Source organism: Rhamphochromis sp. 'chilingali' (assembly GCF_963969265.1).
Source record: "Rhamphochromis sp. 'chilingali' genome assembly, chromosome: 1".
NCBI lineage: Eukaryota > Metazoa > Chordata > Actinopteri > Cichliformes > Cichlidae > Rhamphochromis > Rhamphochromis sp. 'chilingali'.
In genome coordinates this window covers 1,338,629-1,410,717 of record NC_137929.1, presented here as the reverse complement: position 1 = coordinate 1,410,717, position 72,089 = coordinate 1,338,629, and the positions used below count along the sequence as shown (strand labels likewise).

The window sequence follows — 72,089 nt, the reverse complement described above, 5'->3', positions numbered from 1 at the left end:
ATCACAGCTGTATGCCTTAATTCCAGAGTGGGTAACTAGATGACTCTGTAAGTGGCTACTGTGAGTAAAAGCTCTGCCACACTCGTCACAGCTGTATGCCTTAATTCCAGAGTGGGTAACTAGATGCCTCTGTAAGCTGCTACTGTGAGTAAAAGCTCTGCCACACTGATCACAGCTGTACGCTTTAACTCCACTGTGGACGAGTTGGTGTTGTTTTAGGTAACCCTTCAAGGAAAAAGACTTTCCACACTCGTCACAGCTGTATGCCTTAATTCCAGAGTGGGTAACTAGATGACTCTGTAAGTGGCTACTGTGAGTAAAAGCTCTGCCACACTGATCACAGCTGTACGCTTTAACTCCACTATGGATGAGTTGGTGTGTTTTTAGGGAACCCTTCAAGGAAAAAGACTTTCCACACAAGTCACAGCTGAACGGTCTCTCTCCAGTGTGGATGACCTGATGCCGTTTTAGTTTAGCCCTCACAGTAAAACCCTTCCCACACTCGTCACAGGTGTGTTTTTTCTCTCCCTTTCTTCTGTGAGGTTTGTCGGCCTCCTGAGAGCGCTGACTTCTGGCTCCATGTTGGTCCTGCAGTGACAGAGATACAAACAGAGGCAGTGAGTGAAATGCAGTCGCGGAACAAACTCAACCTTCAAACTCCATTAACACTAGTTTTAAACCTGAAGGTGGAGTGTGGCACCAAACACCTTAAAGGTCTCTTATCCCCACCTGCTGGTAGTTCTAACACATTACATCCAACCTGCTGTTAAAGATAATTCATGACTGTTCAAACACTAAAATCACACACACACACACACACACACACACACACACTTTTATAATTTAGATTATTTTGTTGTTTCCTATTACATATTTCTATAATTTGTATAGATTTATACAGAATTATTCAGTGACAATAAATCCTATGTTTGTTTATTCTAAAGGAACCCCGTTAGCTTCCACAACAGATGTTGCTCGTCTTCCGTCAAATACTCACATAAAATATTACACAATAAAGTGGATTCAAGATATCCACATAATTTCACTCTTACATCCACAGTGAGGTTTCACAATTGTTCAAATATAAGCAATCAATAATAATAATAATAATATCAATAACATTGAGGCACATTACACAAGTTTCAAAAACAAATCATGTCTTACAATATTTACAACAACTAAAAGCTCTGTAAATCGGCTTTTAAGTGTTCATTGAAGTTTTGAATAATTCTCTAATTTTTTAAGGCAACTTATTCCACTTAAAAGTTGCTCTAAATGTAACAGTTTTACAAAACGTTACTTTTAACTCGAGCATTTACTAAATTGCAGCTTGTTGAAAACTGTGTAATATGATGATGTATTTCATCTGGATACTGCAGCTGAGCAGAATAAATGTGGTGTGTTTAACAGAATTGCTTTCTTTAGAACTACAAGTAAGCCATAGAATATTTTAGCCTGTACAGGAAGCCAAGAAAGGTTATTATGCATGTTATCAATATTAGTATAGTATGAACATCTTCACACTAATCTGGACGCCTTATTCTGGACTAACTGAAGTCTGTTAAGATCTGTCTTATTAGCTGCTGACCAAATGATTGAACAATACTGCAGATGAGACATTACTAGTGCATTAATGACATCTTTCATAATGAAGAAGTGATACACAAAGAGCATTTCATAGCCATAGCTATGCCTTGTCAGCAGAGTTATGTGACATTAGTGATGTTTGTACTTTCAGCGTTAACTTGGTTTTAAAGCCTTTAAAATATACGCCGTTCAATAGTCGACCTTAATCTGACAGAGAATGTGATGATTTTGTGGATAATTAAAGTCAGTCATATATCCACAAACACAACAAGCTGAAAGTCAGTGATGCTGCTCGGTTTGCAGTCCTGAACATCACGGCACAAGCAGGATTCACTGCACTGTTAATGTTAGCTGTGTTATATTGCTGCCTCTGTTCGGTGGTGTCGAGCCAAACGCACTTTAACGTGTGTTTGAACGAGCTGACGGTTCACTCGTTAAGCTGAAAGAAAGATGCTTTAATCACAGCAGTCACACATGTGTCCACTGCACCATCTGGAACTCTTCTTGTTTACACTCGTAATAACACAAACACTAAATCCTGCTTCTCTGGTGCTGTTGTGTAGCAGTGTGTACACCTGAGACTGTCACCTGTGTCTGTCCTGCACTCTCTCTCTGTTTCTTTCTCTCTGATTGTGGAATAAAAGTATGAACATGTGTTTATAAGTTACACTTGTGTTTGAATCCTGCAGCTTATCACACATTTGATTTCCATGTGTGACGACTGCAAGTGTCCAGAGTGAGGACAGACTGAGGGAGCCACTGCTGCACATCATCTGTGAGGCTTTGCAGCCCTGATGATCCACCAGGACAAACTCAGCAGTGTGTGAGGAAGAGGAGGAGGAAGAGCCAGCAGCAGCTGACAGATGGAGAGAATAGACAGACTGTTCCCTGTTTGTGAAGGACTGCTAGGAAAGTTTAACATAACTGTCTGTCCTGAATCAGTCTTATTAGGTAATGTTCAAATAATGTGATCATCCCAGTGTTTTCAGTGTGGGAGAAAGTACTCAGAGTACTCAGGGCCTTCAAGTTACACACTATGAAAGGCAGCAACAAGTTTAATGTTCAGAAACCTAAAGTCTGTATCAGCAGCAGGATGGAGCTAAAATAAATGTTGGTTTCAGTTCTATGAAGCTTTGAGTATTTTGGATCAGTAGCTGCTGTGTTTGTTGCATCATATTGCTGTAACTGTTTATATGCTTTATATATTCTGAGCTAAGTTGATCTATAGTGTTACATGATACACTCTCAGAAATAGAGGTACGAGAGAAGAACATTTTTGTACCTATAGGAACATTTTTTTAAATGTTCCCTTAAAAGTACATTACTGGTGTTTAAAAGTCCAGAAATGCCCCTTTAAAGGTTCAATCTGAAATAAAGTACAAATCTGTATTATAAAAACTTAAGCAGCAACTTCTCCAGGTTCCAATATTTATGCAATTCTCAAACCTTTTGGCCACGACTGTATAACCTCTTCTGAAGTTTAGTGGATATTGTACATGGTTATGCTCAGGATGTGTCGGCCAGTTTCCACTGGAAACGCCTTTTGGTTAAACTGTCAGCGAGGAATTTGCATTTGCACTGTTACATTTTTATATAACTTTAATGCACATAAACAACAGCTGCTTGTTTCAGTGAAAATACATTGATGGGTTTTTAATAAAGTTGTGCAGCTGTAAAGTATTTTGTCTGGTGTCAATTCTATCGTCAGCTACATCGTTATGGCAAATGTTCAAATGTATATGGTGATAAATATCTTTGGTCATATGGTCCTGCTCTGTCTGTCACCTTCTGTGTTGAGCTCATTGTTTCCTCTGTAGTGGCTGAGCTGAGTCCAAGTAGCTGAAAATGTTCCTCTGCTGCTCCGTCAGACTCTCCTCCTCCTGCTGATCAGCTGGGACACAAAACAGATCTTTGTTAGGCTCCACACTGCACTGAAGAGTCAAAGTGTCTCATATGTTCATCTGACAAGTAAAAGAACACATTTTTGTTTCCCGAGGTGGGCAACTTGTTGGAAACAAACACAAAAGGTTTGAGCACTGATACCTGCCATTGCTGCCATTGAAAGATGCAACGCCAGCAATGTGGATTGGTTTGAGTCTTGACAATCCACATTGCTGGCATCTTTCAATATGTTTGAATGCACCAGTGTAAGTGCAGCCACTCAGACTCAATGTGTTCATAGAAACAGGTGCACATGTGTCACGAGTTCATCCAGCAGTAGCTATGGCACTTGGCCACAGGGGGCAGCAGTGGACTGACCTGCATTCGAGACTGCTCCAGCTGCTCTGTGACAGTCAGTAGATCTGCTACAAATTGCAGATCATATGCAAGTTTTGGAAATGACATTATAAATATTCCTAACTTAGCCACAGCAGCCATGTTGATGTATTACCTATATTGGCTGAAAATGTTCATTTGCAGAGAAAAGACACAGGCAGACTGTGCTTACAGGACAACAACAACAACAACAATCTTTATTTATAGAGCACATTTAAAAACCAACGGCATGCCAAAGTGCTTAACATAAAACAAATTAACACAAGTATAATCAGAGTCATAAAAATAAAAGTGTAGAATTATGTTCACAGGAAAAAGCCACCAATAGAAAAAATATAACTATAGCACATAGCTATAGCACAATATAACTGTGCCATCAACACACAATGGGGATAAGACATACACAGTGCAAATAAAAAGCAAGATAGGAAAATTAGTAAAATAAATCACTGCAGACAAGGCCAGCATTTAACCGGTAGAAAACGCAAGATTAAACAAATACGTTTTAAGCCGTGATTTAAAAGATTGAATAGAGTCAGACGCCCGAATGCCAATGGGAAGGTTGTTCCACAACTCTGGTGCGGCCAGGGCAAACGCTCGATCACCTCTAGACTTCAGCCGAGATCTAGGCCGCACCAACAGTAACTGTGAGGATGATCTTAAAGCCCTAGCAGGACATATAACCTTAAGAGTTCCTTAAGATAGCTCGGTGCTGTGTTATTAGTGATTTTAAAAGTAAACAGCAGAATTTTAAATTGGATACGATATTTCACAGGCAACCAGTGCAAATCAGCTAGGACGGGAGTAATGTGGGCAAACTTCTTAGTTTTGGTTAGAATGCCTGCAGCAGCATTTTGGACTGTCTGTAATCTATGGAGGAGGGAGAGTGGAGTCCAAAATAGAGTGAATTGCAGTAATCCAGCCTCGAAGTTACAAAGGCATGGATGAGTTTTTCCAGGTCTTTATGCGGGATGTACTGCCTGGCCTTAGAAATAAGGCGGAGTTGGTATAAACTCGATCTAACAACAGCAGACACTTGTCTATCAAGTTTAAATGAGCTGTCAAGTAACACGCCCAAATTCCTAACAGTGTCGGAAAAGGAGCTAGTGAGAAAACCAAAAGCATCACGAAGTTTGGCACGAAGGACGTCACTGCCAAAGACCACAATTTCAGTTTTCTTATCATTAAGGATAAGAGTATTTGCCAGGAGCCATTGCCTGACCTCACACATGCACCCTCGAAAACTATTCAAGGACAAAGCTAGGTCATCATTTAACTCAAAGTAGATCTGAATGTCATCAGCATAATAATGAAAAGCGATGTGATATTTCTCAAAGATAGCGCTTAATGGAAGCATGTACAATGAGAACAGAGTAGGGCCTAACACAGATCCCTGAGGGACACCACAACAGACAGGTACAGCGAAGGAAGAGGAAGTGGCCAAGTGAACCGAGGAGAGCCGATTGGACAAGTATGATTTAAACCAATCCAAGGCAACACCCTTGATGCCTACAGCGTGCTCAAGTCTCGCCAATAGGATTTTATGATCAACCATATCGAAAGCCGACGATAAATCCAATAGCACTAGGACCGAGGAGCGCCCATTATCAGCCATTAGTAGAAGGTCATTGAGAACTCGGAGCAGCGCTGACTCAGTGCTATGATGTGGTTTGAAGGCCGATTGGAATTTATCATTAATGCTATTCTCATCCAGGTAGGCCTGGAGTTGAAGCAACACTATCTTCTCAAGAATTTTGGCCAAGAACGGAAGCTTGGAAATCGGCCTATAGTTCGCATAATCATTATAATCGAGGTTCCTTTTTTTAAGAACAGGCTGAATTATAGCATGTTTAAAGGCTGATGGTACGCAACCAGAGAGCAAAGAAGAGTTCAAAAGGGACAATATACTAGGTCCAATTGCACTAAAACAGTCCTTAACTATACGAGATGGAAGAACATCATATACGAGATTAGTATTGTTCAGTTGTTCAACCAGACGCTTAAGAGTAGGGAGTGAAACGGGTTCAAACTGATAGAAGAGGAACAGTCAGGGGTAAACGCAGGGCCTGTCATTAAAGGAAGAGCAGATTTAAGAGATGAGACTTTATCTAAAAAATAATTTAAAAATTGTTCGCAAAGAACCGTGGAGCACGGCAGCGGCATAGTGGGGCAGGGGTTGACCACAGAGTTAAAAATTTTAAATAAAATTCGAGGATTGTTACCATTGGTAGAGATAATTTTTGAAAGAAAAGCTGCTTTAGCCATTTTGGCAGCAGTTTGAAACTTCAAGCGACTAGTACGTAGGATGTCGTAAGATGCCTGGAGTTTATCTTTCCTCCACCTTCTCTCATCCCGCCGACACGCACGTCGTAGAGCGCGAACAGAGTCACTTAACCAACATTGTGAGTAAGTTCTGGGGCGCTTCATTTTAATAGGTGCCACAGTGTCGAGGATGGAGGAACATGTAGTTAACAGGGTATTGGCAAAATTCTCAACCATATGAGGGGTAAGACAATCTGACGTAATAGATGCAGAATACACAAAAGAAGCAGAGAATTTCACCACAGTATCAGCATTAACAGTACGCACATCACATAATAACGTTACATGTTATTATGTGATGTTACTGAAATCATCATGAATAACAGGAGTGGTGATTCCTGTAACTTTGTGTATATAATTTGGCATTTCTTACTGATGTAGGCCAAAAATAAATACATAAACTGAGCACCTGATGGCTTTGAACTTTTGTTGTCCATCTTCCATTGGTTTGAATTTTGCGCTCCAGTACAAACACAAATCCCCCAACCCGAGGATCAGCACAATTAACCTAACAGACCTACACCTTAGTTCACAGATTCACTTTGTCTAAGGTTGATTTCTGGGATTTCACACAACCCAGGATTCAGATCGTGAATCCATGATGGGCTTGGATTTACATCATTATAAATGAAATGTGCTCTACGTGGAAGCAGCCGGCCCCGCCCCTTTTGACGGGTTGTGTGAGACTTTAAATCATCAAACTGTAAATTATAAATTTAAATTGTTATTGATCCTTTACCCTGAGTCCTAAAGTGTAGATTTATTTTCTTACTCTTCTTATATTTATTGTTTGTTTACTTGCACCGCTGTAACTGCAGCCTCGTCGTCTCGTCTCTCTATATGCTGGACTGTCTGTAGCGGAGATGACAATAAAGTTTACTTTGACTTCAGCAGCGCGCAGGCGCACCGAGGGCTCTCGCGCTCACTTTATAGAATTTAGAAAAAACATCGGTGCAGATTATAAGTCTGTATCATAATATCTGTTTGTTGTGTTGTTTTTATTTTGTTTTGCGAGTTGGTTATTAGATGCCGCTCCAGCCAGCCAGAGACTCCCCGCCGTAATAAACTACGTATTCTCTTATTGCTGTTACCAAGTTCCTGTGAAAAGCAGATTTTTCCCACTGCTGACTCAGCTGGATCAGGGAGAGTGACTGAGGCAGATATTGAGCTGTCAGTGTTTTTATATAACATTAAAGTCCCTGAGGGTATGGCACCAAGCACCATTGAGAATTCCCCAACACTGTTTGACAAGTTTGACGAGCATCTTGACTTTTGGTCTTTGGATATTAACAGTCCTGGATATGTGACTTCTTGTTTAACAGAAATGTTACAGAGAGCATTTGCAGTGCAGCCTTTAATTGCTAGTAATTCACATTTTTTTTAGATTTCGACATAAAGCAGATGCCTCAGAGAAATCACTAATAACACTAAGGGCTGGACGGATTTGATTTGCATTCTTCAAGAAGAGTGTGGTGTCATCAGCTAGCTGGCTGATGATGAGCTCCTTATCAGCTGTGCTGATTCCTTGTATAACAGGTCAAATCTCGGGGTGGAGTCTTAATCATTTTAATTGAGCTATTGCCATTCGTGTACAAGGTTTTGATAGCTTTACAGAAAAATGCCAAATTTTTCCAAAGAGTGGAAAATAAATTGATGTTCAATTGTATCAAAAGCCTTTTAAAAATCCAGGAAGAGAATGAAGCTATAGTCAGATACCAAATCAGAGTAATCAAGTAGATCTAAAACCAGTCTCATGTTCTTAGAAAGGTGTCTGTTTCTCATAAAGCCTGATTGTGTCTCATCGATAATTGTGTCCAAGAACTCTTTCATTCTGTTAGCAAGTACTAAAGCCTTAATCTCATAGTCATCATTGAGCAGACAGATGGGTCTCCAATTATCAATAAGAAGTAAGTCTTTGTTTGGCTTTGGAATAAGTGTTATGAGACCCTGAGTAAGAGTAGGAGGGAGGATGTTATTCTCTACACTTCCTATGAAAAGCTGCAGTAAGAACGGAGCCAGGAGATTAGAAAATGATTCATAAAACTCTGCAGTTAAACCATCTGTGCCGGGAGATTTGTTGGCCTTAAGTGCAGAAATAGGATTACAAACGTCCTCCACAGTCAGAGGGCTGTCACAGTGACTTCTATCTTCCACAACAATAGTTTTTAGGTTTTTAATATTATTGAGAAACAGCGTTGAGACATATATATATATATATATATATTCTACTTTTCTAAATGATTGACTATTTCAATGGAGAACCTAAATGACACGGACCCGTGTTTATTATTACATATCTCTATTTTGAATGTGACAAGTCTATCATTGCCTGTTATTCATAGGTATTAACAGAGTTTTTGGCCTTTTTTCCTCTATAACAGTTAATTGACTCTTTACAGTGGCCTGCTATGGTTAATAATAACATGTTCAGTCATGAGTGAAATCAAAGCTTTTCTTCACTTTAGCATTTAACATTCCCAACAATATAATGTGATACCTTAATTAAAACACAGCTAATAAAACACAATTTTCTTAATGCAAACATCAGTGACTCAACATTAGCAACCAAAGGGTTCAGTCTGCAGCTCACACTCATGTGAAGCTACAGCCTCCCCCTTTAGTCTCTGTCATCCTTCTGCTCCTGCAACAACAAAGCAAGACAAAACCTCCACCCTTCTTCTACAGGCTGGGTGAATTGTTGTGGACATTCACTAATCCTAAAGTCGGCACCGTTTTTGTCTCAGTATCAAGTCAGTTAAACTTTTAGTCGTCAGTCCATCACAGTCCAGTCACATGCATACATCCACACACATTCATACCAGATATTGCTGATAATGGAGTCTCACGCGCAGCCTATTCGAGCCTCCATCACCAGCAGGATGACGTCATCATTTTAAAGGAAAACAGCTCCTTGTTTTTGGACTGGATTGACTCGCTGCAATCCTTTTAGGCTCAGGACTTCTCATGTGATCAATGTCACATATAAGTGAATTTCTCCCAAGTAGGGCTGGGCGATATGACCCAAAATTCATATCTCGATATTTTTTAGCTGGATGGCGATATAAGATATATATCTCGATATTTTTTTTAAGCCATAAAGTAAGAACAAAAAGAGTTCTTAGTCAAAGCTGTGTCCCAGATGTCACACAGGCACTTTTATTAACATACAGCACAGATGTACATGAAAAATTACTCAAAATTAAATTATGAGCATTCATTAAATAATAATGCTCCATAAATAAAAGAAAACAAGGTTGTTTTTGTGCTAAACAAAGAGCTCACAATTGTGCAGTCAAAATGTAAACTAAAAGACGCTGAGCGTAATAACAAAGACAGACAGATTTTACAGCTGCTCTGTTCCCAAGTTTTACTGCGTGACTGATAGCCTGGAGTTTGAAATCCGCTTCATAACCACGTCTCTTACAGGTGCCATTTATGGTCCTTATACACACACAATACGGTAATATTACGTTGAAGCACAGTACGTATCACTCCGCGAAGCTCCTCGGTAGCCGTAATGCGCCGACAATCTATCAAGCGGTGCAGCTCCGTAGCTTACCAAAGTCGTACTCAAACATTTTTGACAGATTGCTGAACGCCGTGTACCACATAAAATCGGTTCGCGGCCACCAAGCACAACCAGAATTCATACATAAGGCGCGCTATCAACTTTTGAGAGAATGAAAGGATTTTAGGGTTAGAGCGGTTAGCTCGTTAGCGCGGTTAGCTCATTAGCATGTTTAGCTCGTTAGCACGTTGACGCCGTCCAGCCCCATGCATGGGGCGATGCGCAGTAACTCGTTAACAGAGATTTGCCGTGTCCGTCTTGTCGCTGCCTGCACGTGAAGCGATGGGGGAGGAGGGGGAGTTGTCTTCAGTGAAGGCGAGGCCGAGTAACGTTGCGTAGAGACAAAAGTGGACGAAAGAGAGGCAAACTTGCGGCTCCACAACTATAATTATAACGTAACATAGACTATATCGATATAAAGGATATTGTCACATCTTATATCTCGTATAAAAATATATCGATATGTTTTAAAAACTCGATATATCGCCCAGCTCTACTCCCAAGCCCATTATAATCATGGAGAAAAACACTTTGCCACTGTTTCCAGTAAGAATATTTTATGGCGCTTTAAAGTTCAACCTCTCAGGTCTGGATTAAAGAGCTGATTTGTTAAATCGGGAACTCACAAAATACCAAAATATCACCACCGGTGGATCACACCTCTCAGATGTTCTTATCTCAGTGCACTGTAACAAAAGCACAAACAAACGCAACCAATAAAATACTAATAAAGTAACAAATACTGGGGCCCATTGCAAACATGTCCAAGCATAAAACCATCTTTCTCTCTCTTAGAGAAAGAAAACAATCCAAACCTCACTGATAGAATCAACCTAGTGTCAAGCAAAACCCAAAAATCAACCAAAACTTCACCAGAAAGTTTTCCTCCCTCCCGGGACAATATTGTGCAGGAATACAGGCACCGTAACTCCTTTTGCACTGACAAAAACATGTTGGATTTACTTGATTCAATAGTGGACACTGGTTGCACACAAAGGTTTTGCTTTGGCAGAAACTTAAACAACTGAGTTAAATCAACACAACCTTTTCATATTCAGTAAACCTGCATGTTGTGTTCATAAAACACGATTGAAACATGTTCAGATGGAGTAAGTTGAGCTCCTGGAACATTTTAATCCTTCAATTGAAATTGAATGGGTCTACAACAACTACCATCCTCCTATCTCTATCCTGGTTGCAGCAGGGCTGGGAAATAACCCTGAAGTGATAGGTTACCAGGCAGGGTACACCCTGGACAGCTCACCAGTCTATCAGATAGAAACACACAGCCGTTTACATTCATGGATAATTTAGCCCAGGACCTTCTTACTGTGGAGCAACAGCACTAACCAGCATGCCAACAATGGAGGAAATACAGGAAAGCTATGATTTCCTGTATTTGAGGCAGAATTCTTTTGTTCTTGCCCTTGACAGGTTAATCCACAATAAATAGCAACAGCATGCATGTGGTGTGTGTGTCGTTGTCTGCCTCTTATAACTCCAGTGATTTTCCTGTAGTTTGAAATCTTATGCGGTGTTGACACAATAATTTGTTGTAAACCAGGAAATTCCCAACTGTGGTAGAAAGCACAGCTTAGCCTTAGCAAATGTTCAAAGAAAAGTCGTCACTTCCTGATTTCTGCTTCACTGATAAATATTGTCACACTGGGGTTTTTGCAAATGATATCAGTGAGCACTGTGTGGCAGCTGGAGTCAGACAACTGAAGCTCCCACAATCAAGACCACAAACAGCTTTCAAAGGAGATTTGAAGCTTTTCTGGCAGCAAGCTTCATGATTTATGGGACTGGAACTGGAACAGAAACTACCTGATCACCAATGGTGAGCTGGCATGGAATTATTTTTATGACATTTTATCAAAGTTATAAATAAGCGTGCCCATTAACACATAGTGAGTGAGCATGTTGTCTTCCCACGCAGTGAACAGCGGATGCTAATGTTTCTGTCACTTTTTACAGAGTCAAACTCAAAGTAAGGTCAGTGCTTCCACGCTTTAAACGCTGCACGCTCACACTCTCTCCACACTCGATAGATTATCCATTGTTCATCTGCACACAGCTGCGGTTTTAGTAACGCAGTAACGCAGCGTGCTTACGGCAAAGTAACAGTAATCTAATTACCTTTTTTGCAATAGTAATCCCTCACTTTACGCGTTTCTTGAAAAAAGTAATCTGATTACTTCCCATCTCTGGTTGGAGCTGTGCACTTGTGGGTTCCACCTTGTGTACACGTTTATCTTTGCTGTGTGTACTTGTACCTCTGAGTGGAAGCTGAACTCTTGAGTTCGAGTATCGAAGCATCAGCTGTGACGTTAAAGTCCAAACAGCTCGTTCATTTGACGTGCAAATGAACGAAGGTAACGCCGTTTTCATGTGGATGTGTCACTGAGACACTTTCCACATCCACAGCTCACAAAATGGGAAAACTATAGAAGTATAACAATGAAGAAGTTACTATGTTACGGGTCCCAAGGATGAAGACCTCGATGACAAATATGTTACCTGTAAAAGCAGGTGAAGAGCAGAGTAAGGAAGACACGATGCGTCTCTGCTTTCCTCCAGAACGTGTCTGAGTCTGATTTATTTCACACAAATAAATGCTATAAAACACTAAACATGAGCTTTCAATATACTGTTCAGCTGGTTCCTCATTCACATCAATTACATTTACTTATTTCACAACATCAGTGAAATATACTCTTTTTAACTGGTTCAGTTTCTCAAGTTCACACTTCTTTCCATAACAGCTACATCCTTTTATCATATCAATAAACACATCACATTGTCTTCTGCAGTGTCTTACTGGCTAAACAGTTCTATTCAATAACAGCATTGGTAAATACATTACATTTGTTCCCTCCAGTAATTTACTGGCAAAATCACTATTTAGTGCATCATGAAACACAGCTTGTTGAATCAACCCATGAATGCCTCTGTTAGCTACACAGAGTTGCTCAGAGTGCTTGTGTTACACTAGCTAATCTACTCAGTCACTTTAACAGAACTATTAACATTCACATCTCACAGAACTGATTTGATTGGAGCATTACAACACGTTTGCACAGAGCATAGGAGCGCACTGACTCTGCTTCACGAGCGCTCCACCTAACGAGCGGGCTCGCGGTGCGGTCGCGCGGGACACTCCTCTGGTTTTCTCCCGTGTTTACATATAAATAACTTTGGCGGACCGCCTTAACTCTCCCATTCACATTAACGTGGGTAACCATGGTGACAATAAACAACATTTTCGGTGCGAGCACCGTGTACCGACCTGTAAAAGCAGGTGAAGAGCAGAGTAAGGAAGACACGATGCGTCTCTGCTTTCCTCCAGAACGTGTCTGAGGAAGCAGCGGAAGGTGGGCTCCACTTACTGCACCCCGAAACCCCGGAGCAAGCACCAAAGTTCCGCCCTCACTGCTTTCTAACATAAAATGAATCCCTGTTACATGGATTTTCTATCCTCTTAAAGAAACTGAAAATAAATACATATAGCAATGAAAAATGTCCCGTTACATGAGTGTTTTACACAAAATAATATTAATGTGGTCATTCCCTCACAGGGGTGCCACAACTACACTGCTGTTTTGACAGAGACACAGTGTGTTTATCTAACTTGGCTGAAGCCAAAGTTCTCCAGACAAATTCAGTCTGTTTCTGCCAAGTGTGAACTCACTGGATGAGCGCCAGATACACAGAATCAAAAAGGGATAAATTACTTTTCTTATGTCATGTTCCCGTCACAAACTGGCTCAAGGAGAGGGGAAGCAGGAGTCCACAGATGAAATGTTCCTATAAATAAAGTGGAATTTATTCAAACTTTACCAAAACTTCAACACATCAAATACAAGCAGCTCAGCAGGGAGTGGATGTGTGTTGCATGTGCCAGGTGGATGCAGAGAGAGGCCAGGGCCACGTTCAAACCTGAACACGCTGCACAGTGTTTTGTTCCATTTGTTAGGGATGAATGAAATGCTTCCTTGAAAGGATGTGTGCAGTCACCAGTGGGCGTGGAAGCATGTGCGCCCTCATTTGGTGGGTGTGCAAGAAAAGTCATCCTGTCACACAGCAATGCCTACATAAATCACACCACTCTGCTTAAAATAATAATGTTTAGTGAAGCAGGTGAAGCAAAGGGCTGCTTTTAATAGGCTGGGAGACCCAGGTGTGCTGCTTTAGCTGCTGAGCCTCTTATGACAGAACAGCGGAGAGTGGTAAGAAGGGAGGAGGGGGTCTGGCTGTGTTTGTGAACGATAGATGGTGTAACTCTGGGCATTTCTCTATCAAAGAGACGCTATGCTGTAAGGACATTGAGCTGCTAGCGGTTAGCATGAGACCGTACTATCTACCACGAGAGTTTACACACGTGATTATGATAGCTGTGTATGTCCCGCCCTCTGCTAACGCTGCAGCAGCCTGTGAGGTCCTGCACACTGTAACCAGCAGACTCCAAACACAGCACCCTCAGGCCCTTTTCCTGATCTCTGGGGACTTTAAAGATGATGTAACCATTTAATTATGGTTACATAATTAATTATGTAATTAATTATGCAAAATGCAAAACGCTCAGCTGTGTCTCCAATCAAAGCTCTGTAACTTCAGAGGTGATGTTCATATGTTGACTAATGGTTTTCTTTCATTTTTGATGTACTGCAGAATATTTGTATAAAATCCAGGCCAGGAAAATCTCCTTCATGTGTTTCTGTGTTTTGTCTTCAGCTACGTTGACACAAAGGCCTCTGCTGTGACGCTCACACCTTTGATAAAGTCTGGAGAGTGTCAGCTTCCTGTTTATAGATACAAAAATATGTAATGTTGTGAACTCTGGCCGCAGCGGCGCAAGAAAAAGGAGAATTACGGGAAGCACTCACAACAGGTAAAATCCAAATAACAAAGTAAAGTACGATAAAATAAAAAACAACAAAAGAACAACACAATATACTTCCCCGTACTGTTACTGCTAACCTCTGTTAACCTAGTAACTCTTACCTTCTAACTGACAGCTGGTCAATAAACGAGCTCCATAAACGCTCCATATTCACCTTTACATGGAATATAAAGGGAAAAGAAGAAACACAGTGCTGTGTCAGCGTTAGACATATAGATATATCCTTGCTTTTAATACATTTGAAGGTGGGTGGGAGAGGTGCTTCTCCGCGTAGTCTACGGTCTCTTTGGGATCGCTAAAGCTTTTCCTCACATCACCATGGGTCACTAACAGCTTTGCAGGGTATAGCAGTCTGTACCTGACGCCGGTCATCCCACGTAGTCTTCCTCTCATATTTGCAAATGCGGCTCTGCGTTTCCAACAGAGGGAGGGAAATCTGGGAGGATGTTTATTTTAAAAACCCTTATACATCAGGTTCTTGTTCTCTGCAGCTTTCAGCAGAATTTCCTCACCAATGTGGTAGTAGTGCAATCTCAAGATGATGGGCCGAGGAAGATGACTTTGTTTGGGACGCTGGCGATTCACTCTATGTGCTCGATCGATGAGTGGCTTCTCCTGGAGAGATAGCGCCTCCGCCAACAGGTGTGAACCAACTCAGTCATCTTGGGTCCCTCTGTGCCTTCTGGTATTCCTGCAGTTCTTAAATGATTCCTCCTGGAGTGCCTCAAGAGCTCCACATCTCTCATCTAACTTCTTTACCTCCGCAGACAAACGCTCCACAGTGGACCCGGTTTCCACGCAAAGGGTCAGGGTTCGGGAAAACACTGGGAGCCGCAAATACTTTGTGACATCTAAAATGAAGATAACACTGTGTATATTGTTTTTACCTTTATGCTTTGTGTGAACAACTACAGTGTGTTGCTTATGAAATCCATGAAGTGCTACAGAGAAAATTACATTTGATTTATGTAATGAACACATTTTGAGCTCTTAAAGAAATATAACAAAGGAAAGCTGAACTCCAATGATCCATGTAGCAAACACAAACTGTTATATCGCCTTTGGGCTTTTGGAGCCTTGACCTGACTTTTAAAAAATAATTGGAAAAAAGCTCTATGCTGCTACAAAATGAAAAATAGATATTTGCAAAATTCTGCCCAAGTATGTATTCTACCTGGTTACTGCGTGTGGTGGGCGTGGTCTGAAGCGCCGCTGCAGGGGAGGCGGACGCACCTGAGCGGCACCCGCAATCACGCCTTAACATCTGTGCTCTCTCTGCTGTTGTTGGTGTGTGTCGGGCTGTGAGCTGCAAAGCTACAGCCGGCTGTGTGCGTAAAGTGGTCAATAAAGAGATGCTGAAAAGCGCGTTCATGCAAACATCGTCGGGTCTGCCGTGATATGTTTACAACGGGACTTCTGCTCCTGAACCTCTGCGCACAGCGTCTGCAGGTCGGGGCTGTACGAAGTCACTTTATCTCTACAGACTGTAAGCTGTCGTCTGTGAGGCGTGAGCGTGTTTGTTTGAACACAGTTCACGGTGGAGAACAGCTGCTGACATAATGTGGATCCAAGATCCATAACTGGCCTACCTGGGGCTGAAAGTCTCCATAAATGCAGGCGTTTCGGCGGCTACACCGGCTTCCACGAGTGTGACGCTTATTTTGAGAAAATAATAGAATATAAATGTATTTTTATATTTCAATATCACAATAATCTTCCAATGTAGAACTACAAGTTAAAAAAGAACTAACATAAATCAAATCCACTTCAGCTAAATACTTCTCATTTATTTCCATCTTACATGCTGTGACTGCAGCCATTCCCACATCTCTGTGAATGGGACTCATGGACATGGATCAGTGGTTGTTGATCAATGGTCCTGAGAATCTGCATAATTAAGATGAAGGAACGGAGCTCCCAGCCCATCGTTCCTGCAGCTGCTTTCAGTCTTTATGCAAATGTCCTGTTTGTAAGACTGAAACCTGCAGCTGAGACTGAAGACGTCACCTGATGATGACGACACGTTTCTCCCACAAAACGCTGCGTCCAGATGAACAGAAGCAACAGACTCACTTTCCTGGATGATTGAGATGCATCAAGACTTCATTGTGTGTTACTTCTCATTCAGCACAGACACATTATTCCTGTTAGGTCATGTCAGCTGTCACTCAGTACAAGCACAACTGTGAACAACACAAACTTCTCTTCAATGTGTCACAGAAACACTAAGTGTGAGAGCCTGTATGACACACAGGACAGACTGTAAGCTCTGCTGGCTGCACAGCACTTTGTAGCAGTTTTCCAACATGTCCTCCACCCGTGATGTCAGTGGTGGGACCCCAGTCACAGCACTCAGCACCACCTCCTTTAAATGGATTTTATAGCAGTTCCTCCCGTTACTCGGTGCAACGCTTCTTAAATGTGGTTTTGCAGGATAAAACACAGCAGGTGGTGTAGAGAGGACGTCAGCTGACGGAGCAGAGGGAGGCAGACTGTGGATAAATGACAGAGTGAGAGGAGAGCAACCATGACAGAAGCACAGGTGTGGCAGATAGAAGTGGCTTTATAGACACTTATTGTCAGTCCTCGTGCATGCTGTGGAAATAAGTGTCTGTGTCATGAGGTGACATGTGAGCTTATCTTTGGTCAATAAAGCTGAACGACCAGTTTTCACTTTGCTTGTTACGCTTGTTTAGTGACGTCTGGGTTTCTGTGGAGCCCGAATTTTGATGAGTTCTGGTGAAATCATCTGAGATCATCTGAGCATCGGTGAAGAGTCAGCAGAGAAAGTGTGGGACAGAAGTTTGCTTTGGACACATGGACTGAAATCAAAAAGTAACAAACAGGATTTCCAATGGACAGTATGGAGAAGTGAAAGTACACAAAGGCTGTGCTGGAACACGTGTGTTACACTTTTTGACAGCTGAGAACAAAACACAATATTTTGCATCATCTCTGCAGTGTCTCTTCTTTCCTCTGCTGTTGTGCTTTTAGCTCCAAACTGTTTCAAATGGTTTGTCAGCAAGCTGACCTCTGACCTCTGCAGTACTAACTCCTGACCCGTACAAAGAGCGGGCGTTTCTGACCTTTGACCTGCAGCTGTATGTCTCTCAGTCTCAGTTCTTCTCTCCGTCACTGATGGAGCAGGTGTAGTTGCTGCTGCTGACAGTCAGTCGTTTGTTTTCTCAGAGTGAGGCTGAAGTCTGAACTGTTCAGAGCATCAGGTCTCATCAACGTGCGCTGCTGTAACGCCGCTTTGTCCTCTGAGATCACCAGGTATGAAACCTGAGTGCTGACAGAGCAGCATGTTCCCCCTCATTCACCTCCACCACCACAGCCAAGGCATGCTGGGAAACTGAGGACACACAGACGGAGAACTGAAGTGTCTGCTGTGTGTTCATCTCAGAGTCCTCACAGGTGACACATTAGCTCCAGAACACCAAGCCAGGTGTTTGAAGCCTGACAGGGATTCTTCCCATCCAGAGGGAGGATTTAGCTGCACAACAATGAACATTAGTGTGTAGTTTAGAAACACAGACTGTGCCTGCACTGCATCTAGTGAAGAAAAGTGTTACTGCCAGAGAACCAGGCTCCTTTAAAGCAGCTGATATTAAGGTTGAAAAATCAACAATAAGCTGATGTAATCAACGTTTCACAAAATGGTCAGCAGCTAAAATCTGGAGCCGTTCTTTGGTGGTAATTAACAGTTTGTTCTTGTTAGCTAATTATGTCATTAAAGGTAGCAGCAGAAGCCTTGTGTTGAAAGCCCATTCACTCACACATTCACACAGTATGTGTGTGTCTGTGTTACACTGTGGACATCCCTTCTGTTGGAGCGCCATCTTGTGGCAGGTTTAAGAAATGTTCTTCTTGTAAATCCAAACTGATGCACCTCCATAGCAGACTGTGGAGGCTTTCAGTGACATGAAGACTTGATTTATACTGTCATATTCTCCTGTTACACAAAGCACAGCACGCTGAACATGGATGAACTGAAACTCCCAGCATCTGACTGAGGAAAAGCACAAATCATTCTCACACTGACTCCTGCTTGATTTTAGATTTGCTTTCAAATCCTCACACTTTCATATGAAGCACTAAATGGGCTCCAGACTGTTTATCTCAGCTTCCTGTCAAACACACTGCTGCTCACACCGAGGCTCAGTTTACTCCTCCAGCCTGGCTTAACCTGCTGTCTGTTAAAAACAGTCCCACACTCCTCTGTTTAATCCTTCTGATCAGACTCTTTGATTTTGTATTGTTTTTACCTGAAGTTGTGTTTTTGACATGGTTCTGTCTGTGAAATAAAGCTCACACACACACTGCTACAGTCCTTCATACACTTAGAAACGAAGCTGCTCCTTTCCTCAGTGCTGACACATAAAGAAGAGTTGCTTTTATATCCAACACGTCTCTGTTCCAGAAAACAGCTTCAGCAGCCTCTGAGTCTGAACTTGGAGTTGGTTATAAGCCACAGGCCTGTGTGCACAGCAATGAGGAAATATAATGCAGTAAGTGAAACATGGATGTGTGGAACAGATTATCCCAAAGGTTGATTCTGTTCATCTGGACGTTCTCAGTGAAACATTTGGTCTCTCGGTCAGGTGACTCCTTTAGTCTCAGCTGACTGCAGCTTTCCAAACCTTTGTCACTGGATCACTCACTTCATCTCCAACGTGTCCCTGACACAGACAGCTGGAGCCGTTACAGCAAAATCATTGATCATCGTTTTTAGAACATTAGCTGGTGTTGGTGGGCAGGCTAGCAGTGCTAATTGTTAGCACTAGTTCTGCTGCTCTCCCTTTGTCTCTGTTATTGTTGGTCTTTAGTGAACAATAGAAAGTGTCTTCATGAGACTGTTGCCTAATGTTCAAATGTAGATAACACCACCTGCACCAACCTGTTACACAGCACAACCCTCTGGTGTAGCTTTGGCTGGAGCACATATTGGCAGCTCCAGTGACATCACCACTCCATGGTGACATCATCTCTACAGACTGTGGCTGTTACATATCCTCACCTGGTAATAATAAGACTGTCCTCAGCTGCACACAGCTCCAAGATGAACAAACTGAAGTAAATACAAATTAGAGTTACGATAGATTGAAATCTTGTAATCAGAGCTAATTCTTAGTGAAACTCTCACAACATCATATCATGATCCTGGGTTAGTGTCTCGGTCTCAGATCACAACATCAGCACAGGCTTGGCTTGGGTGAGGTATTGAGTGGTTCTTGTCCATGACAGCTGCAGGTACAGTGCCATCAGCCATGCTGCACCACATGTCTGCCCAGGAACATTAGTGTGGCTGAGTCTCATGTAAACATTGTGCTAAAGTGGTGGGAAAGTGGCTGCAAGCTGGCTGCACTGTGTCCAATACTCTCAGTATGATATCCACAAACCTCTGAGTGTCACAGAGTGGGCCTGTGCTCAGCTCACTGTGCCCCATTCAATTCTACTTGCATAGTTTTACAAGTAAAATTAAAAGTTGCTCAATGATAAGTTATTGTAGTAACAACTAAGTCCATGGTCATTATTTGTTAATAGTAGCTTAAAGCTTCTGCACCAATCATGGAGCAGCAGGTTTAGAGCATGTGGATCTACAAAAGTAAGTCCCAGTAAGATGGGCTGAGCCTTACATACTAGAAGAAACATGTCATTCCCAGCAGATGAAGCGCCCTTTAAAGCAGGATCTCACTTTAAACCTAAAGAACTTGCTATGAGCATGCAGTGCATTCATGGTTATTATTCATACGATTGTGGGGAGCTAATAAAGTGCAACTATCACATTACATTTTATTATTAAATTGTTGTTAACAATCCCTTCACTTCTGCTTATCTAATTCATGGTTGCAGGATGGCTGACAGCTTCCATTAGGCAGGAGGTAATGTCCATTCTGGCCACAGTGCAACCCACAATGTGTAACTGACACTATTATATTGCATTATGTCACATTGTTACATCTTTTTAATAAATGATGACAGTCAGCTGAATTTGCTGCCCCCTTGGTGGAGGACATCAGGATCAGCAGCTGCTGCTCCATCACAAACACCACAGAAGAAGAACAACACTGGATCAGATTATCTGGACGTGTTTGACAGGGACAGTGTTCATGTTCATGGACATCAGGACAAAAACAGACGATGGAAACCTGCCAGATTTGAGCTAAACTGCTCGTTTCCATGTGTAGTCCCTGGGAGGTCACATGACCAACAAAGACACACAAGCTGTGTCCCAAAACGTCGGCTGCATCCTCCGGAGGCCGCATTTGAAGGCCGATGACGTCACAGCCAGGCGACGAAGGCTGTCCCGATTCCTCGACTCCTTCAAATGCGTCCTTCATTCCCCCGATTTTGAAGGATGGGTCGGGTGTGTCCTTCGTTGCCCACCATATCCCAGAATTCATAGCGCGGCCCAGCCAAATTTCAGCTGCCAACAATGGCGGCCGCTACTAAGTTTTAAAATTTAACGAGGGAGTACTACTTACTTACAATGAATTCCTTACACTATATAATTTTCCCGTCAGTGTTGGGGAATTCTCAATGGTGCTTGGTGCCATACCCTCAGGGACTTTAATGTTATATAAAAACACTGACAGCTCAATATCTGCCTCAGTCACTCTCCCTGATCCAGCTGAGTCAGCAGTGGGAAAAATCTGCTTTTCACAGGAACTTGGTAACAGCAATAAGAGAATACGTAGTTTATTCCAAGAAGATATCATGTTTCTCCCATATATAGAATATCTTACTGGAACCGACATGTTCCAGATATCACCTGGAAGACAGTCTGGATGATCCCATAAATATCTAATTGTGAACAAGGTGAAGGAAATCTCATATAAAATTCTTCATAAATGTGACCCAGCCAGTCACTATATGGTAACATTTAAAAGAGACATAAATACTAATTGAACTTTCTGTGGGGATCATCCAGAAACTGTGGCACATCTCTTTTGGTTCCTCTACACAGAGATTCTGGAAGAATTTAGCAGTTTGTTATTGTCCATATTTTAAGGGAGTTTTCTTTACGATGGGAAAATGTTTTATTCTGTTTCTTTAAGTTCCCCAGGAAGAATGATAAATGTTTTTTATAAAAATTTGTTAATACTTTTAGCTATTTTATATCTATAAATGTAAGTTTATTAATAAAACACCATATTTCTGCCTTTTTATAAGGATATGAATTGTACATACAATCAATTTCAGACTCAACCAACAAAAAGCCTCTCAGAACAATATTTATATGTTGATTTTTTTCGCCTACTCATATCATCATTTTTTTACTCCTGGTTCTGTATGTTCATGTTCTGTTCTTTTGTAAACTTCATCTGTTTGTATGTTGTATACTCATTGTGTTTAAATAAAGTTCGATTTAAAAAAAGGTACGTTCTAAACGAAGCTTCAGACGTCACTGATCACGTGACTCTGGCCAAACGAATCAAGCCTCGACACGGTGCTTCTGAAGCAGCGCGTTGATCTTTCTGACACACGCACCGGAGCGTCAGCTTCAAGCGGACCATCACTACGTCTCACATCTAAAGGTGTCAAGGTAACTTTGAACTGAGTTCAGTCAATCTGGAGTTTTTCCAAGTTTTCTGTTGCTCTCTGTGAGAGAAGAGCGTTAAAGGCGGGGCTCTCCAGAGTCCAGCAAAACAGGAAACCACAGCTGGGTGTGTGTAAGTGTGCAAACCAATAGAATGCATCGTGGTGGGGGGGACATCACGGGCAAGAAAAAAATAAAATAATCGGTCGTACCCATGCTTCCCCGACGTCATGCCAGCGCATATTGGGAAATTCGTAGGCACCGATCGGTTTTCTATCAGCCATTTGCTGGGAGTAAGGGCGCCCTCCGTTTGCGAGGTGCGCCTGCTGCTGGCGGCACAGGGAGGAGAGGGCGGGGCGGCGGGGAGTCTCTGGCTGGCTGGAGCGGCATCTAATAACCAACTCGCAAAATAAAAACAACACAACAAACAGATATTATGATACAGACTTATAATCTGCACCCATGTTTTTTCTAAATTCTATAAAGTGAGCGCGAGAGCCCTCGGTGCGCCTGCGCGCTGCTGAAGTCAAAGTAAACTTTATTGTCATCTCCGCTACAGACAGTCCAGCATATAGAGAGACGAGACGACGAGGCTGCAGTTACAGCGGTGCAAGTAAACAAACAATAAATATAAGAAGAGTAAGAAAATAAATCTACACTTTAGGACTCGGGGTAAAGGATCAATAACAATTTAATTTATAATTTACAGTTTGATGATTTAAAGTCTCACACAACCCGTCAAAAGGGGCGGGGCCGGCTGCTTCCAAGTAGAGCACATTTCATTTATAATGATGTAAATCCAAGCCCATCATGGATTCACGATCTGAATCCTGGGTTGTGTGAAATCCCAGAAATCAACCTTAGACAAAGTGAATCTGTGAACTAAGGTGTAGGTCTGTTAGGCAGGGCTGTGCAGAGAGGTTTAAAGGGGCGGGTGCTCAAAGTTAAAAAGGAGCACATTGAACCAGGCTGAATAACAACAACACACATTCATCAAGAATCTAATATGGGAAGGGCAGGGCTGTGTTGGTCTGAGACTGTAGACATTAAAAAGTCCACAGGAGAGATGGTAGCTGATTAAACAAGTGTCATGAGATAATAACAAAATGCAAAGATTGGTGACAGCGCTTGGAACCATAAGGCAACAAAAACTGTGAGAAATAATTTAGGCTCTGCCTGTGAATCACTCTTTGCTTCTCTTCTTCCATCCCATCATTTCATATATCACTCTGCACTTGCTGTCTATGTGAGAACAAGGCACAACTTGCTATTGCAATAAACTATAATCTAATTATCCACACCTAACAACTCTTGCACTTAATCTATAATAAAATGATGACAGAAAAATGTTATAGCACTGCCTTTAGTAGCCTCACACAGCTCCTGCTGTTTCCTCCTCATGTCCTTACCAGGCATGTCTGGACAATGTTATATCATGAGTAATATTTTTTTTTAAATCCATCTAAATAAAACACACAGTGACATTTTAGACCTTCTTCAGAATACTGTATATACTGTGGGCATCACGGTGCTGATCCAGAATCCTTACATTATTATTCATTACTAGAGCTACAATAATAAAGCAAAGAGGAGGGGGAAGTAATAAATATGAAATAATGTATTTATGATGATTCCATTTGTTTCACTATCCACTCTGTGCAGAGGCAAAGCTTATTACATGTTTAAACTGTAGAGATACAATCATTTTACTGCTGTAAAATCCAAATTTTGTCTTATTTAAAATATAAATCTAATATAATCTGCTTCTTAATGTATGTTCTTTAAAAATGTTTTTAATATATTATAATTATAATAATGCATAATTATGTGGACATGCATATTAGATGGTTTTTTAGTGAAATATAATCCCTCCAGAAAGGCAGGAAAAGCCCGGAAACTTACTTTAAAACTAAATATGTTCCCTAAAACGGTGACAGAGCTACAGACCCATGACAGCCTTACACAGGTAGCCAGCAGCTGTGACCAGCACTACTTGTGCAGTTAATAAAAGGACAGATAATGTTTGTCGCGCTGTTGCACACACAGCACGCTCGTTTGTTTCAGTTCGTCAGTTGCAACAAGACAGCTTACCAACGTGTACGTAATAAGCTAATACTCCTGTGTGCTACACACTACAGTGTGCGCTGTACACCTACAGTGGGGCAAAAAAGTATTTAGTCAGCCACCGATTGTGCAAGTTCCCTCACTTAAAATGATGACAGAGGTCAGTAATTTGCACCAGAGGTACACTTCAACTGTGAGAGACAGAATGTGAAAAAAAAATCCATGAATCCACATGGTAGGATTTGTAAAGAATTTATCCGTAAATCAGGGTGGAAAATAAGTATTTGGTCAATAACAAAAATACAACTCAATACTTTGTAACATAACCTTTGTTGGCAATAACAGAGGTCAAACGTTTACTATAGGTCTTTACCAGGTTTGCACACACAGTAGCTGGTATTTTGGCCCATTCCTCCATGCAGATCTTCTCGAGAGCAGTGATGTTTTGGGGCTGTCGCCGAGCAACACGGACTTTCAACTCCCGCCACAGATTTTCTATGGGGTTGAGGTCTGGAGACTGGCTAGGCCACTCCAGGACTTTCAAATGCTTCTTACGGAGCCACTCCTTTGTTGCCCAGGTGGTGTGTTTTGGATCATTGTCATGTTGGAAGACCCAGCCTCGTTTCATCTTCAAAGTTCTCACTGATGGAAGGAGGTTTTGGCTCAAAATCTCACGATACATGGCCCCATTCATTCTGTCCTTAACACGGATCAGTCGTCCTGTCCCCTTGGCAGAAAAACAGCCCCATAGCATGATGTTTCCACCCCGGCTTCAGCAGCGGAACACGTCTGGCACTGCGGGACTTGATTCCCTGCCGTTGTAGTGCGTTACTGATGGTGACCTTTGTTACTTTGGTCCCAGCTCTCTGCAGGTCATTCACCAGGTCCCCCCGTGTGGTTCTGGGATCTTTGCTCACCGTTCTCATGATCATTTTGACCCCACGGGATGAGATCTTGCGTGGAGCCCCAGATCGAGGGAGATTATCAGTGGTCTTGTATGTCTTCCATTTTCTGATGATTGCTCCCACAGTTGATTTTTTCACACCAAGCTGCTTGCCTATTGTAGATTCACTCTTCCCAGTCTGGTGCAGGTCTACAATACTTTTCCTGGTGTCCTTCGAAAGCTCTTTGGTCTTGGCCATGGCGGAGTTTGGAGTCTGACTGTTTGAGGCTGTGGACAGGTGTCTTTTATACAGATGATGAGTTCAAACAGGTGCCATTCATACAGGTAACGAGTGGGGGACAGAAAAGCGTCTTACAGAAGACGTTACAGGTCTGTGAGAGCCAGAGATTTTCCTTGTTTGAGGTGACCAAATACTTATTTTCCACCCTGATTTACGAATAAATTCTTTACAAATCCTACCATGTGAATTCATGGATTTTTTTTTCACATTCTGTCTCTCACAGTTGAAGTGTACCTCTGGTGCAAATTACTGACCTCTGTCATCATTTTAAGTGGGGGAACTTGCACAATCGGTGGCTGACTAAATACTTTTTTGCCCCACTGTACTTACTGGTTTTGTCGCATCAGTCTGTCTCTGAGTTAACTTGTGTTTCTCCTACAGCTCTGGACCGCTAAAAATGCGCGTGCTCTTTGTGAGCTCGTTCCCGGCTCGTAACCAGCGCGTTCTGCCGTCAAGGGCGATCATTGGTTAAATGTGATCATGTGACTGATGCAAGCCAGATCCTTTTATTTAGCAAAACTGTGATTAATAGTTAAATATTATTGTTGAGGGGCACAGACAGGACTCCGCACGCACACACACATAAAAAAAAACAAAAAAAAAACAATTTTTAAAAAAAAAGTTGCCTCAACAAAAGGGCACCTTGGGCACCCATCAGGAAAGGGGCGGGTGCTCAAGCCCCTCTAGCCCCCCCCCCTGCACGTGCCTGCTGTTAGGTTAATTGTGCTGATCCTCGGGTTGGGGGATTTGCATTTGTACTGGAGCGCAAAATTCAAACCAATGGAAGATGGACAACAAAAGTTCAAAGCCATCAGGTGCTCAGGTTAGAAAAAAGAGAAAAGATGCAGGTAAGCAGACGTGTGATTGGATAATGGCAGGTCATCCTGAACCAATCAGACTAAACTCCAAACAATACATTACACTCTAAGAACTAAAACTGATAATTACTTAAATATTTTGGTGCAACACTTTTACACTGAGTAAATGCAAAAACAATCACATCTCTTAAATACACCTTATTAATTGAGTAAATCCAACTAAAATGGAATAAGTTGTTATGAACAATTAAAGATGTTACAGTAACATACAAAATTGAGTAAATACAATTGAAAATGTAAGTTAAAACAACAGTAACCAAAAGTTCAAAGTACATAAAATATTAATTAGGAAATGCTGAAATGCTTGGCACATTTAACCTACACCATTACAATTATTTGTTTTTAAATAATGGTTCAATTTACTTAATATTTTTAAGTTAACTTAAGCAAAAACGTTAATTACAATTAAGTTTATTTTATATATACACACACACACACACACACACACACACACACACACACAGGAAAAAAGAACCACGTCAGTTCAACATTGTTCACAATGATTTATTTTAAACAGTTTTTTTGTGAATCACACATTTAGCAGATTCCTTCTCTGAACACAGTGAGCTGAAATCTGTTCTACATTCAGTAGATAAAACTTGGATAAAATTTCAGTCACAACAGCCTTATATAATAAAATTGCATCCAAATTGGCATGCTTGATAAAACTCTGTAAAACTGGCATATTGATGCTAACAACAAGAAAAATGTACCTGCCATACAAAGAATAAAAGTGGCTCAAGTGAACGCAGTGCTTTACCTTTTCAGAAAAGGTCAAATGACAAAAATAAAATTAAGATCCCAAAAAAAATATAAATCCTGAAAAAAAACAAAAAAAACATTTGCACTGTGACATAGTTTTTGAACATCTTATTTTGATTCCAAAAAATTGGGAAGATTATAACTAAAGAGTGACCAAAAAACATCCATAATTTAAATAAAAAGGTTTCAAAAAGGATTGCGCTAAAAAAAAAAAAAAAAAAAACCATACAGAAGATACTCTCCCATTTACACCTTAATGTGAATCTGGAAAGTTAATACAAAAACACAGTTTATGGTACAAACATTATTTATGAACAGGAATGTCAAAACAATGTCGCAACTGAACCTTTTGATGAGCATTACATGTCACTTAACAAGTCTAACACTTTAAGAACAGCCCTGTGAAATTTTGTCTACAATGAACAGAGGTCATTTTTCAGTCTTTGAACCTTGACAGAAAGGTTTCCTGGATCCAGCTCCATGAACACTTTTTGAAATGCTTCAAATGTGCATTTGAAATTCTTGGGGTATTTCAGATCCAGAGCATAGCACAGTCCCAAAAGATATCAACAGGCTTTGCTCAGATTCCCAAGTTTGCCCAGAACAGTAACGCCTTCAATAACAATACCCACATCAGTAGGTTCGCCTGACCTGTCTTGATTCTGCAGCAGGTAAATCTTCATCACCTCCTCAGCCAAAGCCTCTTCAACAAAGACAGCATCAGCACCGTCCTTTAAAAAGAGAAACAACTATTTTAAGCTCACATATTTCCAAACATTGAAACAAAAAGTTTCATTTGTATGACATCACCGGTACTCATAATATGTAGACACTGTGCTCCAAAATCTTATAGCAATAGCAAATGCTATTCTTTTGTATGCTTTGAAGTGTTTTTTTCCCTTCTTTAGAACAGTATCTTAAAACTTTTCTATGATCTCACAAGCTAAAATAAACTACTACTAAAACAGATTTATTGCACCAACCTCAAAGGTTTTGATTAAGGCACTTGGATCCTCTCCCAGATGGTCAATGAGACATCTGATGATGACTTCTCGTTTTTTCTCGATGGAATTTCCACTCTGTAAAACAGGAAGTCTCAACTGAGGCAAAATTTGCACATTTAAAGCATGACTTACCATTTCTAGCTTTAACATAACTATTTTTTTTCTGTTGTTGACCTGTTTTCACACCCACCATCAAGGTAAGAACACCTGTGGAACTAAAATATTGAACAGAAACCTAAGAAAAGCCGTTTTTAGTGGAAGGGCCTCTTCAATGCTGTGTTGGAACGTTTTTGTGGTTAGAAAATGCAATCTTCCTTACCTGAAGCAGAAGGTTTAACTGTGCCCTGTGGCGTTGTCCAGCAGCAGCTTTCTTGGCTTGAAACAAGGACAGGAGTTTGGATGAATACAAGTCCAACGATGACATGAACTTTGGTTCAAGGTTCAGGGTCGTGATCCTATGAAACTCTGCACTGACCTGGATGGGAGAGGAAAAAAAATCTGAAGGCCAAAATTCTGATTCAATCAAAAAAAAAAAAATCTACCATTTTTTGCAACCTGGACCTTATTTTCTAACATGCAAAAGATTAATTTACGCATCCAGACATAAATCCATATAAGTGGAGTTGTTCAGTATGCAGACTAAAACCTTAACATAAAGTATTATCTTCCACTAAGCTTCTAAATTTTATGTTATGAATTGCTTGCACTATTTCCCTGTGAGATTGTATAATCTTGGAGGGAAGAGGCGGAGCCAGGTTGCCCAGGCAGCGATGCGAGAGGAACATACCGCTGAAGTGGTGCACATATTCAGAATCGTGTCAGCGGCTTTACAGAGAAAGCCTTTCAGCTCCTCTGGCAGCTCTGCTTCCTCCACCTTCCTGGAGATGACAAACGCTAGCAAGGCAGTGTTGTTAGTCACTGCAGCTGACTGAACAGTGCATTGATGTGCACGATCAGTGAACCTTGCTATCAGCTGGTCAAGTTTGGCGGGATGGGCCGGTCGCTGTCCAACGACCTTGGTCATTTTGGTGCCGAAAACTGAAGCGAGGCTCGGCTCTAGAGGGGGAACAGGCGGAAAACTCCGGTCTGTGAAGCCCTAGGTAGAGACCGGCGCTCTAATCTTCGCTGGCTCTGCTGCTGCCTCAGAGAGGTAGGTCATCACCGCCGGGAACTGAGGCCAGATGGGATCTGGGCAATGAGAGTGAGCGGAGCCATACCTTCCCGCCAGATCATCAGATGGGGGTGGAGCAGGCTGAGGGACGGGAAGTCCCTTCTCACCAGCTGCCTCCTGGATGATGCCAGGCAGATCCAGGAGCAGCGCACCAACAACTGGGAGCGGCGTCCTCGCCGACATATGAAGGCCAGGGGTGGATGAGCGTCCGCTCATCCGCCTCCCTTCTGTCGCCAGGCTGCCCAGCTGGGAGGCAGTGGAGCTGCCACCACTGCCGTTTACCTCACGGTGGGTGGAATCATCCAATTCCGGCCCACCATCGAAGAACTCGATGGCTTCTTCCAGCGAATACCTCTATTAGCGGGAACGCCTCCTCAGCATCAGCCTTCGCTGCTTTTCCTCTGGCGGGAGGATCTAACAGGAGCGGCAATAGGATTAAGGTGTGAGGGCGAGGTCCGCATGGTGAGGACCGAGGCAGCCCACACAGACGGCATGTCGGTCACACGACATGATGTAGCCGGTCTGGCAGGATGGACACAGACGAATGATCTTGCTGGACATCTTCTGGCTGGCTGAAGAAAAACGGTAGAGCCGATTTCCTGGTCTCACCGTAACTTATACTAGACCAGGGTGAGGCCCACACAGCAGGTGGGCGTGGACTAAAATACTTCAGTGCTGCGCGCACAAGGGGAATACCCACTTAAAGGGCTGCGCCAAACTCATGGTGACACTGGATGACAGACCATGAACTCATCGATATATTTGCCGAACTGAAAAATTCTCAAAATTTAGATTTGGCATTTGTATGACTAAAATAACCCACCACAAAACCAGTATAAATATTTAGGTGGTATCACCATCCACTACTCAGCTTGTATAAAACAATATCATATCCTTCCAAAATTTAACACATCAAGTCCTCTGAGTAAAATTACCTGCTTTACTTTGTAGTTGATGCAGATTTTTTTCTCCTGGTGGTGAAGATGGTGCTGAAAAAATACAAATCAAAACTTTATCATTACAAAACATGTCACTGAGTAATCTACCACAACATCTCTTATAAGAAAGTTTAGCTTGGATTGAAATAAACATTTATTTATGTAAATTGGGAGTAACTAGGCAAGGCAAGGCAAATTTATTTGTATAGCACAATTCAACAACAAGGTGATTCAAAGTGCTTTACAGAGACATTAGAAACAAAAACAAATAAAAGCATGATTTAAAATTGATTAAAGCAAGCAAACAAGCAAACAAACAAACAAACAAAACAGTATATAAAATCAAAACACATAAAATCACAACAGTAGATAAAACCAGTAGTTAAATGTAAGTTTTGACATTTAAGCTTAAAAGTGTGGATTTGGTGCTTTATTCAAATGCAGCTGAGAATAGGTGAGTCTTCAACCTGGATTTAAATAAACTGCGTGTTTCTGGAACTATACTATACTAACCAACTATATACTAACTATACTGGAAATGATGGCACTTTTGGCTTGACCAAAAGGACCAAAGCTTTTTTTTTTTCATTATTTTCTGGGATCTGAAAGGAAGTAGGGCCCCCAGTCTAAATTTACTTAAGGCCCCATAGTACTTTGGACCGGCCCTGGATGAGGTAATCTGCTGACCCGGGCGGTCCTGTCAGCGTTCTCTCAAAAACTGGCCCTGTTCGGGACAAAGCTGAAAGCAGCGTCTTATATGCTCTGAAAGACCCCACATAGAACAAGAAAGCTAAGCAGCATGGTTACTGCTATGAACTGTTCCGCGGGCAGGTCTTCTTAGTTACCAAAGCCATTGATGACGTCTGTTCATCTCCTCCTGAACAACCTGACAGAGTGAGTCAGGCCGCGTGACTACTGCAGCTCCCGCACCGCGACTCAACAGGGCCATTTTCTAGAAATGTCTGAGCACACCTGCTTCCACGTGGTTCCTAAAATGCCCCCGATTAAACGGTCAGGTCGCTGGTACCGGGACATTCCGGTCAAATTACCCGGAACGCAGATAGCGACTCAGAACGTAAAAGGATAAAAGGGCGCGGTTTCCCGCCGCCTTTACTGGAAGACGGGTTGAAAACTTAAATTAACGTGCACAAACACGCCACCAAGTGAGCCACCATGACAAACGCTTTCTTCAGAATATGTTATAAAAGAACGGTGTGGATAAAGACAGCTAATGTAAGAATTGGTCACTTACCTGAAAACGTTACCAAGTCTGCAGTGGATGTGTGTCTGTCTCGTTCAACGTGCAGAAAATCTCCCATGAGGCCATGCTCCTCGCGTGCGGTACATGCCAAAGGTCATTAGTCTTACTCAAAGTTTTAAGTTAGTATTGGGGGACCAAATTATATTGATTTTGAACCATTAATAATTAAAGTTAAAGACAATGATAAGTATGAATACCAGTGTCTCAGTTATTTTGAGTACTTTCTATGAGATATATTGAGTAGATTTAAATAATGCACCCTGTGTTTCAAATACAGAATTTTTTCTTTTAAATAAACTTGAACAAAAGAGCTCAGTTCAACTCAAAAACTGGTGTTGAAAATTTAAGCATTCTTTTCAGTATTTTCAACTCAAGATAACACTTTTGTGATTTTCAGAGATTTAATCAAGGTCATCTAACTTAGAATTATAATGATATTTACTAAGCCCCTGAATAATTTTTTAGGATGTATGTTACAGATTTTAATATTAATTAGTCATTGTTACTTGTTGATTTGTCCTTTTCTCATTGTGTGACGAATTATGACGACTGTTTGGTAGCTGTTATTGTCTCTCTCTCTCTCTTCATGTGTGTTTCTCTGGTGAAACAATAGTTTTGTGTTAATGTTAGGGCTGCACGATTTTGCATAAAATGAGAATCACGATTTTTTGGCTTAGAATTGAGATCATGATTCTCTCATAACAATAAATAAACATAAAACAACAAATGTCTCACGTTTTGTTGTTGCAGCAAAATGTTGTCCTGCTTGAAATTCCATCTCCACCGTTGCTCGACGCTGCGTGTACAGAGCAGGTAGTGCAACAATAGAAAAATAGTTGCGGGACGGCACTGTGTAGCGTTTGTCTAGGGTGTTGATCGTTTTCCTAAATCCCTCGTTTTGCACAGTGTTGATGGAGCCATATCTTTGGTCAGGTGATAAGTGATAGCCTCCGTAATGTCTTTGTGCCTGCGGGAGTTCGACGTGTATAGGGAAGCGCTGTATAAGGTTCCCGTTATTGATGTTTGGGTGGTTGACCGGGACGGATTTTCTCCTGTCACTTTCTCGTCATCCCTGACGTGCTCTCCGTTGTTGTTTCCCTGCTAATTTTAGCATCACACGGCACAGCTTCTGTATCACGTGGTATAAGGCTCCGCCCTTGTCATTTGTTGAGCAGGAAGAGTGAGCGCTTGTTTTCATGCAGAGTACGTCCCGGATCAAAATGTGAAGTTTTACAAATCACCACTTCTTTAGTGAATATCATTTCAGTCTCAGACAATCTCGTTTCTCTTACAGAGGTTGAATGCACCTTCTGCGGATGGTGGTACCACACAGTGTGCGTGGACTTCCCCTGCACAGAAGGCAACTACAAATGCTGTGAATGCTAAATAAACAGAAACAAATGATCCCTGTTGTCTTTGCTTGATGATTGGTTTGAGTCTTGACAATCCACATTGCTGGCGTTGCATCTTTCAATGCCAGCAATGGCAGGTATCAGTGCTCAAACCTTTTGTGTTTGTTTCCAACAAGTTGCCCACCTCGGGAAACAAAAATGTGTTCTTTTACTTGTCAGATGAACATATGAGACACTTTGACTCTTCAGTGCAGTGTGGAGCCTAACAAAGATCTGTTTTGTGTCCCAGCTGATCAGCAGGAGGAGGAGAGTCTGACGGAGCAGCAGAGGAACATTTTCAGCTACTTGGACTCAGCTCAGCCACTACAGAGGAAACAATGAGCTCAACACAGAAGGTGACAGACAGAGCAGGACCATATGACCAAAGATATTTATCACCATATACATTTGAACATTTGCCATAACGATGTAGCTGACGATAGAATTGACAGCAGACAAAATACTTTACAGCTGCACAACTTTATTAAAAACCCATCAATGTATTTTCACTGAAACAAGCAGCTGTTGTTTATGTGCATTAAAGTTATATAAAAATGTAACAGTGCAAATGCAAATTCCTCGCTGACAGTTTAACCAAAAGGCGTTTCCAGTGGAAACTGGCCGACACATCCTGAGCATAACCATGTATAATATCCACTAAACTTCAGAAGAGGTTATACAGTCGTGGCCAAAAGGTTTGAGAATTGCATAAATATTGGAACCTGGAGAAGTTGCTGCTTAAGTTTTTATAATAGCATTTTGCCTGCACTCCAGAATGTTATGAGGAGTGATCAGATGAACTGCATCGTCCTTCTTTGCCATGAAAACGAACTTAATCCCCAAAAAGCCTTACCACTGCATTTCATTGCTGTCATCAAAGGACCTGCTGAGACCATTTCAGTGATCGTCTTCTTAACTCAGGTGAGAATGTTGGCGAGCACGAGGCTGGAGATCATCATGGCTGTATCCCGATTCAGGTTCTGCAGCTTTAAAGTCCTCAAGGGCCGCGTACTCAAAGACCGCTAAGGCCGAAGTGTGAGGCTCGTAGGCTCGTGAAATGGGACGTCTAGCCTCCGTCGCGCTGCCCAGGTTGCCTAGCAACCATGATACTAACAGCTGGAAACGTTTCATACAGCTTTGTTTGACAGAAATGAAGGAGAACATATTTAGTTCATTTGTTTCTACATGAGCTCTGTGTGATTTGATGAGTATCTGAGGCTGAGACCACAGGACTGTGAAACATGATTGTTGGGCTTCATTTCTGTGCTGAACAGTCGTTTAAGATTAGCTGTAAATAACAATTAGCTGATGTTGTTCATGAGACTAAAGTCATCTCACTGTGGTAATGTAAATATAATATGGCCAATATTATAGTTATTATATTAATCACTTCACTCACAGACAAGTATCTGTGACAGTGTGTATACAGATGTATCATATATAAGAGACAAATATTGTTTGTTTAATATGTTGGTACTAAATTTGGCTCAGTGCTTACATATATGTGTAAAAAGCAAATGTAGGAGCTGTGATAACTGTGTCTGATAGAATGAAGAGTAGACTGATATATGAAATATTCCTTTATTGGGTGAGAAAATCAGACCATGTCATAACTGCTTTAAGTCACACAGAATAGATATCAGAGCCTTAAACAGGCTGACTTCTGCTAAATGGGTCAAACTGGGCAGAAAGTCTACAAACACATAACATCCTTATAGAATATGATGTAACACTATAGATCAACTTAGCTCAGAATATATAAAGCATATAAACAGTTACAGCAATATGATGCAACAAACACAGCAGCTACTGATCCAAAATACTCAAAGCTTCATAGAACTGAAACCAACATTTATTTTTAGCTCCATTCTGCTGCTGATACAGACTTTAGGTTTCTGAACATTAAACTTGTTGCTGCCTTTCATAGTGTGTAACTTGAAGGCCCTGAGTATTTTCTCCCACACTGGAAACACTGGGATGATCACATTATTTGAACATTACCTTTTTTTTTTTTTTTTTGCCTGTCCCGTTTGGCTCTTTTGCATCAGAATTGTTGTCTAAAGGCAAAGAAAGATGCCCAACGGATTTACTTTACCAAACTGACCATCCCAGCCTTGCCGTAATGGTCCATTTGATTCACCTTTTATTGTTTATTTTATTTTCACTTACTGAATACGGGACAGACTTGACTGGGGGAAAGAAGGGGAGAAAGAAAGAGGGAAAGAGAAACAGCTGAGAAGAGGGACGGGGGAGAAGGGCAAAAGACAAAAACCAACAGAACGGGCAGAGAAAAAAAATGCATATATCAATCACCTGGATCACCTGCTGAGAAAGAAAAAAGAAAACAAGCAGAAGAGAACAAGAGTAATAGAATAAACAACATCACAATGATATATGGGAATATGACAGTAAATACTAAATGTTAAACATTATTGTGCAGCACATAAGATCAACAGAACACAGTGTGCTTTGAGGTAGGAGCCAAAAAGGGTGTAGTTTGTGGGTGTGATCACCCGTGTGTACACCTGTGAGCATGGACGCGCTTGTTTTTTGTTTTTTTTAAAAGGTTCCTTCATGTAATAATCTGCTAGAGGGTGTGGGGGGGCCACAGCCCCGTCCTCCAGGGCGTGAAGCAGGTGTGGAGGAGATCAAAACTCCAGACATCCAGAGGCCCGCAGAACACAAGAGACCAAGGAAGACCAACAGAGGGGCAGCTGCGCCACTGTCCCGGAAAGAGCTGAGGAGAGTCCCAGATGAGGGCTCACTCAGCAGCCGCGGAGCAGAAACACTGGGATGATCACATTATTTGAACATTACCTAATAAGACTGATTCAGCACAGACAGTTATGTTAAACTTTCCTAGCAGTCCTTCACAAACAGGGAACAGTCTGTCTATTCTCTCCATCTGTCAGCTGCTGCTGGCTCTTCCTCCTCCTCTTCCTCACACACTGCTGAGTTTGTCCTGGTGGATCATCAGGGCTGCAAAGCCTCACAGATGATGTGCAGCAGTGGGTCCCTCAGTCTGTCCTCACTCTGGACACTTGCAGTCGTCACACATGGAAATCAAATGTGTGATAAGCTGCAGGATTCAAACACAAGTGTAACTTATAAACACATGTTCATACTTTTATTCCACAATCAGAGAGAAAGAAACAGAGAGAGAGTGCAGGACAGACAGACAGGTGACAGTCTCAGGTGTACACACTGCTACACAACAGCACCAGAGAAGCAGGATTTAGTGTTTGTGTTATTACGAGTGTAAACAAGAAGAGTTCCAGATGGTGCAGTGGACACATGTGTGACTGCTGTGATTAAAGCATCTTTCTTTCAGCTTAACGAGTGAACCGTCAGCTCGTTCAAACACACGTTAAAGTGCGTTTGGCTCGACACCACCGAACAGAGGCAGCAATATAACACAGCTAACATTAACAGTGCAGTGGATCCTGCTTGTGCCGTGATGTTCAGGACTGCAAACCGAGCAGCATCACTGACTTTCAGCTTGTTGTGTTTGTGGATATATGACTGACTTTAATTATCCACAAAATCATCACATTCTCTGTCAGATGAAGGTCGACTATTGAACGGCGTATATTTTAAAGGCTTTAAAACCAAGTTAACGCTGAAAGTACAAACATCACTAATGTCACATAACTCTGCCGACAAGGCATAGCTATGGCTATGAAATGCTCTTTGTGTATCACTTCTTCATTATGAAAGATGTCATTAATGCACTAGTAATGTCTCATCTGGAGTATTGTTCAATCATTTGGTCAGCAGCTAATAAGACAGATCTTAACAGACTTCAGTTAGTCCAGAATAAGGCGTCCAGATTAGTGTGAAGATGTTCATACTATACTAATATTGATAAAATGCATAATAACCTTTCTTGGCTTCCTGTACAGGCTAAAATATTCTATGGCTTACTTGTAGTTCTAAAGAAAGCAATTCTGTTAAACACACCACATTTATTCTGCTCAGCTGCAGTATCCAGATGAAATACATCATCATATTACACAGTTTTCAACAAGCTGCAATTTAGTAAATGCTCGAGTTAAAAGTAACGTTTTGTAAAACTGTTACATTTAGAGCAACTTTTAAGTGGAATAAGTTGCCTTAAAAAATTAGAGAATTATTCAAAACTTCAATGAACACTTAAAAGCCGATTTACAGAGCTTTTAGTTGTTGTAAATATTGTAAGACATGATTTGTTTTTGAAATTTGTGTAATGTGCCTCAATGTTATTGATATTATTATTATTATTATTGATTGCTTATATTTGAACAATTGTGAAACCTCACTGTGGATGTAAGAGTGAAATTATGTGGATATCTTGAATCCACTTTATTGTGTAATATTTTATGTGAGTATTTGACGGAAGACGAGCAACATCTGTTGTGGAAGCTAACGGGGTTCCTTTAGAATAAACAAACATAGGATTTATTATCACTGAATAATTCTGTATAAATCTATACAAATTATAGAAATATGTAATAGGAAACAACAAAATAATCTAAATTATAAAATAATGTGTGTGTGTGTGTGTGTGTGTGTGTGTGTGTGTGTGTGTGTGTGTGTGTGTGTGTGCATGATTTTAGTGTTTGAACAGTCATGAATTATCTTTAACAGCAGGTTGGATGTAATGTGTTAGAACTACCAGCAGGTGGGGATAAGAGACCTTTAAGGTGTTTGGTGCCACGCTCCACCTTCAGGTTTAAAACTAGTGTTAATGGAGTTTGAAGGTTGAGTTTGTTCCACGACTGCATTTCACTCACTGCCTCTGTTTGTATCTCTGTCACTGCAGGACCAACATGGAGCCAGAAGTCAGCGCTCTCAGGAGGCCGACAAACCTCACAGAAGAAAGGGAGAGAAAAAACACACCTGTGACGAGTGTGGGAAGGGTTTTACTGTGAGGGCTTCACTAAAACAGCATCAGGTCATCCACACTGGAGAGAGACCGTTCAGCTGTGACTTGTGTGGAAAGTCTTTTTCCTTGAAGCGTTCCCTAAAAACACACCAACTCATCCACAGTGGAGTTAAAGCGTACAGCTGTGATCAGTGTGGCAGAGCTTTTACTCGCAGTAGCCACTTACAGAGTCATCTAGTTACCCACTCTGGAATTAAGGCATACAGCTGTGACATCTGTGGAAAAACTTTCAGTCAGAGAGGGAGCCGAAATACACACCTACGCATTCACACCAGACATGATGTGTACTGCTGTGAACAGTGTGGCAAAGAGTTTATAACTCACACAGACTTACAACGACACATGTTTACCCACACTGAGGAGAGACCTTATCAATGTGACCTGTGTGAGAAGACTTTTAAATCTCCACATCACCTGAGACGACACCAACAGATCCACACCAGAAAGAGACTCTACAAGTGCAGCTACTGTGAGGTATGTATTTATATCTTGTCATTTTAGCCTGACTGTTTGGAACAACTCTGCTCATTAAACTGTGTTAGCATGTTAGCAATTCTACTGCATGGAAAAGCAGCTCTGAGTGATTATTCAGATTTTCCTTTCAGTTATGATTTTAGTATTACTGTAGTATTATGGTGGTAGTATTGTAGTTATTGCAGCCCAGTAAACTGAGTGTGTTAACTGAAACAGTCAAATGTAGTTGGACGTCTGCAGAGATGCTCTTTATTTCAGGCGACGTTCAGGATACAAATGTTGAAGGACTGACTTACACTGTCTTTGTGTCTTTGTTTAGAAGCAGAGCGACACAGATGGATCCAGTTCTCAACCCTGTCATCACTGTGGTGGTGGGAAAGACTTTCATTGTGACCTCTGTGGAAAAACTTTCAGTTGGCAAAAGACCCTAAAAGTACATCAACGTAGACACACTGGAGACAAACTGAAATACTGCAAAGAATGTGGGAGAAGCTTCACCACACCAAGTGAGTTAAAACGACATGAACTGATTCACAGTGGGGTTAAAAAGCACCTCTGTGATCAGTGTGGGTCATCCTTCACCACTGCATGGAAGCTTAAAACACACAAAGGAGTCCACACAGGAGAGAAACCACACAAGTGCAGACACTGTGAGAGAAGCTTCTCACAGTCAGGTAATCGTAACATTCATGAACGTGCACACATGGAAGGAAACTACAGCTGTGACCAGTGTGACAAGAGCTTCAGGAATCTCAGTTCATACTCTGCACACAAACGATCCCACGTTACTAATAAACTGTTTCACTGTTACCAATGTGCCCAAACATTCACCTCATTGTCTGCTCTGTGCAAACATCAGCGCGATCACTCAGGGCTGAAATCACTCCCATCACTGGATCACAGTGAATCTGAAGACACAGAAAGATCCTCTGGTTTCTGTGTCGGACTCAAAAAGCTTGAGATCAGGCTCCACAGAGTTCAGATAGAATCATTTAAACTTGTGTTGAACTGAACTGGTTGCTGGGCTGAACTTCTACATAATACAGATCTACATGGGATCTTCTTTTCTGTTGTTTTACTGAGTCAGTTTTGTCCTTTTTTCTCTGTCCTGGTTTTGCTCGTCTGTAAATGATTGAAACTCAGTCAAATAGTTCATTGTTCTCCAGCAAAACGTTTTGGAAACTCATGTTTAACCTTTAAAACTCTGACATGTTTTAGCACACAAGGCTTCATCGGGGAGTTCACTCATGATTGGACCATGAGAACAAAGGTTTTTAGTTCTTTCAAAGAGAGTCTTGGAGATGTTTGATGTTTCTGTTTTTCTGAAACCACCTGAAAGAAAAACTATTTTTCTTGCTTTATGTAGTGTGGAAGTTTTTAATGTTTCTTCATCTGTGATGTTCTTGAATGTGTTCACGTGAAGATGGTACAAATAAACTGTCCTTTCAGCTTTAGCTCCTAATTTATTCATTATTTATGGATGTAGCACACTTGATTAACACATGGAGGGCTCGGGATCTGATGGTGTCGTCTCCCTAATTTGCCCACTCAGTAAATCTCACTCATGGCCAAGAAATTGAAATAAACCTTGTTTCCCTGCTGGATAGTGATCCACTGTAACTCTGCTCCTCCTTCCTGTTTAGGATTTCTGTGGCTGAAGTAAAATTCCCTCCATCCATCACTTATCCCAGCTAACCCAAAGTGAAATAAAGTTTTGCTGGTCTTAAAAAAGCATTACAATAATGGGCATTACCAATGCAAACTGAATGATACAGAAGATGAAAGAAGAGACTTTGATCAGTTAATAAAGCTCATGATCTGGATTCATTGTGGCTGCTACACAGATACTTCTGGGTCACTTCTCTCAGTTAAGATAAGATAACCTTTATTAGTCCCACACGTGGGAAATTTGTTTTGTCACAGCAGGAAGTGGACAGTGCAAAAGTTATGAGGCAAAAATTAGAATACAATAAGAATAAATACAGTACACAACTGTACAGAATAGAATAAAATAAAATACTATATACAGTAGAATAAAATAAAATAAATATACAATAAGATAAAAATAGAATACAAATACAAATACTATATACAACTGAGTAAAAATACAACGATGACAGAAAGGATTATTGCACTTAGTACTATTGCACATGTGTGGATGTGTGTGTTTGTTCAGTTAAAGTCTTTATTATGGAGTCTGACAGCAGTGGGGAGGAAAGACCTGCGAAATCTCTCCGTCCCACACCGTGGGTGCCGCAGTCTCCCACTGAAGGAGCTGCTCAGTGCTGTCACAGTCTGCTGCATGGGGTGGGAGATGTTGTCCAACAGGGATGACAGCTTAGCCGCCGTTCTCCTGTCACTCACCACCTCCACTGGGTCCAGAGGGCATCCTAGAACAGAGCTGGCCCTTCGGATCACCCTGTTCAGTCTCTTCCTGTCCCCAGCAGAGATGCTGCCGCCCCAGCAGACCACACCATAGAAGATAGCAGAAGCCACAACAGAGTCATAGAAGGTCTTCAGCAGTGGGCCCTCCACTCCAAACGACCTGAGTCTCCGCAGCAGGTACAGCCTGCTCTGCCCTTTCCTGTAGAGGGCGTCTGAGTTATGAGTCCAGTCCAGTCTATTGTTCAGATGAACACCAAGGTACCTGTAGCTGTCCACAGCCTCAATGTCCATACCTTGGATGTTCAGTGGTTGCAGTGGAGAATGCTTGTGCCTGCGGAAGTCTACCACCAGCTCCTTGGTTTTACTGGCGTTGATCTGGAGGTAGTTCAGCTGGCACCAGTCCACAAAGTCTTGGGTCAGACCTCTGTACTCCTTGTCGTCCCCATCAGTGATGAGGCCGACTATTGCAGAGTCATCAGAGAACTTCTGCAGGAAGCACTGGGTGGAATTGTGGGAGAAGTCTGCAGTGTAGATGGTGAAGAGGAACGGAGCCAGAACCGTTCCCTGTGGGGCCCCCGTACTGCAGACGACCCTGTCCGACACACAGCCCTGAGTCCTCACATACTGTGGTCGGTCGGTGAGGTAGTCCAGGATCCAGGTAGTGAGGTGATGGTCCACTCCAGAGTTCACCAGCTTGTCCTTTAGAACCGAGGGAAGAATGGTGTTGAAGGCACTGGAGAAATCAAAGAACATGATTCTCACAGTGCTTCCAGCGGTCTCCAGGTGAGCGAGGGAACGATGTAGTTAGGAACCTTCCTCACCAAACTGACTGTTGGACCACACCCCTGGTTTCATGAGAAATTGTTTCAGCCATGATTTCTCTTCCTGTATTTCAGAGTAAAGACTGAAGTGACAAATGGAAGCATGTTTAAAAAACACAATGTGAGAGAGACGTTGAGGTCCTTAGAAGTTACCCTGGGTTTTTCTGTCACCCTGCTAGATGTTACACACCTTGTTATTGGACTGATTTCTACTGCTGGACTACTCCTGCGGAGAGTAACAATACTCTTACTAATTAGCTCCCTTTCACACCTTTGGGGATATTTATTTTTGTGTTTGCAGCGCTGTGAGCCAGAACAGCGAGAGAAAAATCTGCAACAGTGACGAGCCGAATGCTTACGTGAATCGCAGCAGCTGCACATGTGCTACGCTGAATTAGAGGATATCTTTGCTCTGGATTTCTATTTCTACTTTTTCATTTCTATACGATTCTTCTTGCATCTAAACAAAGATGATTCAATTTGCTAAATGTTGATGGCTCTTCGTGCTCAGGTGTAAATGAGACGTAATATTTGCTCTTGGTTTGGTTCTCCTGTACAGAACCTTGCAGTACAACAGAAACCTAAAAACATTATTTGTAGTTGTTATTCTTAGTTGTTCTGCTGCCTAAATACCACAGGGTCTGATTATGAAGTTATTGAGCTGCACATACGTTACGACCTGCTTAAGTTCGAGGTCACAGCGTCTGTAGAGCAGCTGGAACATAATGAAGTCTACAAGGTTAAAGTTTTCTCTTCAGTTATTGTTCTTTCTGCTGCTTGGTTTGATGGATCTGAGAGCTTTTGTTTTTATTATTGTTATTATAATTATCATTAATATTTTACTCTCTAGAAGCTTTAAAATAGTGTTTGTGTTTGAAAAAATTGATTTAAGAATTGAACAGAAACATCTGTCCTTCTGAAAATCGCCCAAAGGCACGGAGACAAAGTCAAAGGATGCAACCTGTAACTTTCTCTTCCTTCATGTCAGGACCATCATCCATGATTTATATAAAATGCATATAGCAACAGTAGCACTTTAGTTTGGACTTTATGATTTCTGTAACTGGAAAATATTATTTTGTTTAAAGACAGAAGTGACCGCATAGTTGCAACATCAAAGGGAAATATTAATTAATTAGCATCAAGTATATTTGTTGCTTAAGCGTTTGCACTATAACTTAAGTAGGATTATAACTTTTAAGGAAGGAAAGATTTCAGATATTCAGTTCACTGTTTCAGTTATTTTATATGAAATTAAAACATTTACGTTGGTCAAATATGATGCTCTAAATCAAATAAAAGTTTGAAAATAAATGATGTATTTTTAAATGCTGCAACAAATGTTCACAAAAAGTAACTATAATTAAAACCAGTTAAACAAAATCAAATGTTTGAATCATGCTTAACCAAATGCCAGGCTGGAGAGCTGAACCTAAAGTATACGTAGAAAGATTTCAACATCTGAGCAGTTTTTAATGTTTTTATCACATATAAATGTCACAGCAGTGGGTCCTGGCCCAATGCTTTGTGTTTTTGCTTTTCTTTGACTCTTGTTTTTCTTGGTTTTTGTTCTTCTTATTTATCAGGCTCTCAGTAATCTTAGTTCTCCCTCCCTCAGTGTTCATTTCAGCCTGTGTTTAGTTTCTGTTCCCGTGTCCCACGTTTCATCGTTTCATGTCGAGTCAGCCCTGTCTCTCTGTTTCCTGTGTCTCCCCAGTCAGCCCCGCCTCCCTCGGGCACTCATGTGTGATACAGAGTAATAAACCTGACTACATTTGCTACACTCTCTTTATTACCTGTTACTTTAAAATTCATACACTAATTATGTCTGCCCATCTCTCTAATGTGAAGGTCAAAGGTCAACATCCCAGTGACATAAGAATAATCCCAAAGGGGCAAAGGCAGCGGTTAATTTAGCACATTTAGCATTAAGGGTACAGCAAGGATATACTTTTACTTATTGTGGCAGGGGTGTGGTCTCTGGCCTGCTGCAGTGGAGGCTGGTGGCGGGACGTTGGACGGCACAGGTGAGGGTGATGGAGCTCATGACTCTCCCCTTTATAGTGACGGAGGAGACTGGCGTGGGGGAAGCGTGTAGTGGAGGAAGCCGAGGAGAGAGCTGGTTTCTGGCTACAAAGACAGCGTCAAACCAGAAAAGATTGCTCGTGGTCAAATGTCAAAGGAGCTTGCAAAGAAAAGCGTCTGGACTTCTTTAAGTTGCTTGAAGACGTTTCACCTCTCATCCGAGAAGCTTCTTCAGTTCTAAGGTCAAATGGTGGAGAGTCCCAGATATAAACCTAGTGGGAGTGACCCCCCACAGAGGGACAAAAGGACCCCCTGATGATCCTCTAATCGCCTGAGCCAAGGTGTGAAACTGGGTGTGGGTCCCAATCAGCCAGAGTTTCGGGTGTGTTCATTGTGAAACCTGGCCCCACCTTATCATGCGAATTCCTGAGGTCAGATGGCCCAGGATGTGAGTGGGCGTTAAGGCGTCTGGGAAGGATCTCAAAACTGGATTATAGATGGCAGAGAGTTGGTGTCGTAAACCCCGCCTCTGTTCAAAGATGGTCGCTCACAGTGGACATAGATGCTTCCTTCACTCCTCTTTCAAACCATCTGTCCTCTCTGTCCAAAATGTGAACATTGGCATCCTCAAAAGAGTGTCCTTTATCCTTAAGATGCAGATGGACTGCTGAGTCTTGTCCTGTGGAGGTGGCTCTTCTGTGTTGTGCCATGCGCTTGTGAAGTGGCTGTTTGGTCTCTCCAATGTAGAGGTCTGGTCATCCCTCGCTGCACTGTACAGCACACACCACATTGTTAAGTCTGTGTTTTGGAGTTTTGTCTTTCGGGTGAACCAGTTTGTGTCTGAGCGTGTTGCTGGGTCTGAAATGCACCGGGATGTCATGCTTGGAGAAAACTCTCCTGAGTTTTTCTGATACACCGGCTACATAGGGGATGGCAATGTTGTTGCGTCTGTCCTTCTTATCCTCCCTCGCTGGTGTCTGATCTTCTTTTCTGTGCCTCTTTTCTGACTTTAAAGTCAGCAAAGAGGCTCCTTTGACTATGATGACCTGGATGACTGAGAACCTTCACAGACACTTGTGGTCAAATAATGTGTCAATCACCTGTGAATCAAACTGTGTGTGGCTCAGTTCATGTCACAGTGTTGTTTAGTATATCTTCACTTGTCTCACTCTCCTTCTGTTCTGTCCATCAGGACGATCCTCAGCGCTTACAAAGATCCTCCATCGATGTTGTAACTGTTGGCATGATGACATTGTATATAATTTGGATTATTTCTTTATCTTGTCAAGATCCATGTCATGATTTTAAATTGTTTAAGCTGTACATTACTGTTTGTTTTTTGTAGTCAACGTTTTGGTGCTTTGTGCTTTTATTTTGAAAGTCAAGTTCGCTTACAAGTTGCGCTAGTTTCCTTTTTGGGTAGAACGAAGAAAACACCAGCGCTGTTTTCTTCGTTCACCAGCGCTCGCTACACCTCCATCTACCAGAAGGTGAGTGTACTCCTTTGTACTCAGATTAACATTTTACTTCTTAAAATACATTTTCATATATGAGCTTTCTATTATTTCATGGGCCATTTAATCAATATTAAAATTACAAGCATATCAACAAAGGTGAAGCTGGTTTTTTCCACTTGCTGTCACACAGTCATGGAGGAATACAATAAATACATAATCAGTCATAGATCCTGAACAATGACATTAAAAGAAAGTCTGTGGCTCTAAAAACTAAACAGTATAAAGACATGCTCCAAGCTGCTGTTTCTCTCCTACTCCTCTAGGTTTTCCACTGTCGGCCATCCAGCGATGCTGGAGGGCTACCTGGCCAATGCTGGCCTACACAAAGAGGTCCCGGCTCGGAGGAGCTGAAGAAGATCCTTGCCTTCCTCGTCAGTTTCCTCTTCAGTTCCTATCCCAACAAAACCTTCTTGCACCTATTAGCTCCAAAGAGGCTATGGTGCCCGTGGAGGTCTGGACCTGAGGCCTGTGCTCATCACGTGGATAGAAAACACTCTGACACCATTTTGGAGGTCTGATGGGACTCTGACCAAAACACAGATGAAATAAAACTTGTGGCTGGAGCTTTTAAAATGACTTTTTCACCTCATAGATTAATGCTCATGATTGCATGTTAGCAAGACAGCATCTCCCCAAGGTGAAACTCTCAGGAGACATTTACTCTTAAACTGTAATCTGGTTGAGACTACTTGAGGAGATCTTAGTAGCGAGTATGTGGATTTAGTCTCTTCACCAACAGCAGACAGACCCATGCCAAGAAAGCAGACATGTTCTCAAAGAAAGCCGAGAGCAGAGATTGGAAAAAGCTAAAAAGAAAAAGCTGCAGCTTCAGACGACTATCTGCCTGTAAGGCTGAAAAAGTCCAGTTACGCTCTATTTTGGAAAAGCTCCCAGTTTTGGTAACCTGGACTTTTATTTCCCCTCTTCTGCTACAGATGTTGACTGTGACCTCAGAGGCCAACTGGACCACACAGCTGCAGCAGGAGTGAGGGAGAGGAGTCTTCATCCAGCTTCAAAGAAAACATCCAGGTAAAGTGACGTGGATCAGCGGATAAAGCCGTCTCCACTTTCAAAGGAGATCCTCTGAGAGAGAGACTCTCTGAGCCATTTTAGCCTCAAATTATAGGACTTTATAGTACAGCAACACTTTTAAAGGACAAAAATAACATAAACTGTGACTGTAACACAAACAAAGTATTGCATGTGTTTTTAAAACTGTTCCTCCGATGGGCAGGATATCACTATTAGACTGTCCCACCAGCCAACTTCAACAAGAGACCACAGCAGCATTCAGTGATCAGCACAGATGTTCCTCTAACACTCAGCATCTGATCCCTGTTGGTCTGTGTGCTTCTGCTTTTGCTCAGTTAGAAACCCTGCAGCAACCCGACCCAAAACTGTGTCTTCTTGTTGGCCTCAACGTTGAAGTGTCAAACGTCCAACATCTGGAAAGGAAACCACGCCAGTGTACTGTGATGTTTCACCAACATGTGGCAGACGCTGGTCCTGCCTTTCATGCTGACATCAGCAGAGAGCCCCGCCTACCTCAAAGCCTCCCCTGTCATGTATTGATCAGGATGATTATGAAGATGAGCGAGTGCAAATAAGACTGTAAAAGTCCACGAGCAGAATGTTTGGATGCTTTCTAATGATTCATGAATATCATGAGAGTGTTTGTGTGTTTTGTCTTTTCTTTGCTGACGTTTGTTACTAACAAAGACAATTTACGCTCTGTGTGTGTTTTCATCCTTACCAGCCGCACTCTAACTGCAATGAAGGAAACAAACTGTAGAAATGGTCGACTCAGTGACTTCATAAAATATTGAAGTGGTTCAGGTAGAGCCAGTTTTTAAATGACCATGAACACTGAGCGTATTGTATCTGTACAGCATGTTTTTCTATTAGACAGATTTGTAACAGAGGCCTTGCTCTCAGTAAGTTTGAAATCCTTTTCTGATTTATTTTGTAATCTCTGATCTTTGTGTATCCTGCTCAGTTTGCATGCTGCCTGTAGGAGTTTCTGTCTTTGTATTTGAAGAGAATTCATTGAATATACTCAGCTGCTTCCCTTTGGTGCCTCACACATCACTGAAGTTTTTCAGTGTCCAGTTATTTGTTTTTAATAGCTGTTTGAATTCTCTGTATGTTTGACCCTGTAGACTGTTTAATGGACTGCTCGTCTTCCTGTTTGTAACCACTGCCTGTTTAGGACTAAAGATTTGGATTTTTGACTTTAACACAGCCTCTGCGTGTCGTCCCTTTGTGTCCTCGTCCTCTGTGAATGTGTCACAGATGTTTCCATGATAATAACACAGCTTTCCCACAGTGGCTTGCAGCAGCATTTATTCACAGCACATTTGAGAAAGGTTCAGATTAACTCGATGAGTTTATATTCAGAATGATTCTGACAGTGGGCCACTGTGAATTGTGATCTTTCATCAGGTCAATGTTTAAGTTCAGTATTTCAAAGCAGGAGCTATGAACAGTCATCATGTTGGCATTAGAATTATTATTATTAATCATTATTAATAATGTCGTTACTCATGTATAACTTTGATTAGTATACATGAATTTTATCAATAGTAAAAATAATGAATAATTCATGTATAACTTTTATTGTGTTTTGTATATTAATTATATTTAAATAGAGATGTTGACCCTGTCTCTACAGTAGCATCAGTGTAACATACATTATTGGTCCAAGCTGTCATAAATGGGGAGCCTGATCCTTTATTATGAAAACATGACGAGTATTTTTCTTGTCAGTTGGGAAGAAGTTGGTCTTTTTTTCCTTCTTTTTGCTCAGTTTGTCTTTTCTTTGATAATTGAAACTCTGATCAAACCTACTCATGTTCACAGCATGTAAAAGCAGCTGACAGTCCGTGGCATTGTTGTTTGTAGAGGTGCAGTGTAGTGGGAGCATAAATCAAAAGAAAACAGTAACATTTATGTAATAAAACATCTGAATGAAAATGAACAGGCCCTTTATGAACTTCAAAGGGATCTGAAAACAACACTTTTTAAAAGAGTATCTTGGGGTGTAGGTGGTCAAAATAGAAAACTGAGCTGAGACTCTAAGTTCAATCCATCCATTGGTTTTTACTTAGGAGGAAGAAATGTCAGGCTGGTGCAGGCTGGTTAGGTGCATGTGGTTATCTTTACCTAAATGAGTTCACTTTGTGGCTGCCAGGTTGGGCAGAAGTACCTGTCCCCTGTTAGGCTTAGTTAGGCTGTTCTCTTCTAATCAGACAAATAAGGCGATGACTTTCTGCGAACAGTATTTCTTATAACTCAGCAGTATAATGCATCATAAAACAATATCATTCATTCACAATAAATCAGCAGTCTAATGCAAATCAGTTTAATAAATGCAATAGTTATTACCTTTAGGTTATTAACTTTAAACCTTTAGGAGAGCCGTCTCTGTGCTGTGGTTCACCCTAAAACCAGACTGGAATATCTCCAGGATCTGTCTATCATTCAGAAAATCAGTAATCTGAGTAAAAACAAGTTTTTCTAAGACTTTACTTAAAAATGGTAAGTTGGATACAGGTCTGTAGTTATTAAAATCATTACAATCCAAATTGCTCTTCTTTAGAAGGGGCCTCACCACCGCCGTTTTAAAGGCAGCAGGGAAGACACCCAACTGAAGAGAGCAATTCATCATGCATAAAAGCTCAGCCTCAAAAAATCCATAAAGTGTTTTAAGGAGTGAAGAAGGGATTGGATCTAAAAGACATGTGGTGGGTCTCACTGTGGAGAAAACTTTCTGCAGGTTCTCAGCATTAACCAGGACAAAGCTGTCCAGTGTCTCCTCAGGTACAATCGAGCCCTCAGATGTGTTTAAAATCATATCGCGATTAGATAAAATATCAGATCTGATGGCGCTGATCTTTCCCCTGAAGTGGTCTGCAAACTGCTCACAGAGCGAGTCTGTGGGGGTTCTTTGGGAGCTTTTAAAATCAGGGTTAAATAAATGATCTATAGTGGAAAAGAGGACCTTGGGATTATTTTTGTTTTTACTGATTATTTTGGCGAAGTATGAATTTCTTGACTTCCTTAGTGTATTATTGTACATTTTAAGTTGCTCGCAAAATATTTGATGGTTGATATTATTTTTATTTTTCCTCCATCTCCTTTCTGCTGCCCTGCAATTTCTTTTGAGTTTTTTGACTTCTTCGTTTCTCCAGGGTGATGCATGTTTTACGTTAATCTTTTTGGTGGTGAGTGGAGCAACGGAGTCAAGGCTTTTCTTCAGTTTGCTGTTGAAATGATTAAAAATCAAATCGCAGGGTGCAGGTAAAATCACAGGGGGGCATTTGACTAAAACCCTGGTGAAATTTGCAGCCACTTCAGAGGTTAGAGAGCGCCTCCTCACAGGTCGCACCGAGGTCTCCCGCTGAATAAAACCGGTGATGTTAAAAAACACACAGTAGTGGTCAGAGACAGCCAAGTCAACAACAGAGGACACGCTGGTGGACAGCCCATGGGTGATGACCAGGTCCAGAGTGTGTCCTCTGTTGTGAGTCGGCTGCGTGACGTGCTGGATAAAATCCAAACAGTGAAGAATGTTTAAGAATTCTTTTGCTGCAGGGTCAGAAGGATTATCTATGTGCAGGTTAAAATCACCGGTTAAAATTATCATATTATATTTTGAGTGTATGTTTGTTAAAAATTCAGAGAATTCCTTGATAAAAGCAGCGCTGTCTTTAGGTGGTCTGTAAACTGTGACAGATAAAACTGGAGGGCTGCTGAAAACAATAGCGTGGAATTCAAAAGTGGTAAAATGATCAAATAAAATTTGTTTGGTGGTGAGTGTGTTGTTGGCTAAAGATGCAGTCCCACCACCTCTCTTACCACTTCTAATAGAAAAAGAGAAATTAAAATTTGGTGGGGAGGCCTCAGTGAGAACAACTGGTGCATCCGAACCCAGCCATGTTTCAGTTAAAAATAAACAGTCAAGTTTATTATCTAAAATTAAATCATTAATAATAAAAGACTTGTTCCACAGAGAGCGGACATTTAAAAGTGCCATACTGATTGAGACTGGTGGATTTTTGACAATAGAGTTGAATGGATGTTGATATTTTTGAAGAGGCCGGAGGTTATTAATGTTTTTGGAGTTACTAGATTTATGATAATTCTGTTGCTCTCTGTTTGTGATTATGACGGGTATTGTGTTGACTGTGGGAGAGAGAGGTCCTAGTCCAGAGTTTTGTGTATTACTGTTAAAAGTGGAACAAATATAGGAGCTGGGACCAGGGGGACATCAGTCAGTAGCAGACGGATCAGCAGGTAATGTCAGTTTGGGGTAGTGACAGGGCGATGTGCGGCAGTGCTGTACGCCAAATGCCAAATTGGCGGACAGCAAACGGCGTCCCCAGGCGTTGAGGTGGAGCCCGTCTGCCCCAAAAAGATGCCTCCTCTCCCAGAAGGCATCAAAGTTGTTAATAAAACCCAAGCCGTGGGAGACACAGGCGGAGGAAAGCCAGGTGTTAAGGCTGAGCAGCCGGCTGAAACGGCCTATCCCTCTGCCACAGGTGGGGGTGGGCCCAGAGATAAAAGCACTCACCTGCAACTGACCAAGGAGGCTGAAGAGTTGGAGGAAGTCCAACTTCAGCAGCTCAGATTGCTGTTTGGGGATGTCATTGGTGCCGATGTGGATGATGAGCCGGTTAACCTGTGGGTGGGATGCCAGAATGTTGGGAATTCTGTCCACTATGTCAACAACAGTGGCTCCCGGGAACGACAGCGTGAGCGCCCCCCTCATCCGCACGTTCCTGATGATGGAATCCCCGAGGACCAGCGTGGAGAGAGGAGGTGCCACCGGGGGCTGCTGGCCATCTGAGACGCCCGCGCCGCGACGCCGGAGGTGTTCAGATGGAGATGCGCCAGCCGGACTGCGTGAGTGACTCCCAGGTTTAGCTCTGACTCTACGCTCTGCTGAATCCTTTGAACCTGCTGATCAGTAAAGCTCTACGTGCTGCAGCAGATTGACCTCATCTGTGTTCACAGGTGTGGACCTCAGCGCTGAGGTGCAGGAGACTTTCATTCAGTTCTCCCTGCAAACAGCATCCAGCCTGGAAATACTGTCATCTTTCCCACAAATGGTGCTCTTATCTCAGAGAAGAAGTCTGATGTAAATAACTGCAATCAGCAGTGATGTTCTGCACAGATCACTTTTCCATTTTGCTCTCTAGATGAGTCCCAGCTGCCTGACCTTGTGTCCAGGTGATCGTCTCACTGAGGAGCTTTTGTTCTGAAAATCTCACGTCCATCACCTGTTTCCTTTTTACTATCTCTGCTCTTTCTTTATTCACAATGCTCATAATATCACACAATTATATTCATCACCTGCATGTTTTTATCCAGCTGCTGTTAGAACCAAACAAATAAAAAGGATGAAAAGCCTGAAATCCTTTGATTTATTACATTTGAAACAAATATGAGAGCATCCCTAACAGCACAGCTGAGACCTTTGTTTTAATCAAGCCTTTGTATCGACACACTTGTAAAGATTCATATACAAAACATAATAGAATAAATCAATATAAAATACACATAATCACAAAAATGCAGCCATGTTGTGAGTTTGCATCTAAAACATGCATGTTTCCCTTTGTACAGGCAGATTTACAGCAGACAAAGCAACACGCTGATCGACTTTGACCGCTGCAAAAACAAAATACCCACCAAGTCTGAAGTCGATCAGAGGAACTGTTGACAGACTGACAGACATACAGATGCTTGATTCATTAGTGCGATTAAATGTTCTTCTTTAGCAGCATCACTTCATGTGTTTGTGTTCCAGGAATAAAGGTCTGTTTAAACTGGACGTCTCCTCAGCATCACTCGTGCTGTCATGGTTTCAAAGCTGTGCAGAAAGAATCTGAGGGATGATACAGAGGTGACCAAAGTTACAAACATCCAGCTGTGCTGCAAATGTTTGCAGAGCTCCAAACTCTTTGGCTTTCTGCAGAGCAAGTATGGAAGAAGCACCTGAGCTAACTTCAGTTTAGACGATATGAGGAAAAATGCTGCTTCCCAAAGTTTCCTACAAGTATCCAGTTTATATTTAGAGAAGCGAAGGCTCTTTATCCTGACAACTACTCCCTGGTGGATCCCTGTCCTGTGACAGCAGCAAAGACTGTGTATCAGTATCATCAAAGCCACTTCAATAACCAGTGTTTAAAGCTCTCTAGCAGATGGACTTCAGTGGCAGCAGCCTCTGTCTGCTGTGTACAGAAGGTTCTCTGATGAAGCACACAGCAGATGCTGCACTACAACAGCAGCAGCAGCTCAGCTTCAGTTTGCTTCGACGCCCTTTTTGACCTGTGAAACAGCAGAAAATGAAACATTTCAACACCCGTTTGTTAGCGTGAGCTATTCTGCTGTTTTTCATCATTTCACAGGTGAAATAAAATCACATTTACTTCCTGTAGGAGTGATCGTGTCCAGCCTGACTGAGACCATGTGCTCCATCCTGCACAGGTAATAAACCTCTGACATGAAGGGCTGTCAAGTAGTTTTAGACAAATGGGGGTAAAAGATGTTAAAAGCTTAAAGAGAAACTACATTTTCTAAGAACTGTCTGACGTTCACCTCTCACACAGTGGATACGATTCTGCCGCTGCAGGAATAATCTTTGTGCTTATGAAACTGTCCATGTGTTTGCAGAAAATGTCACATGTTCAAAGCCATCCCAGCACCTGGGGTTTGTATAAGTGCAGCTGCTGGTGGGGAGATAGTCTCACTCTTCTATATAAAGAGTCAGCAGGCAGCAGATCTTCATCTGTGATCTCCTCCATCATCACGTCTTCACTCTTCAGCAGCTATGGCTTCACTTCGTGCCCTTCTGGGAGTGGTGCTGTGCTCCTCATGGTTTCTGCTTCTGCCTCAGGCGGACTTTGATTTACAGAGTCATCCATAATATTTTTTATTTTTTATTTTACTGCCCATCTATTTTCATACAAATGTCTCCGTCTTATGGAAAAGGGGTGGAGCTTATCCAACGAGGACAGGCAGGGCCCCCCCAGACAGTTTAGCAGTCTATACAGGAGGCTGACCTTTGCAACATGTACTTCTATAATGACTTCACCATTTAGGTTATTTGGTTATGTTTCACCCTGGATTTTGTGTGATAATATTTATTTTGTCCACTGATTTAAAAACAACAAACTATATGAATATAAAACAGAGTGAACAACAAAACATCAGCTTTGGAAACTTTGATGTAAAATTCTGCAGTTGTTTTCTCAGATATAGCATAAATCAAACTAACATACATCAGTGTATTATTAATGTGCACACACACACACACACACACACACACACACACACACACACACACACACACACACACACACACACACACACACACACACGTGTTACAATAAACAGCTCTTATGCTTCTGTATGATTCTCAGTGCTTTCCATTTGCGTGTCCACAGGTTGCTGTAAGTGGTGCTTGACTGCAGTTTGCTCTCATTTCAAGTGGTTTGCTGTCACAAAGCCAACAGGAAGTCCGGCCATGGTTGAGCCAACTGAAGATGGGTTGAAGGTGGCGTCCTCGTTTCCTCTGTGAGTGCGAGAGGACAGACAAAGCAAACACCGTTTGGACAGCATTAAAATATTTACACTGATGATTAATGCTGTGTCTTTGCACCTGTAGCGATACACGTTGGAAAATGGAGACTTTAGCCACCAAGACTGACGTGCCTGGAAACTTCCCTGTGAGTACGCCCACAAAGACAGGAAACAGTTTAGCCACCGCGGTTAATCCTCCATCATCATCATCCAGTATTTTTCACATCTTTTCTTCTGCTGTTTCCCTTGTTGTCAGTCACGGGGTTTGTGACTGAAATGCGTGTGGTCGACGGGAAGCCTGACGAGTACGGCCTGAATCATTCCATCAACACCGGACGGAGTGAAACCTTTGTTGAAAACAGATTATATGGTAACGTTGCATTTAGCTTCAGTAAACTGTGAAGTTACAGCAGCAGATTTACATCACGTGGCTTCACAGGAAGTAGTCTGGACCTCAGCGCTGAGGTTCAAGCAGCTCTGCTTGCAGACGGCATCCTTCCTGAAAATGTTCTTCATCTTCCTCAAACCAGAACTTTTACATTGGTGCTGAAGTTCTATATAAAAACAGCCTGAAATACAAAGTGATGTTGTGCACTGATTACCTCACACTCTCCATGTTTCCTTCTACAGAGGAGTGTCCGCCTGAGTGTTTTGTCTGATCTGTTGTTGATCGTCTCATTGACACTGCATGCAGATCTGACACCAGGGCTGGACTGGGACAAAAAATGGTCCCGGGCATTTTGACTGGAGACCGGCCCCCCAGGTATTAAAGGAAAAACCATGAAGCCTTTGAATGAAAACAAACGCTGTTGTCACAGTGATGGACGCTGTCTTGTTGGTATACATGCATCAGTCTAATAAACTTAAACCTGCACCATCCTCCCTGTCCTGGTATTCTAAACAGGAAGTAGACTGTTGGTCGAGTTAACCTCCTGAACATCTACAACACACGGTGGAAACCTGACATTAAGACAGAGACTAGAGGTGAGACATGATCATTGCTGATTACTGATGACAGATTTAGATATGTTTTCATAAACCTTTCATTTGCCACATCAATAAACAGCACGGCAGGGCAAAATATGTTTTCTAACATGGCAACCTTTAAAAAGTGAAAGGAGACAGAAAGACAGCTGAGAAAGAATCAAACTGACTTTTTGATGCATTTTACACACAGTACTGGTGCAGAATCTAGAAAATGTGGGAAACACTGGCATCATATGCAGTACTTACTTCTGAAGAAATTATGATGGGACCCTAAAAAATGACTATGTACAATAATGGATTTCTATACATTTTACATCAGATGAAAACGTTTTTTGTAAGATTCAGATAATTATTTATTAAAAGTGAGACATTTTAAATGAGAACAAGAAAGAAAAGTATGTCTTTGTGCCCCCCTCTCCCTGTTAATGCCCTACCTGCCCCCCTGGCAACACTTTGCTAGACCCGCCCCTGCACAGTTACCAGCTGTCAGCTACACAAAAAGGATCCTGGTGTTATTTGTCTCTCAGAAACAGTTCATAACTTCAACTCATTTTTGTTTTGTCATGTTTTGTTCTTTACATTGTCTTTCTTCTATATAATTGTTAAACATTTAATAAATATGTCTACAAAAAGATTTTAAAAATCAGACATTTCACACAGACACCCAAATGATTTCTGACTGATGAAGGGGGCTGAAGGTGCCCTGCTCTTGCCCAGCTTCTGCTGCTCTCTCCCTGCTCACTGTCAGCAGCTGGCAGCCTCGGTCCTGCCTGAGACTCTTCATCTATCAGTGCCAAAGAATATGGGAAATAGCAACGCACAACATGCACATTACAAAACAAGCACATGAATCAGCATTACATTCATTAGTGAAGTGCTGACGTTCGTTCCTAAACTTTGGGCCTTAATTAACATCACTGTGAACTAATGTTTGCTTTGCTTCTTAACCAGTGAAGCAGCGAGGGGCTTTCTGAGGTTCCTGCTCGTAAATGCCCAAAATGAGTCGAGTATTTCTCTGCAACTACAAACTCTGCTTTCATCAGAGGTGTAAATATTACAGCACTGTGTCAGAGTCACTGAGGCTGGAACACAGAAAAAGGAAGTAGATGTATTTATTTTTAGGCTTTATTGCCTGGAACCACTTTAAAAATACGCTTTGGGTCACAATTAACTCCAGAAAACCAGGAATCCACATATGAACATTATCTGTGCAGAGATTTATGCTTCTGAAGGTAAACAGTGAAAACTTGCAGCACTAAATGCACAGATAGCCAGGCGTTTCACATTTTGGGACCATCTGCCAGTTTTCATTTCTTAGGTATTGAAGAGCAGAAATGATTGAATTTTATTTACATGCTTAAAAATGTTTGCTTTTGAATATTATTTGAAGAATTACCCACACACTCAGGCACTGTGGGCCTGTTTCCCTTTGCACAACCGAGTGTTGGAAACGGGCCTTTTCTCTTTAAACTCTGAGGGGCTGTAACTTTGGCTTCTATTGGCAGATTTGCATGATTGACCCTCTTTTTAAAATAGTTTTAGCCAAGAGAATCAAGCTAACATCACTGTTTTTACGTCAGCTCACGTCACACGAGCTGTTTCAAGAAAAGTCCTCCTGTCACACAGCAATGCCTACATGAATCACACCACTCTGCTTAAATAATAATAATAATGTTTAGTGAAGCAGGTGAAGCAAAGGGCTGCTTTTAATAGGCTGGGAGACCCAGGTGTGCTGCTTTAGCTGCTGAGCCTCTCATGCTAGCCTCCATCTATAAGCTGGGATCACAGGAGCACTGCAGTCCTGACTAGATCAAGGATTGTTATTCATGCAGGTGACAAAAGTTTACATTCACAGAGTCATAGGATTGAGCGTGGTTTGAAAAGCAGCTAGAGAGATAATACCATACAGCTTATGACAAAATTTGATCCGAAGTGATTGATGGCCCTAATCACGACCTTTTGACCTCCCCCCCTCCCCCCGGAAGCGTGTAATGAGCGTGACGAATCGCATCCGGAGAAGGGGGGGTGAACCCCGGAAGCGCGCCATCTGTTGCTAACCGTGTCGAATTGCATCCTGAGAAGGGAGGGGGGAAACCTCCGGAAGCGCGTCATCTGTTGCTAAGCGTGTCGAATTGCATCCTGAGAAGGGAGGGGGGAAACCTCCGGAAGCGCGTCATCTGTTGTTGGGAAAAAAAAAGTTTTTAGAGGGAGGGGGAAACCTCCGGAAGCGCGCCATCTGTTGGAGGGGAATAAAAAAGCAGAGAGGTGGAGTCCGTCACAATTTCTAAGGCACAGACACAAGATGGATTTCCTTCTGCAGCCCCGCAGCGTTCCTGTGTCCGATGAGATCTGCTCTCCCAAAGAAGAAGGCTTTGAATATGACATATTCAAATACAGCATATTTACTATGGAAGGCCTCGATCCGGACCTTATGACCCTACCGGAAATACTCCGGAAGTGTCTAGTCATTTTCAGACCTGATGCGTCATGTTCCCTAAGCACAGCGGTGATGCAGCAGATGATTCCGTGATGTATAGAGAGACAGAGCGGATGTAATTTTACTTTCTTAAGCTGCACCGGCGTTTGTAATGGAAATAAAGAGTGACTTCCTGTAGAGATTTCAATAGTATTTTATTTTCCTATAATACAGACGCTGTAAAAAAAAACCTTTAAGATACACCATAGCTTGTGATGAAAAGAAGAACTTTCTATCCGCTTGTAACCTACAGGCTGTCTATGTGTAAAAAACGAATAACTATCCCTTAGTGAATACTACTTTTCCTTTTGAGAGACTGAAAAACAAACCATAATTGCAGCGACAGGCGATCTTGTTTCACACACACACACACACCCACACACACACACACACACACACACACACACACACACACACACACACACCCACACACACCCCGCGGGCCGAGGAGGAGTTTTTTTCTTCAATACTTTAACAATAAGTTTTCTCAATAGATAGAAAATGATGACGCTGAGGAGTCAACATCCGATATTATCATTGCTTGTAACCCGGTAAATAATTTCGTACATCTCCCCATAAAACAAGTCTTAGTGGAAAAAAGCTCATATTCAAATAAGTTTATTAAAGCACCCCCCTCTGTGGGAAAGAGTCAACCATGAGGCGAGTTTTGTCAACAGCAAGAACAAGGTCAGACAACTGTTGCCCATTTGGTAAAACAAATACCCGTCTCAAAGTCATATTTTACCGTTGCAGAATGTGGAAAACAGACGGCGTTCGCAAGAAGGCAATCAAAAAAAAAACAACCCTCTCTAACTATCGGTATTGTCAAGAGAAAGATGCGAAAAACAGATGCTTCGCTAGACTAGGATAAAATGAGAGAAGAAACGGGAGGGGAGTCGATATCTGCTCAGCCCCTACTGTGACAGTTCTACCAATCGCGAGGAAGAATCCGTGAATATTATGTCAGCATTCCGTTCAAACAACGCCGCCGATCAGAGCGCCAGGGCCATCTCGCCAGAACTGTTCGTACCTCACCCCGGTAAGTTTTTTTTTCTTTACGACTTTAAATTATATATCAACAGAGATGTCAATAATTTGATTACTTTCTTTTAGATTTCTACATCAATGATTTCACGCAAGTGGACTACGGTACGATTAAATAAGTATATACCATTTTTTAAATAAGTTTAGATAGACTTGATTTAACCAAACTCTGATACTTACAGAGGCTATTGATAGTGCAGAGAGTAGCAGCAAAAATCCGGCCGTTTTCCGCGGCGAATTAGACGCCATAATCCCCGCAGAACCTCCGCTGCCGCCGCGTCGAAAAGAAGAACGAGAAGACGGCGCTATTTTCGTCTCCGCATACCGGGAGAACCGCGGAGAAAAAAGTTTTAAAACCAAAGGTAAACAATATGATGCATTATCCGCCATTTTGTTGAATAACAGGATGTGACGGAGTAATCCGAGTGTGCTATACCGCCTCTCCCGACCCGGAGCAGATTTTTAAAAAGTTTTGCTTTATTTCTCGACAGAGGTAATCGAGAATATACAGACCCGGCCGCCGCCGCAGCGAAAAGAAGAAGAAGACGACGACGTTATTTTCGTCAACGCATACCCGGAGAACTGCAGGAAAATACCTTTTAAACCAAAAGGTAAACAATATGATGCAATATCCGTCATTTCGATAAATATCAGGATGTGACGGAGTAATCCGAGTGTGCTATACCGCCCCTCCCGACTTGGAGTGGTATAAAGCGTGCTAGAAAGTTTTTATTTATTAAATCTTTCTCTTTTTGTTTTATTTCTCGGCAGCCGAGATTGCGGATATACCTATACAAACCCCCGCTACAGACAATCGCGCGGAGGAGCGAGGTAAATAAAAAGTTTTTTCATTCTCGAAAAATAGGAAGGAGGAGATTGTTTTCTTAAATCTCTTCTGTTTTATTTCTCGGCAGCCGAGATTGCGGATATACCTAACCAATCCCCCGCTACAGACAATCGGGCGGAAGACAATCAGGCGGAGGAGCGAGGTAAATAAAAAGTTTTTTCATTCTCAAAAAATAGGAAGGAGGAGATTGTTTTCTTAAATCTCTTCTGTTTTATTTCCCCGACAGAGACCGATACAGAAAATCAGGCGGAAGAAAATCAGGCGGAGGAGGAACCGTCCAGAGCTCCTCCTCTCAGGAGACTGAGAGCTCCTCTCAGGAGACTGAGAGCTCCTCTCAGGAGACTGAGAGGTAATTGACGGGGGGATGAATCGATCCTATTAAACTTCTCTGCTCTATAAAAAAAAAAAAAAAAAAAAAAAAAAAAAATGTAAGGTTTAAAAATACATTCTGTCCGTCTTTTCTTACAGCTCGACGGCTGCTTCATAAGAAGAGAATCCTTGAAAACCTCGCTTTCATGTACGCCATAACAGTTCGCACATATGCATCGATATACAGACACAAGGACCTGTAAAGTAAAAGCATACGAATGTAAAAGTCTGTGAATTAAGAAATAAAGAAAATCATGTCGGAAGAACGCAGCATTCCTGAGGCTTTGTTGGAAGCCGTGGCAGAATTAAACAGAAACGATGAACATTTAGCCCCACCGATAGAAAACAATATAGCCCCACCACCGAACGATCCACTACAACCTTTAGAAAACGCATTGCAGGTCCTCCTTCAAAACATTGAAAACGAACGGCTTGCCGGTCTACTGAACTTTGACCCTCTGCAGCCGATAGAAAATGCTCTTCAGCTCTACGACCAGCAGCAGGGGGAGGAGCAGGTGCAGCAGGTGCAGGTGGAGCAGCATCATCAGCAGCCCAGGGAGGAGGACCGGCCTGCGGAGCATCAACAAGGAGGAGGAGGATCTCGGGTACAGAACGATGCGGTGACTCGCCGCGAACATTTTAATAATTTCGAAATAAGGCGAGTATTTAACATTCCCTCTCCGGATGAAGCGAGCGACCTCGCTCAATTTTATCTCGACGTCAGGGATAATTTTGTAGATCTAGCGGATAGGGTCAGACCGGAAGTTAGTCGTAACGACCGGGTTCAACTGGAGATCATCAGCGAGTACGCGCGAAATCACTCTGTTTTTAACGTCGACGAAAGCGTTGAAAACATTGTACCGGTTTTTGAGGACCTGCTAGCCAGGCTGATACAATCAAACGGAGCGATCGTCGCAGGCTCTCCCCTAGAAATTGTCGTGCAAGTAATTAGAAATCCTAGAGGCGGTGGCAGTAATGACCCGCGTAAAAAGATTCACAAAATGTTAGATGATGAAATTCTAGTCAAAAAGCGTCGCTGTCTGTACGTGGTAAAAAACAAAAACGATAATCTGTGTTTTGCCATCAACCTGATTCACCTCACTCAACCTCATTTCACAGATAAACAGGCCCTGGAACGCGGCAGAGAGCTGCAGCGTTTAGCGGGGTTGAGTGATCGCACTCAGGTAACTCTCACCGACATAGGTAAATTCGAACAAATACTAAAACGTAAAATCGTCGTGTTTTACCGCCCGCCCGAGGACAGAACTCTTTCATTAATCGAAACAGACTACCCAAACACGCCTCACCCGCTGTACTTATTCTTATTCCACCATCACTATTACGGGATAAAAAAATCTAAAAACATTTTTAGGAATCCAGTACATTTGCGAGGAGTGTCACCGCGGGTATTATAAAAGAGAGGAACACTTTTGTCAAAACCGCTGCAACCTCTGTTTTGACCCCGCATGCCCCTCTCACTTTCTGGACTCTGTAATCTGTACGGATTGTAACAGATCATGTCGCACACGCGCGTGTTATTTAAAGCACAAACAACCTAGAATTCACTCCGGTTCAGGCCTCAGCGTTTGTCAACAATTGTATAAATGTCCGGACTGCAAGTTCCTCTCCCGTCGCGGAAAGCACAGGTGCACAGCCGCCAGATGTAAAATCTGTCGCGCGGAGCTTCCTCCCGACAACGATCAACACCTGTGTTACATCCAACCTTTGAAACATGAAAACTCTGATAACGCTTCCATAATCTTTTATGACTTTGAAACCTTCCCAGACAGGGAGGGGGCGCACGTCCCTTACCTAGTGTGCACAAAATCTCTAGAAGGAGAAGAGTGGCACGCTTACGGTGTAGACTGTGTTGAAAAGTTTCTCCAAAGATACAGAAGGAAAAGATATAGAGAGACCACGTTCGTTGCGCACAACGCGAAAGGGTTTGACAGCTATTTAATTCTAAGTCACCTGGTGGGGGGCGGGATGACGCCCTCTCTCATCATGCAAGGCAGTAAAATTATATGTTTCACAGAATCCGATTTCCTTCTCAAATTCATAGACTCGCTTTCTTTTCTCACCATGCGTCTCAGCGCTATGCCCAAAGCTTTAGGCTTCGAGGACAAATCCAAGGGATTTTTTCCTCACAAATTCAGCTCGCGGGACCGATTAAAATACTTGGGTCCGTATCCTCCTCCTTCAGATTACGGGGTGGAGCGCATGTCACTCCCCGAACGGGCTGAGTTTTTGCGTTGGCACTGCGAGGCCTCCCGGGGAGTGTTTAACTTTGAAAAAGAATCCCTGTATTACTGCCGAAACGACGTTAATATCCTGAGGGAGGCGTGCGTAAAGTTCAGAGACGGGTTTATAGGCGAAACTAAAGTAGACCCTTTCAGCTGCGTCACTATAGCTTCAGCCTGCATGAAAGTGTTTCTCACCAATTTCCTACCCGAAAACAGTCTGGCCATTCCCTCGCCCGACAACTACGGGCGCAGGTTCAAAGCCTATTCGCACGCGTCCATTCAGTGGCTGGAGTGGGTAGCTCGCTCTCAGAAAATTCCCGTTCAACACGCTCTCACAACCGGTGGGGAGAAAAAAATAGGCCCGTACTTTGTCGACGGATACGCGCTGATTAACGGGGAAAAGCGGGTGTGGGAATTTCTGGGATGCTTTTATCACGGCTGTCCAAAATGCTACAGGCCTGAGGAAATCTGCCCTTTGACCCGCGCTCCTTACGGGGACCTGCACGCCTCTGCCGAGGCGAGGCTCCGGGAGCTGAGAAACGTTTACAGAGTCCGCACGGTCACTCTGTGGGAGCACGAATGGAACAAGATGAAAAAATCGAACGAGGAGGTTATAAATTTTATGCGGAGCTACGAAGTCCCGGAACCTCTGTCTCCTCGCTCGGGACTTTACGGAGGCCGCACTTCGGCCTTGAGGCTGCGTTACAGCGCCTCGCCAGGAGAAAATGTGTATTACGTAGACGTCACATCCCTGTATCCTTACGTCAACGCCAAGCGCGCTTACCCTCTGCATCACCCCCAAATCATCAGAGAGAATTTTGCAGACCCTCGCAGTTATTTCGGGCTGATCAGAGCCACCATTTACCCGCCGCGCGGGCTCTATTTCCCCGTTCTACCGTACAAAACCCCCGGAGGTAAATTAATATTCTCTCTCTGTCGCACCTGCGCCGAGACTAATCAACAAAGCGGTCCGTGCCTTCACGACGACGAGGCCAGAGTTCTCACCGGGGTCTGGGTCACCGTCGAGTTTAACAAAGCCTTAGAATTAGGTTACAGAGTGGCTAAAATCACAGAGGTCTGGCACTTTGATAGCCGCAGCAGCGATATTTTCGCCGGTTATATTAACACTTTTCTCAAAGGCAAACAGGAAGCCTCCGGTTATCCTCCGGAAGCTCGCGACGAGGATGAGAGGAACAAATACGTGGAAGAGTACCACAGGCATCAGGGCATACGTTTAGACCCGTCAAAAATAGAGGTGAATCCGGCCAAAAGACAAGTTTCGAAATTGTGTCTCAACAGTTTCTGGGGAAAGTTTGCTCAGAGAACCAACATGACTCAGACCACTCTGGTCAGAAAGCCGAGTCAGTTTTTTAACTACGTCTTTTCAGGACAGTACGTCTTTAAACACGTCTCTTTTTTAAAGACCAAAAAACAGGAAGTGGCTTTAATTCAGTGGAGCTATAACGAGCGGTGCGTGATACCTCCCGGCGCGACCAATAACGTTTTCATCGCCGCTTTCACCACACCCTACGCCCGTCTAAAACTCTACGAGTATTTAGAAAAATTGCAGCGCAGCGTTCTGTACACCGACACCGACTCTCTGATCTACGTAGTGAAAGAGGGGGAGGAACCTTTAGAGCTGGGCAACTATCTAGGGGATCTCACGGACGAATTAGACGGGGACACCATCCAGGAATTTGTCTCCGCGGGTCCAAAGAGTTACGCCTACCGGACCAGAAACAAAAAGAAACTGGTGGTAAAAATGAAAGGAATAACGCAGACGAGAGAATGTTACGAACGTGTCAATTTCGACAGTATGAGCGGGTTGGTGGAAAGTTACCTTTCTGGTATGAAAGAGGCGGAGCTCGGGACCCCTCAGAACGGGATTCAGAGGGATAAGAGAGGCTTTGTGCTCAAAAACAGAACATTTCAGAAAAAGTTTCGCGTGGTTTACGACAAGAGACGTCTCTTTCCAGACGGCACAACTCTGCCTTTCGGGTACTAGTGTTTTTGTTTTAGTTTTCTTCTAAAAAAAATGGAGGAAACTGATTTTGATCACAGACTGAAAGTGCCTTTTTCCTGTCTAGTTGTGGGTCCTAGCGGGTGTGGGAAAACTCATTTTGTAAAGTGTGTTTTGGAAAACTGTGAACGCGTCATGGATACTGTGCCCGCGAATATTGTGTGGATTTATACTTCTTTTCAACCCATGTACGAGGAGCTTTCAAAGACCAATAAAAACATTAAATTTGTCGAGGGGCTGCCTGATTCTTTTGAAGATTTCCGAGACGTTCTGGTGGTGCTGGATGACGTCATCTTTCAGGCCTCGGATCACCAGGAAGTGGTTAAAATTTTCACTCAATACCGCCACCATAAAAACGTCTCGGTCATGATGCTGACCCAGAATGTTTTCCATCAGGGTAAATACAGCCGCACCATCAGCTTAAACTCCAATTATATGGTGTTGTTTAAAAACCCCAGAGACAAGCTGCAGATTGAGATTTTGGCCCGTCAGATTTTCCCTTCGCAAAAAACATTTTTCTCCGACAGTTTCAAAGACGCCACCGAGGAGCCCCACGGGTATTTAATCCTCGATCTCACTCCCTCGTGCCCAGAACGCTACAGAGTGCGCGCCGGTCTGCTTCCGGGGCAGTACCCCGTCATTTACCTGCCTAAACCCAAGTAGCCATGTCTCAGCGTATAAAAAGAAACGCAGTCTTACTGCAAGCTCTGTACCACGCGTCGCCGCAGAAACGCAAAGACATTCTCGCTCACAGCTCCCCGGATTTCCTCCAGGCGCTGTGCGAGATAGCTTTAAATCTTTTAAAGGGAAACATACTTCTTTCCGCTTCTCAATACCAAAAACTGAAACGCCAGAAAAAGATCATCAGGCTGCTGGCCGACAAGAAAACGAGTTTAAACCGTAAACGTCAAGTTTTAAAGAAACAAACGGGCGGGTTTCTTTTCCCTCTGTTGTCCGCAGCCGTACCCATTCTGGGGAACCTGCTGGGAGGAATATTTCAAAAACGGTGAGATGTTTAAAAAAATGATTCTCGTTCCCTCTCACGAGTTGAAAAAACTGACCCGACCCACCGAGCCTACCGTCAGAGAAACTGCCAAAGACGATTTGGACGAAAAGATGAAAGCCATACTGGAGGATCCGCGGCTAAATTCGTATGAAAAAATCAAAAGATACGAGTCTCTGCTGCGGAGATATCTCACACTCTCTAAACAGGGCCGGGACGAGGAGAGTAGGGTGACTTTCCACCTCCCGCCCGAGGAGGCGCAGCAGCAGCAGGTGCAGCAACAAGTGCAGCAGCAGGTGCAGCAACAAGTGCAGCAGCAGCAACAAGTGCAGGTGCAGCGGCCCAGAGAGGAGGATGATGAAATGATGGAAGAAGTATTAAAATCCTTACCCCCTCGAGATCGCAAAAACGCCCGCTACATTATGCAGAAATTAGCTGAGGGTGGAGGAGGATGGACAAAGAGGGGTGAATTTGTTTACAAGGGGGATGCGGTGCGGGGTTCGCACATGATCGATCTATTTAAAAACCTCTCCCTCTCTTTTAAAAGTAAAAACCAAACGCGACCGAAAGGATGGAATGCGTTTTTAACTACTTTGGTCGAAACAAACATTCCCTCATCCTCAATACATAACCGTAGAGCTCGCGACCAGTATGCGCGTCTTAAATCTGTGGAGGAGGAGGGAGGACAGACACCTGCGCGAAGGGGGAGAAAACCTTCTCGGGTCAAAATAACGCTTTCCCCGACCTGGACCTCTATGTAAAATCAAATGTTTTTTGTTTTTTACAAATGAAATAAAAAACGCTGCAATAAACTTTTTTTTGTTTACGTTTCTTTATTCGATACACACATCTTTAAACTTTTGTAAGGAGCACGCCCCGTAATGACCTCTGCGAGAGCGAGAGGGGCAGCGTCCTTTCAGAAAGTCAGACACCATGTCATCATTTTTAAACACATCGTTATAGTACAGAGAAAGTATTTTACCGACGGATAACCCCTGAGCCTTGTGACATAGATAAAAAATGCAATGTTGTCCGCAAACGACAGACATAGGGTGCTGAAGTTGACGATCGTGATAGAGTATTTTGTCAGAGCGGCCTTCCAGAAACTCTGAGATGACCGAGGGATAGTGAGCAAAGTCGGGAGGGAATCCGTAAGAGTCAAAAAAAGTGGAGGAACCGTCCCTTTCCAGAGTCAGAGCCAGCCAGTGTTCTCCCCTCAAGTGCGAGGGGTGAGTGTTTACTATAAAGTAGGCGGGGGGTTTAAAGTCGCGCCTCAAAAAGGCCAGCTGGTCCGAGGCCCAAACCCCGCAGAAAACGTCTCCCAAGGCGCGATGTAGAATGTGCTCCAGCTGAAGGTTATCCATGTATATATATTTTTTTTAGTAATAATCCACCAGCACCTGTCTTTTAGAGTCAATCTCCAAAATGGAGTCGTAGCAGGCGTACACTATGAGAGTGGTGGTCTGAGGCAGAGGAACTCTGAATCTCATCTCCAGCCTCAAATTCCCGTTGGAGACGGGAGACAGGGCGTCAGCATCCTCGCTGGGTTCCAGATTAAAGGCAAACAGGGCGTACCCCTCGTTAAATTCCCGGCAGTCGATGCTCAGAGGTAAATCTTTGAGGTGTCTCCCCGTGGCGGAAAACATGTGATAAAACTCCCTGACCGAATTTCCGCGGTCAAACTGTGGCTGGAAAGCTTTGGCGGGCACCTGCCTGCCGTCCTGACACAACGCCAGATACTCCACATCGTTGTGTCTAAAGTTGAAAGGCGACAGATCCCTCCTCCCGGTGAAGGCGTCGTGATGAACCATGCCCAGGACCACGTATTTGGGTATGGCTCCCAGAAAGAGATTCTCTTGGTTGCAGATCCTGGAATTTTCAGGGATGGAGTAGGTTTTCACAGAAACGCGCGAAAGAGGATAGAGGCCGTTTCCTTTCATCAGGGCCGCGACGTGCCCCAGCCTGACGGCCGGCGAGACCGTGACCTTTTTAACAAACAGAGAGGCCGAAGTTATTTTCAGGGCAAACTGCGAATCCCGAGTTCCCATCAGACTGAAGGCATCGCTGTTGCGTATCAATTTAATTCTCAAATCCACAGAGTTCAGCAGGAGCCTCTCGCAGAAGAAAATATCAGCGTGGAGGGGACCCAGCAGGTCCACTTCTCGCGACTCGGCCGTGAAAACGGCTCTCTGTTTTATCCCTTTGTTCGGCCCGTTGCTTATAACTATAGAATCCATGTCTCCGGCCGTGTCTTTGTAAAACAGACCGGCGCTGAATTGACTCTTTAGAGTGTCTTCTGAAAAGTTGAGCAGCGTCTCGATCATGGCTCTGTAAGGATGGGTGGCGCTGGACTGCGAAATCAATCGATCCCCCAGAATAACGTCGCACTGACTGAAAATTGTGTTGAGAGGATAATTGATGAGGGCTACCCCTGCATCGGGTGGGATGTTGCTCCCGTCCTTTTCCGTAATTTTCACTCTCAGATGGAGCATGGTGTCGTTCAGATCGAGATACTTTTCCCCGTCTCCGGGGATGAAAAATTCAATGGGTGAGTTGTCGTTCAAAGCAGAGAGGGGCTGACATTCTTGATATTTTTTATCCTCTATGGATAGCTGGGTCATGGGAGCCGAAAATAGATCCAGTTCGGCAAGGGTGCATTCGGCAGATTTCTTGTGTAAGAGAGACATTTTTTATTTATTTATTTTCTTCTAAAATATGTCCGAGCTCCTCTGGGGCTTCCTTCTCTTCCCACCGCTGGTCTTGACTGATTTACTTTTTACTCCGGCGCTTTTATTTTTAATCCGCTCGCCCGGAGGGCGTTTCCTCTTCCTGCGGGAGAGGACCATCATACCCCCCGCCCCCTCCTGGCGAGGCTCGGTCAGCTTACCCATCACTCTTTTCACAGCGTCTGTAGCGATATTGGTTGCGGCCGTTTTCAGGTGAGGTTTAGCTACGGCGAACCCGGATTTGAAGAGAGGAGACACGAAACGAAACAGTCTGGAGAAGATGGATCCTATCCCTCTGCCGTACATCACGGGCGCTCCGTAAAAACCCGGAAGGGAACCTCCCACCTGCCCCTCATAATACCTCACAAAACGGTGGGGGTCCTGTGGGAGACGCGCCGCCATTCTCAAGCCGGTTTAAAGTGCAGCTTGACTATCGTTTTCCCGTAAACAAAATCCACGAATCTGTCGCGGTCCGTTTTAATTTCTACGCGTATGGTTTTAATGTATTTTTTAGATACGCGCAAGTAATGGACCGTATTATGTCTGATGCTGATCACGTCTCCGTAATCGCCTTTCACGTTAAGGACGCTGAGCAACGGTGAGTAACTGTCACCGACCGGCTGGTACTGAACGATGTCGGTGTAGAGAAACAGGTTATATACGCCCGCGTTCATATCGCACGGATACGGAGTAGAGCGCTTCGACAGAGTCCACCACTCGTTCGTTTTCAATCCCAGCATGTAAGCCAGAGGAGGGAAGACCTTTATTTTATGGCTCCCGACTCCTTTGACATCCAGACGTTTGGTGATGTTGTTGAAAGAGGCCTCGAAGGAGGGGTCGTACTTTTGGATCGCCGGCACCAGGTGATCCAATAGATCTTTAACGCGTCCGTAATGACCTCCCCTGCCGAATTTTAAAATCACCAGGGGCTGATCTTCCTCCGTCGTCCGCATCAGCTCCAAGTAGGAGGCGTCCGGCGGTAGATTGTACCATGTGCGCGGATAAATGAATTCGCATAAACCCACGCTCCATTCTCCGGTCAGCTCGAGGGGTTTGGCCAGATCCACCGTGTAGCAGCCGCTGGTGTTATCTTTAAATAAGTCCTTGCTGGCGTTGGAAGGCAGGGTCACGTAAAACCCTTCGGACTCCATGATGAATTTTAAAAAATGAGCCGAATGATGCGAGGGGTCTCTTTTTTTATACGCCTACCACTTCCGAGGCTTTCACCCAGCTGTTGAATTTATCCGGCCAGTTTTTCCACTTGACAAAAACCTGTTTTTCCCCTCTGACTGTGCGCCGCTTTAAAATCTTCTCCACATGAAACGCTTTGTCCTCGGTCAGTTTCACTTTCTGCAGCTCGGGCTCATAAAACGACCCTTCGATAGACTCGCCGTCGTAATCTTCTAGCTTATACACGGGTGGCGATCGGTGAAGGACCCGGATCACAGTAAAGATTTCGTCCGTGAAACTCTGTTCGTATTTTTTATCAAATACTCCTCTCAATTTGGATATTCTCACCAGATCCCCCCTCTTAAATTTCAACTTTATTTTAGGACGGGCGGGTGTCTTTCCATACAAGTTGCGAAACACCTGATCCGCGTTCTCGGGGCGCACCTCGGCAGGTGCCATTTTAATGCTGCTGTGATAACTGCGGTTATATCCTTCTAACAGGTCGGGCAACACCTCCAGATAGCGTCTGGTATTGTGCGCGGTGAAATATCTCCACATCCTCGTTTTCAGGGTGCGGTTAAATCTCTCCACCACCGAGGCCTTTAGGTCGCTCGCGGTAGCAAAATGGGAGATGCTGTGATTTTTCATCAGAGCTTGAAAACTCTTGTTGAAAAACTCTTTTCCCGCATCGGTCTGTAAATTTTCCGGTATTTCACTCTCTCTCAACACAGATTCGAAAGCTTCAGTCACTTCCGAACCCGTCTTCTTTTTCAGGGGGCGGGCGTAAGCCTTTTCTGAAAATACGTCTATGACGGTTAATAAATAATTGAATCCGTCGTTGTATTCAGACAGGTGTCTCATGTCGCACAGGTCGGCCTGAAGCTGCTTCAGGGGTTTGGTCACAAACACTCTATTTCTCTTAAATCTTACTCGCGCCGGCTTGTGTAGAGTATAGGCGTCCTGCTCGGATAAAAAATTCTGCACCTTGCGGATATCAACTTTTTTACCAGTTTCATCTTCTAAAGCACGTCGGAGTCTATTTACTCCTCCGAAACTACCGGGGTGATGCGGGTCGTAATACACTTTTTTCATCTCACTTTTCTCGGCCATCTCGTCTTCTGATAAAAAGCCCGTCTGCGTTATAACGTCGCAGGAGTCGGCTTTTATTATTTTATTCAAAAACCAGAGATGAATGGTTTTTTTTTTTTTTTTTTTCGAAACCAGAGGGCTTAATGTGCAGAAAACAGGAATACATTATTCAAAAACCAGAGATGAATGCTTTTTAAATATTTTTTATTCAAAACCAGAGGGTTTAACATGCAAAAAAACAGGAATACATTTTTATTCAAAAACCCTGAGATAAAACACACTTATAGAATCAAACAGGAATTAAGTTACAAAAACTCTTTTTTTATTCAAAACCAGAGGGTTTAACATGCAAAAAACAGGAATACACTTTTATTCAAAACCCTGAGATAAAACACACTTATAGAATACAAAAACTCTTTTTTTTTTTTTTTATTCAAAACCAGAAGGTTTAACATGCGAAAAAAACAGGAATACACTTTTATTCAAAACCCTGAGATAAAACACACTTATAGAGTCAAACGGTTACAAAACAACTCTTTCTTTTTTTCCCTTTTTTTAAAAACATGCTAAAAGGTTACAAACAAACAGGATACTTTTTTTTTTAAAGCATACACGATTAAAAAATGAGGTAGGATTTTAAAAAACAGAATACATGATTAAAATAAAGCAGGATTAAAAAACGAGGTAGTTTTTTTTTTTTTTTTAAAGAAACAGAATACATGATTAAAATAAAGCAGGATTAAAAAACGAGGTAGTTTTTTGTTTTTTTGTTTTTTAAAAAGAAACAGAATACATGATTAAAAAACAAGGTTAAATATAGGAAGCATGCAGGATAAGAATCAGCAACCTTTGTAAAACTCCGTAACCAAACGGAGTTCCCCGATTTTGACCACGTCTTGCCCCACCAAATTGTCATAAGCGTCTGTGATGGCGTCAAAGACTTTCCTCACCGATTTCAGCTCATGAAGCAGAGTCTCCGCAACCATCCCAACTTTAACGTCCTCAGTCTTGATGTTGCGGGCAATCAGCAGACGTTGAATGGAAGGGACAAAGCGAGGGGTGAGCAGTTTCTTTCTGATGTTATAATAGTTGTCGGAATAAAAATCATCCTCCAGAATTTGCAGGCACTCGTGTTGTCTCTGGCTGGGATGATCTATCTTACAGCCGTTACATTCGTCGGTGCGGTGCTTGTTTATCACCAAGTTGACCAGATGATACACAGCCGTTTTCACAGTGTCGATGAATAAAGAAGACGCCCAGCCGTCCATCTCGTCGGCATGCTGCTGCTGCCGCTGCCGCCGCTGTCGCTTCAGAGGCCCGTAGTAGCCGGGAGTGTCGGGTACCAGTTCGCCCTCGTCAGAAAAACAATCGGTGGAGCTGGTCTCCTCATCGCGAAGCAGGGGTGCAGAGTCCATCTCTCTCTGAGCTAAAAAAGGCTTTTTGATCGGGCTTCCTTTTTTAAAACAGAAGGAAGGGGGGCGTGGTCCGGGAGGGGCGGGGATTTTCAAAAGCTGAGACATTTCCTTACTCCTACAGCATCCCTCCAGCAGCGGCAAGTTTGAAAAAGAATTGTAATATCCTTCCTCACTTGCAGCATTCTTACGACCCACTCTTTGGCTGGTAAAACCATCATGCTGCGAAATAATCCGCAGTCGGGGTTGAACTTCTCCATGACAAAAATGTCAGGCGCATCAGACTCATCCGTCGAACGCAGGCTGGCTCTCATTCTCCATCTCCCCGTGGCTGTGGTTCCTGAAGACCAGACGGTTGACAAGATTGTTTTAGTCTTGATCAGTTGCTCATCATTGAAGCGTATGCCCCCGTTCCCCCGGGGGAATAGCTTCTATTTCTTCTTCCGTAGCTTTTTCTGGAGCCGGGGGAATGTTTTCTTTATTCTCAGCGGCTGCTTTCTCCTCTTTTATTTCTGGAGCTGGGGGAATGTTTTCTTTATTCTCAGGGGCTGCTTTCTCCTCTTTTATTTCTGGAGCAGGGGGAACATCGTTGTCTTCTGGAAGTTTTTCATCCAGGGGCTCATCATCTTCTTCTTCTGTAACTGTGTAGAGAGGATGATCATCATCATCATCAGCTGATTCAACAGCTGATTCATCAGGGGAGGAAACATCCTCTACAGAGGGGGTCTTTTCTTTATCCTCATCATTCTCAACAGCAGGGTCAGTATCCTCTTTTTCATCAGAGGAGACAGAAGGAGGGGAAGGAGGATCTTTTTCATCATTCTCATCATCAGCAGCATCATGCTCTTCTTCTTCTTCATCATCGGAGCCGAAAGGAGAAGGAGGAGGAGGGGAAGGAGAATCTACCTCTCTCCGGCGTCTTTTAGCGGCAACATCTTCCTCTTCAGGAATGGGAAAATCCTCGTTTGTCTCTCCGATAACCATCGCAACCAGCAGCTTCAGCACGGCCCAGTCACCGGGAGTCAGCTTCACAATGCTCCTCGATTCCGTCAAGCTCTCGCCTTCGTTAAGCTGATAAAGCCAGAGCTCCCCTGACTCATATTTGAATATGTAACCCC

General features: G+C 42.8%; 3 protein-coding genes and 2 long non-coding RNA genes across 7 annotated transcripts in view; 2 read left to right on the top strand and 3 right to left on the bottom strand.

Moving 5' to 3' along the window:
- Positions 1 to 12,346, bottom strand: part of LOC308398216 (uncharacterized protein) — a 14,333-nt gene extending 1,987 nt beyond the window's left edge. The window contains exons 1-3 of the mRNA XM_080884733.1: positions 12,275 to 12,346; positions 3,373 to 3,478; positions 1 to 588 (exon numbers count right to left, since the gene is read on the bottom strand). The exon at positions 1 to 588 is cut by the window's left edge and continues 765 nt beyond it. Of these exons, the coding sequence (XP_080740859.1) occupies positions 1 to 588; positions 3,373 to 3,390 (606 nt within the window). The 5' untranslated portion in view covers positions 3,391 to 3,478; positions 12,275 to 12,346. The remainder of the gene's footprint in view (positions 589 to 3,372; positions 3,479 to 12,274) is intronic.
- A 9,755-nt stretch (positions 12,347 to 22,101) lies between these two features.
- Positions 22,102 to 39,705, top strand: LOC308398391 (uncharacterized protein). Of its 2 annotated transcripts, none has more exons than XM_080884984.1 (4): positions 22,102 to 22,206; positions 33,104 to 33,209; positions 37,655 to 38,251; positions 38,574 to 39,705. In XM_080884984.1, exons 2-4 carry the CDS (start codon positions 33,192 to 33,194, stop codon positions 39,261 to 39,263), a joined length of 1,305 nt encoding a protein of 434 aa, XP_080741110.1. In that variant the 5' UTR covers positions 22,102 to 22,206; positions 33,104 to 33,191; the 3' UTR covers positions 39,264 to 39,705. The 2 variants fall into 2 exon arrangements, with proteins under 2 accessions (XP_080741110.1, XP_080741111.1); XM_080884985.1 differs by lacking the exon at positions 22,102 to 22,206 and adding an exon at positions 32,608 to 32,665 and having other exon boundaries at positions 32,757 to 33,209.
- Positions 27,428 to 31,524, bottom strand: LOC308399306. The gene is made up of 5 exons (XR_013972118.1): positions 31,454 to 31,524; positions 30,199 to 30,252; positions 28,412 to 28,567; positions 28,072 to 28,167; positions 27,428 to 27,819 (listed from the first exon to the last, which is right to left on the bottom strand). It is a non-coding gene; the product is annotated as an uncharacterized lncRNA (long non-coding RNA).
- A 4,555-nt stretch (positions 39,706 to 44,260) lies between the features above and the next one.
- On the top strand, positions 44,261 to 47,236 carry LOC308399255. 2 transcript variants are annotated; one of them, XR_013972095.1, is made up of 3 exons: positions 44,261 to 44,972; positions 45,263 to 46,028; positions 46,367 to 47,236. It is a non-coding gene; the product is annotated as an uncharacterized lncRNA (long non-coding RNA). The 2 variants fall into 2 exon arrangements; XR_013972096.1 differs by lacking the exon at positions 44,261 to 44,972 and having other exon boundaries at positions 44,979 to 46,028.
- An 18,717-nt stretch (positions 47,237 to 65,953) lies between these two features.
- LOC308400621 (uncharacterized protein F54H12.2-like) lies at positions 65,954 to 67,195 on the bottom strand (the record flags this gene model as incomplete). The annotated part of the gene is made up of 1 exon (XM_080888440.1): positions 65,954 to 67,195. The coding sequence occupies one exon, from the start codon at positions 67,193 to 67,195 to the stop codon at positions 65,954 to 65,956; it is 1,242 nt and encodes a 413-aa protein (XP_080744566.1).
- Positions 67,196 to 72,089: the final 4,894 nt, after the last annotated feature.

Bases quoted from the DNA above. Each gene is read 5' to 3' on its own strand.
- LOC308398391 (XM_080884984.1), top strand. The intron at 38,252-38,573 runs GTATGTATTTAT...TTTGTTTAGAAG, and splicing joins ACAAGTGCAGCTACTGTGAG to CAGAGCGACACAGATGGATC.